The 60574-nt window shown below is 38.2% G+C and overlaps 1 protein-coding gene across 1 annotated transcript; it reads right to left on the bottom strand.

Moving 5' to 3' along the window:
- Positions 1 to 24019: 24019 nt before the first annotated feature.
- On the bottom strand, positions 24020 to 48708 carry LOC149830195 (golgin candidate 5-like). The gene is made up of 19 exons (XM_090016378.1): positions 48268 to 48708; positions 46352 to 47304; positions 46155 to 46226; positions 44498 to 44572; positions 43621 to 43735; positions 42992 to 43053; positions 42867 to 42914; positions 31173 to 31457; positions 31039 to 31098; positions 30854 to 30937; positions 30633 to 30698; positions 30445 to 30543; positions 30152 to 30370; positions 28022 to 28142; positions 27693 to 27931; positions 24994 to 25053; positions 24802 to 24915; positions 24559 to 24633; positions 24020 to 24282 (listed from the first exon to the last, which is right to left on the bottom strand). The coding sequence occupies exons 1-19, from the start codon at positions 48407 to 48409 to the stop codon at positions 24247 to 24249; spliced, it is 2925 nt and encodes a 974-aa protein (XP_089872504.1). The 5' UTR covers positions 48410 to 48708; the 3' UTR covers positions 24020 to 24246.
- Positions 48709 to 60574: the final 11866 nt, after the last annotated feature.

A 60574-nucleotide genomic window follows, 5' to 3' on the forward strand; every position in this document is an offset into this window, starting at 1 on the left:
GAACCCAACTACTGCAGTAGCAGAATGCATTCAGATACCTAGTAAGGATCTCTTTTGGTATGCTGTACCGTCCTACTAGGGGGATGGGGTCAACATGCCTCTGGGGTATCTAAAATACACAGAATAATCAACCCCGAGATCGTCGCGTTGTCGCTCAGATATGAGTCCCCTAAGCCCAGGGGGAGGTGCAATTATCGAAACAAAGCATTAGCTTAGGTACAACGATACTTTGAATGTATGCGTGTATGGACGTTGTTGAGTCAGTCCTGCATAACCTTTGTGAAAGTGTCATGGTCGGTATACTACTCGACAAGATTGGGAAAGAACCCCATTGATATCCGTACGACTAAGCGAAGCTCGGAGAGTTGTCCTTAGATTCGTAGGATACGGATGTGCCAAACATAAAGGCTTGAGCTAGACATCCATTCGTGTCCCTAAAGAGGTCAAAGCTCAGTCGTAAAGACTTAAGCGATTATTCCAACTCACAGCCCTGAAGAGGCTTATGCGAAGTCATGAAAACTTGCGTGGATGTTCAACTCATAGCCCTGAGGAGGCTCTTACGATATACGCTAAGTCTTGGAGGCTTGAGCGTCATTATTACGAATTGCGACCCTAAGTGGTCATCGTATATACTTGAGTTGAATGGATGTATGATTGCATGCTTACCAGACCATCAATGGTTCTGACCCCGTTTAATGAGGATTTCAGGTGTTGGACCTGCATGGCGATATGCGGAGCATGGCGGCATCGAGTTCCAGGGTTTCTCTAGACAGAGTTGTACTACTTCCTTTTATTAAACCTATACTGCTTTTCCAAGCAGTAATGTTGTAATAAACATGTGGTTTTCGGTAAATGAAACACTTTGGTGGTCAATGAGTTGCTTGGCCATATACTTGCAACGTGCTCGGAGTTTTCTAAAACCGACGACTCATTATCGTCTGATTTCGCTGCTAAAAGCTTTTCTAAGTTCCGCTGCAAAGAAAAAAAAAAGAAATTCCTGAAAAATTTTAACTTAGCTTTGTTTTGGAAATCCGGGGCGTTACAGATACAGACTCATCGAGTCCCAGTAGGAACACAATAGCAATACATGTATATACAAAGACAAGTATACATGAAGTCATACATCTTTTCAGAACATATTCAATGAAACATAACAATAACAATAATGATGTATTTAAATGGATAATTATAACAATTAAATCAATGCATATTTCAAAACATAAACATATCCATGATTAAATATTTGCATTATTAGAGCATGTTTTCAATACAAGTTTTAACACAAAATAAATCTGTGTAAGGCCTTGTTTATCTTTAAATGTCTCCATGTGGGTACTCACATGACCAAGCATTGAAACAAATGAGCTCACTCAGTGTTTATTATGCTATGTATTTTGTTTTCAGAGTGCCTCCATCAAATCGGTCCCACTATGGGCGATTTATGACTGAGAGAAATTTCACCAGTGACAACATAATAATATGATGCATCCTAAACTTTCGCAGAAGATATGAACATACCTCTCTATGACACATTGGTATTATGACTCCGTAACTTTGAGGATTGATGACCAAATGTGCCTTTCTCACTCGAAATATATAACGGTCCAATAAAGTTTTGTACCACCTACCCTCTCTAAGGTAAGCCACAAACTAAATGAGTTATTGGGTTATCTTTATTAAAGGTAAGAGCTAAATGCATCTGATCATATATGCTCTTTTTATTCAACATTTCATGATTCATAGCCCAAGTACCCCTCTAGGGTAACTTATCATATTGCCTTTCATGTCATGAACATTATACCCCCGCATTTGCTCTGAGGTAGTTTTATAGTTTAATTGCTCATTTATGTTGATAACCCATTTAGTGTGCTTCAATACTTTAAAACCAGTCATGCAATTATACCCCTGCATCCGCTATAAGGTAATTTTATGTTATGTGTGCATGCATATTCTTTTTATAACTTGGTGCACTTTTAGCATCCTATTGGTTCTTTTCAACTACTTGCTCTTTTATGAGCATTTTTGTATGCATGCATACTTTTCATGCCTTACAACACATCATCATTACATGCCATACAACATATTCGTGCACTTATGACACCACATTAGTTCTTTTAAATTATAAGCTCATTTATGAGCATTCATATGTGTATGCATATTTTTCATGCTTTATAGTACATTAACATAATATCATGTTACACATTATAACATCATGTTGCATATAATAACATCATATTGCATATCATGACATCATGCTGCATATTATATCATGACAAAATTTAAAGCTTTACATTAAATAAGAATTTTATAACAGATTGTATAAAACACCATGCTTCAATAGACCCACATACTGTACATTAGTATATCACATGTCCATCTGGTTCACTTATGGAACCATCAGATGTCCAATTGGTTCTCTTTTGAAACTGTCTTATGCATTCAAACACAATTCTTTAATTCAGGACTGATAACACATGCAAAATTTACCTGTTATTGTAAATTTTGTCATAAATAGTACATACCAATTTTGGCTCTGAATTTTAACAAAAGGTTCTTATATATGTTACATGTATATAGGCAAAAACCCATACCTTAACTCATTACATATCAGGAGTTAAAATTTATGTAACACAAATTGTTTTTGGTTCATAGAACAGTCTTTTTCAAATCTATCTCTCCAATGCGAAATCAGTCATAAATGATATAGAATGAATTAGATAATGAGATTTTTACTGTGGGTGGCGTAATATGTCTGTTTCAAGATCACAAAAACCCAAAATTTAATTTGATTCCAGTAGAGAGCTAAAAAACCTGGAATATCTATTGTTTATATTATTTAACAGAATATATTATAGAAAATTATAAATTCTAGACTGATTTTTATAATTTTTTTTCCAAACCATAAGAAATTGACCTCCAAGATTTTAACTGTGTTCTTCCATATCCAGACTAAAACACCTTAAAATTTCATTCACAAATCCTAAGTATTCTAGAAGATATATTTTTTTACAAAAATATGTTGTCTCTATAGGCTCACTGTCATGAGAGGATTCCTGTATTGACTTGTAAAAGGAATATCATACTCAAGGGTGCAGAAAGGTTTTTACAAGCATTATAAGAGGTTTAAAAACCAAGATGAAGTAACAAAACATCCTTTAGAGGGAGTCAATTATGAAGTGCGGAAAGGGATTTGCAACTTTTTCACCGAAGACTATTGAATGGTAAATAGTTGATATAAATTTATAAGTAAATAAATATTCAAATTTTTAGATTTTCATGAACTAATTGATCTTCCTTTGGTTAAAAGCGAATGTCAGAGAAAAATTTTGTGAATAGATCAAAACAGACGGCTCAACATACCAGTGGATTGTCTTCGTATATCTAGAGGCTTCATACGAGGGTAATGTTTTTTGTTTTCTAATTTTATTTTATTTTATATAATAGTATAATACTAAATATGTTTGATTTAATAGATTCTAAATTTGTTATTTTCATACTGAATTGAAAGGGCACGAACCAACAACAAGTGTATTGTATAAAGAGATGCACACCCATTCAAGTCGCACGACATTCATCTGTTGCAAAACAGAAGACACCTTTGTAAGTAACTCACAATTTGTAGCAGTGAAGCAGAAGCCATATTCATTTATTCAATTTTATATATTATCATTAGTTAATGATAACCAAATATTAATGTCGTGCAGAACAAGTTACACTCTGTGGATATTGAAAGTGATAAAACATGTTCTTCACAAGGAAGCCCATCGATATTGCAGTGAGACGTCTTTGTCAAAGTCCTCAGAGAGCGGTTTGGACATGTGAGAGGGATGGGTGCATTTTTCATTCCATCAAAAGGTAAAGCCCGTGTTTTAGAGCTATCTTCTTAGCTTCAACAATTAAGAGAAGAACAAAGAATGAACCAAGAAGAAGAGAAACGAGAGAGAAGAATGGGAGTGACTCCTTCAACAACTGGAGTTAGAGAGAGAAGAAACTAGGAAGCTCGAAGAGCAAATGTAGACCTTCATAGATTCTTTCAGACAGAACCCCTCATCCTAGATCTCTCTTATTTGTTGGATGAACATGGCATAGTTTTTAATGTCATGTTATATTATAAGAAAACATGTCTATTTATATTTTCCTTTTCTGTTTGTCCTGTATTCATTTTTACCATATTGATCTCATATATACATATATATATATTAAATTGAAGTTGATATCCTCTTGAATGTGAAAAAATGTTTTGTCAATGTTATCATTATGCCTTTTTATATTCTCATGAAAGTGCAGGAAAAGGCGAAAACATTATCGAGCTTTCAATCGTAATATGATTAAAATACTGAATTCTCATACTTCTATCATCATCATTAACATTGTCATAATTTATTTTTTATATAATTTTTTTTGAATTATCATATTGTACTCATTTTTTAAGTGTGTTTGTTGTAGGTTTGAAGAGGATGTAGGGAAGAGGGTTGGAGAGAATGTATGTTTATTTTTTGAAGTGTGTTTGTTGTAGGTTTGGAGGAAATGTAGGGGAAGAGGTTAGAGAGGATGTATGTTTGGTTTTTAAAGTATGTTTATTTTTTTTAGTGTATATTTATATTTGAATGCATGTTTCAAGATGTATAAACACTAGAGTATGTTTATATTTGAATGAATGTATGTTTGAGGGGGTTGAAGAGGATGAATGTTTAATGAGGTTGGATAAGTATATGTTTATATTTGAATTAATATTTGAAGTATATGTTTATATTTGAATGGATGTATATTTGAGGATGCTTGAAGTGTATATTTGAATAGATGTCATTTTGTTTGATGTAATATAAAAAAAATAAAAACTAATATAAAAAAATTATTTTTGCTAATTTAAGGCCTATAACGACGACATTCTTGTGTCACCATTATCAGCCTTAACCCTATGTCGTTGTTACAACCTATAATGATGACTTAAGTGTTGCCTTCATAGCCTATCACGATAATTTCTCACAGTTATCGACAATGCTATAATGGCAACATTTTTGTGTCACCATTATAAGGTGGTCATCACTATTAGTGTTCGCAGTTATGAGAAAAATCTTTGTCGGTGTTGGGTCATACATTAACAACGACCTATAAATGTCGTCATTATTACTCAACTAAGGCAAAAAATTTATGGCCTTTTTTGTGGCATTTATAGATATATAACAGCGATAAATAGGGTAATAACAATAACAAAGTTGTCGTTGTTGACCGTCATCCTTCTAGTGATGGGTCATATAAAGATTCACGTAACTTGAAGCCCAAAGAGGCAATTAAGAAGCAAATTTTTTTTGCAAAATCGTCAAGTGACATTTGTCTCTACTTTCACTCTCTTTCGCTTTCTCTTTCTCTTTCTCTCTTTCTCTTTCTCTCTTTCTCTCCCTCTCTTTGTTCTTCCTTCCTTCACTCTCCTCTCAAAAACCCATCTCGCATGCTCACTTCCTCTCAAATATTCTCTTCTCTCTAATCCCCTATCCACCTCCCATCCGTCGACCACTCGATGGACCTCCACCTGCGGACCGACCTAGGCCACTATTGCCAGCCCACCCCTGTCCACCGGCCACCTCCCCCGGCTAACCACCATCCACTAACCACCTCTTGCTGCCGGAAGGACTTAGTTGCAGTTGACCTCCTCCTTCGACTAGTTGGAACACCCTCTGTTGTTGGGGTTCCCTGTCGCCAGGATTCCTATTCATCGGAAACCCCTCTGCGGTTGGGGTTCCCAGCTAGCCGGTCGCCACCCGCTGAGTTTCGTCGAAAACACCTCCCTCACCATCCCTGTTGTCGGCAGCCGACCCCCCTGCCTATCGGGGTTCCCTGCCGCCAGTCACTACCCAGCCTTCTTATCGGGGCTGCTATTCGCCAAAAAAACCCTTGCCCAATGTGGTTTTCTTTTAGCCGGCTACCACCGATCGCCAACCATTGTAGTTGAAACCCTCTTAGTCGTTGGGGTTCTCTCCCAGCTGAGGCCATTGGATGGACGCGCCGACCACGTCTTGCCAACAGCTAACTGCCGATTATCCTGACTGGTAAGCTCTCTCCCTCTCTCGTCCCTTTGTATCGAGAGGAAGAAAGGGGTAGGGAAGCCGCTCTCTGCTACTGCACTGCTTCGACAGTGGGAGGGTGGTGTATGTTCTCCCCCGATGATTCATTGAATCCCACGTCTATGTTCGGGGGTCTGAATGAGCACCACGTATACAAGCACATGGGGCTCGTATTCCCGTGTATGTTGACATCACTTAGCATTGGAGTCTGGTGTAGTTGCAAAGACTTAAGTACCCTTTTTTGCTATTCTTTTCATAAAACAATAGTTTGAGAAAATGACAAAAATGCCCTTCATTCAAAAAAGAAAAAACAAACAATTCAAAAAAGGATAAACATGTCTTTCATCCAGAAAATCGGGGATGATGTTGACTCTTCAAAGTCTACACAGCGAAATGAACCTGAGCCATAAAAAATGTCTGTTTAAACTTTTCATCGTCATTTTCTTCTTATTCCTTCTCCGCAAAACACTGTAAAACCCTCTTTCTCTCTAGAGAAGAAATCAAGGGAGTCAAAGAGTTCCCCCTGGAGAAGGCCATGAACATCAACCCTCTCACTCTCTCTCCCTTTTTTCTCTACTTCTGTGCACATCCAGCAGACGATCTTACATTGCTCCATCAAACAGCGACTGACCTGCACACTGACTATAGCATCATTCAACTTGATGAGTAGTGGAGCCTGATTCATAGTTTTTGCTCTTACAGGAGGGGGTTTGGGAGCTCCTCCCAGCGTGAGTAGCATCATTCAACTTGATGAGTTGTGGAGCATGATTTAGAGTTTTTGCCCTTACAGGAGGGGGGTCCGGGGGCTCCCCCCGGCACGGATCCCGCTGCGTGGTCAGCGGGCGGGGGGCTCGGGGGGCAGCGCCCCCCAGACCAAAATTTTTTGGGGCCTTGTATAATTTTTTTATTTTCTTTCCCTCTTTTAACTATCGAAAAAGAGCAATAAAGCGTTTTGTTTAATCGTGGGGCTCATGTTTTTTTCGGTTGTTTCTTGCTTGAGGTTTTCGTAACACCCCTTCTCATGATTCTTCTATTTTTTTTTCTGTTTCTTTCCCACGATTTTTTTAATGACTCCCCTACAACAATTTTTAGTGTTGTCGGGTCTCCAACGAGCTCCACAACGATTTATAGTGTTGTCCGGTCTTCCAACAATGATTAGTAGTATTGTCGGGCCTTTCTACAACGATTTGTAGTGTTTTCGGGTCTCCAACGAGCTCAACAATGATTTATAGTGTTATCCGACCTCCCAACAGCGATTTGTAGTATTGTCGGGCCTTCCTACAGCAATTTGTAGTGTTTTCGGGTCTCCAACAAGCCTCATAGCGATTTTTAGTGTTATTCGGTCTTCCAACATCGATTTGTAGTGTCTTCCGTAAATCACTATAGCGATTTGTAGTGTTTTTGGGTCTCCATCGAGCCCCACAACGATTTATAGTGTTGTTGGATATCACTATAGCGATTTGTAGTGTCTTTCGCAAATCACTATAGTGATTTGTAGTGTTATTCAGTAAGCAAATCACTGTAAATCGCTACCCGAATTAGGACCAACTTGTCAGAGCCATATCTCCGTAACCGGAGGTCATATTTCAAATCACTGGATGTGCACAAAAGTAGAAAGAGAAGGGTGAGAGAGTGAGAGGGTTGATGTTCATGGCCTTCTCCAGGGGGGAACTCTTTGCCTCCCTTGATTTCTTCTTTAAAGAGAGAGAGAGAGGGTTTTACAGTGTTTTACGGAGAAGGAAGAAGAAGACGATGACGATGAAAAGTTTAAACAAACATTTTTGATGGCTCTGGTTCGTTTCGCCGGATGACCATCGAATCGCCGGCTCACCATCATTTCATCGAATCACCATCGGCGAAACGATTAAGGTTCGTTTCGATGCTACCCACGCAGGGAGGAGCCCCCAAACCTCCCTCCTGTAAGAGCAAAAACTCTGAATCAGGCTCCACAACTCATCAAGTTGAATGATGTTATCCACGCTGGGAGGAGCCCCCAAACCCTCCTTCTGTAAGGGCAAAAACTCTGAATCAATCAAGCTCAACAACTCATCAAGTTGAATGATGCTACCCACACTGGGAGGAACCCTCAAACCCCTCTTATGTACGGGTAAAAACTTTGAATCAGGCTCCACAACTCTTCAAGTTGAATGATGCTACCCACGCTGGGAGGAGCCCCCAGACCCCTCTTCTGTAAGGGTAAAAACTTTGAATCAGGATCCACAACTCATTTAGTTGAATGATGCTACCCACGCTGGGAGGAGCCTCCAAACCCTCTTCCTGTAAGGGTAAAAACTCTGAATCAGGCTCCATAACAGTCAATGTGCAGGTCAGTCGGTACTTGATGGAGCAATGTAGGATCTTCTGCTAGATGTGCACAGAAGCAGAAAGAGAAGGGAGAGAGAGAGTGAGAGGGTTGATGTTCATGGCCTCCTCCAGGAGAAATTTTTTTCTCGGATAATCCTGCAGTGCAGAGACTGGGTCTTAAATAATCATCTTCGGGGCACTTAAGTCTTTACAATCACTCCTTTTCTACAATCGTTATTTTTTTAGCACCAATGGAGGAGAGGGTAATTAAGTCTTTGCAATCGCATCAAACACCAATGCTAATTAATGCTGACAAACATGGGAATACGAGATGCACAAGCTTAAATACGTGGTGCTTTTTGGGACCCCCGAACATGAGATGCCCTGTTTGGGGGGGGACATATAACCTGCTTTGACAGTTGCCGTCGCCGCCTAGTCGTGTGGTCCCCAATAAACTAACATTGATGTACCACCACCACTATCGCAACCACCTCGGGATCCATGCAGATTGTCTCAAGAATCACACCACTACCACCTACACACATGTTGCCTTATAATTTGTGCCACACTCACCTCATAGTTGCCATCAATTGCTTGTGTGGTGGATACGCCACTCGAGTTTGTGTCAAATTTAAGAAAACCCCTAAAGCTAAGGACACAACTAGAGAGGTATGGTTTCTCGGTTCCTTACATTGCGCCTTTAGAATAATCATGCAAAAATAGAGAAAGCTTTGCCCTGACTTTCGATGAGCTATGTAGATCTCAGAAGAAGCATCTTGGGGTTCGTAATATGTAATTGTTTTATTAAATTAATCGAAGTTTGGTTTTTGGCGAACGAAAGATGATATTTGGATAATCGAGTAATTCAGAATGTTAGAAGTGTTGTGTTTTGTAGGATGAATCTTAAACATTAAAATATAAAAATTATATATAAAACTGTGTGTTGCAGGTAAGATTTATTCAACTTGTATACATTATCCTCTTGACCTTCAATTTCAAAATTCTTTGGTTGCTGCATGAAAATAATTTCATTTAGTTCACCATTTAAAGAGGTCGTTTTCGCATCTATTTGATATAGATCAAGATCTAAATAAGCTACGAATGCTAAAATAATATAAATAGATGTCAGTTTGGCCACATCTATTTGATATACTAATTTTGCCTTGAATTTATCAATAGTTTCATTTGCCTTGAGTTTTTTTTTAGAACCCACTTACTACCAATTTCTCTATATCCGTTAGGTGATGTGGTTAGTTCCCAAATTTTATTTTTTTATGGAATCCAACTCATCTTTTATTGCTTCCTTCTATAGTTCAGATTTATTAGAAGCAACTGCATCCTCAAAACTCAAGTTGTCAAGAGTTTCATTTAAGTCCATAGAATAATATAATTTCTCACTCAAGAATGTATAATAATCATTTAAATAAGATGAAGTTCTTATTTTTTTCTATGCAATTACTGGTTGTGAAGTTTGATCATTATTTACAACTAGGTCATTATGTGCTAACTCTTGAGTAGGTACCTTAGAATCATTTACAATATCTAGAAGGACACCATCATCTTCAGGATCAAAATTATTTTTTTGGGTTTTCAAGAATTCTATCTTCCTGCTTTTTATAAATCTTTTCTCAAGATTATATAGACAATATCTCTTTGATCTCTTTGGGTATTCCATAAAGATGCATTTGATAGTCTTGCTATCTAACTTGTTCATCTGACTATGAATCAACACATGAGCAGGTGACCTCCACTTTCCCAAATGACTCAAGTCTGACTTTCTGACAGTCCATAACTCATGAAGTATAAGCTCTACAACCTTAGAAATAACCTTATTTAGAATATACATGGCAGCACATATTGCTTCTCTCAATTTTTTTTTTGAAAGATTTGCATGTGTCAAAATAGATCTTGTCATATCCATTATGATTCTATTCCTTTTTTCTTCTACACTATTTTGTTGAGGTGTATATGGCATAGTTGTATGAGAAGTTATATTATTATCATTACAGAAGGTCTTAAACTCATTAGAGTTATATTTGCCTCCTCTATCAGATCTAATAACTTGGATTTTCCTTCCTAATAATCATTTAACTTCATTTTTATATGCCTTAAACTTTTCTAAAGCTTCAGATTTCTTAGAGATTAGGTAAATGTATCAATATCTTGAGTAGACATCTATGAATATGATGGAATATGATTTCTTTTTATGTGTTTTTACTGTTAAGAGTCTACATGTATTTGTGTGTACTAAAATTAGTATGTCAGATGCCCTACTACCCTTAAGAAATGGTTGTCTAGTCATTTTATCAGATACGCATGGTTTACATCTTTCAAATTCTATATTTTTAAGAGAAAGTAATAATCATATGCAAATTATTCTTTTCATTTTATTGATATTTATACGTCCTAACCTTAAGTGTCATAAATATGCATCAATATTAAATGCACAATCAATATAATCAGAAACATTCATTACATTATTTATAGGAGTTACATTTAAATGAAAGAGATCATGGTCAGCATCATAGTAACTCTTGGGCTTCACTTTTTCATCTTTCCCAATAGTGACTTTGTCATCCTAGAAACGGATTTCGAAGTTTTTTTTAGCTAAGTCTCTTACTGCTAAAAGTTTTTTTCTCATGAAAGGTATATAAAGTATATTTGTCAGTAGAAGACTAGTCTCTTCTATTTGGAACCTATAGGTCCCTATCCCAACCACAATATTGTAGGTGTTATTTCTCATATACACCTTATGATCTTTAGGCTTCATCTCCTTTATCTTCACAAGTCCTTCTTTTGACTTAACCACATGTCGCATTATCCTTGAATCAATTCACCATCTTGGGAGATCACTATCTATGATCAATGATTTAAATACAGTGCAGACTATTTCACACTATCCAGTTACTTGTTTTCCTATATTCTCTTTCTTGGATTTGTTTGGGCAATTTTTCTTGAAATACTCAACTTTTTTCACAAGAAAACCATACTCTCTTGGTTGTAGTCTTGGAGTTTTTAGTTTGCACTAAACACTTCTTGTTGAATTTATTCTTCTTAAATTTCTTGAAGAATGTGCCCTTAGGCTTGAACCTATGAGAGGTTGTTGGGAATGATTCTTTGGTATTCATGATTTCTCTCTTCCTATTTTTTGACATGCACTACAAGAAAGCTGCTACTTAGCGACAGGAATTTGCGACAGATTTTTTTTGTCACCAATTTGCGATGGATTAGCGAGCAAAAACTATTTGTCGCTAACGTTTGAAATATTTGCAAAATTAGCGACGAAAGTATCTCCGTCGCTAATTAGCGAGGGATTAGCGACAACATTTTTTCGTCGTCAAAAACACTACAAAAATGCTAATTAGCGAGGGAATTAGCAAGAGAATTTTTTCGTCCCTAATCCGTCGCTAATCAATGATTTAAATACAGTGCAGACTATTTCACACTATCCAGTTACTTGTTTTCCTATATTCTCTTTCTTGGATTTGTTTGGGCAATTTTTCTTGAAATACTCAACTTTTTTCACAAGAAAAGCATACTCTCTTGGTTGTAGTCTTGGAGTTTTTAGTTTGCACTAAACACTTCTTGTTGAATTTATTCTTCTTAAATTTCTTGAAGAATGTGCCCTTAGGCTTGAACCTATGAGAGGTTGTTGGGAATGATTCTTTGGTATTCATGATTTCTCTCTTCCTATTTTTTGACATGCACTACAAGAAAGCTGCTACTTAGCGACGGAAATTTGTGACAGATTTTTTTCGTCACCAATTTGCGATGGATTAGCGAGCAAAAACTATTTGTTGCTAACGTTTGAAATATTTGCAAAATTAGCGACGAAAGTATCTCCGTCGCTAAAGCCGTCGCTAATTAGCGAGGGATTAGCGACAACATTTTTTCGTCGTCAAAAACACTACAAAAATGCTAATTAGCGAGGGAATTAGCAAGAGAATTTTTTCGTCCCTAATCCGTCGCTAATCAATGATTTAAATACAGTGCAGACTATTTCACACTATCCAGTTACTTGTTTTCCTATATTCTCTTTCTTGGATTTGTTTGGGCAATTTTTCTTGAAATACTCAACTTTTTTCACAAGAAAAGCATACTCTCTTGGTTGTAGTCTTGGAGTTTTTAGTTTGCACTAAACACTTCTTGTTGAATTTATTCTTCTTAAATTTCTTGAAGAATGTGCCCTTAGGCTTGAACCTATGAGAGGTTGTTGGGAATGATTCTTTGGTATTCATGATTTCTCTCTTCCTATTTTTTGACATGCACTACAAGAAAGTTGCTACTTAGCGACGGAAATTTGCGACAGATTTTTTTCGTCACCAATTTGCGATGGATTAGCGAGCAAAAACTATTTGTCGCTAACGTTTGAAATATTTGCAAAATTAACGACGAAAGTATCTCCATCGCTAAAGCCGTCGCTAATTAGCGAGGGATTAGCGACAACATTTTTTCGTTGTCAAAAACACTAAAAAAATACTAATTAGCGAGGGAATTAGAAAGAGAATTTTTTCGTCCCTAATCCGTCGCTAAGTAGCGACGAATTAGGGACGGAAAAATTCCCTCGCTAATTTCGTCGCTAATTTTTGTCCCACCTGAGGCGCAAAATTTTCCCTCCCTCCATTCAAAATTTTTCCTCTATTTCTTTTTTCCTCCCGTTCGATTTAAACCATCCCCACTTGAGGTGCTTCTCAGGACGCCAGAAGCCCCGCTGACGACGCGCACAAAGAGTCGATCCCCACCTATGGAGAAGTCGCAGATGGAGCCGTCGTGGCTTCGCCGAAGCTGAGACGTCAAGGAGGCGACAAAGAGGTGGCTGCTGTTGGGGAGCCACTGGAGCCTGCCGGAGTCGAAGAGAGTGGCGACGAAGAGGAGGCTGCTGTTGGGGAGCCACTGGAGCCTGCTGGAGTCCCGAAGATCCGCACGGAGTCGCGAAGAGCCTGCCACAGTCGCGAAGAGCCTGCCGGAGTCGCGAAGATGTCGTGCTCGTTGCTCCTCCCCCTACAACTCGCGAAGATCTGCGCAGAGTCGCAGTTGAAGCTGAGCGCCCCCGCCGTGAAGCTCTTCGGCTGGTTCTCATGGCAGACCTGTGGAACTTGAAAAGGAGCTCCCCTAGGAACGCGCCCCCGCCGTGAAGCACTTCGGCTGGTTCTCGTGGCAGACTTGGAACTTGAAGAGGAGCTCCCCCCGAATCCGCGCAGAGTCGCAGCCTGCCGGAACGCGCCGGTTCTGTGCAAAAAAAATTGCTCCTTGCCGGAGAACGCGCCGGCAGCGAGCAAAAATTTTTTGATTTTTTTTTAAATTTAACGACGGATTAGCGACGGATATTATCCATCGCTAATTTAAAATAGCGAAAGACTCGCGATGGATCATATCCGTCGCTAATCCGTCGCAAATTAGCGACGAACTTAGCGGTGGATAAGTTCTGGCACTACTTAGCGTCGAAAAATTCGCGATGAAAGTTTTCCGTCGCTAATCCGACACTAATCCATCGCTAAACAGTTTAGCGACGGATTAACGTCAGATTAGCGACGAATTTAGGTCGTCTTTAATCCACAGGTTTCTTGTAGTGATGTGTTCTTGCTCAAGAGCCAATTGCAGAGGGAACTTAGTTAAAGAAAGACTTTTCTTGTTCAATCTTATGGCAATTGACACAATCTTTCAAGTTGGAAGAAGGCTGTTTAGTATGGTAAAGATTTGCATTCGCTCAGTAATATCATTTTCAGGTATGACTAAGTCCTTAGTCATTATCAACATACGATTCACATAATCGACTACATTGGCTGACTCCTTCTTTCTGCATGAGTTGTATTGTTTCAGAAAAAGTTAAATATGGGTTTATGAAGTCATATCATACTTCTTTTTTATTGTTTTCATCATTTTCTTTGTGGTGTCAATGTCTTCAAATACTCAGATAAAGTCATCTTGCATGAATGTTAGAAGAGTTGCTCGAGCCAATTAATCGTCATCGATAAACTTATTATAAGTTTTCTTCTCTTCTTCACTAGATTTATCAGTTAGTAAAGATTTCACACTATTCAATACATAGAGTCTTGTCATGTGATAATAAATACTCTATTTTCCTCCTCTACATTCCAAAATTCATCACATTGAATTTTTTAATTTTAAATAACTCAACTATGACTATTTGGTTTGCTATTAGCGTAATTATAAACAAATATAAGGATTAATAAAAAACTATTTCAACTAATATTTGTGAATATAACTAGTTTCAATCCTTCTAAACTAGTTTAGCATACAATAGAGTCTTTAAATATGCAAGCAATACATAAAAAAATGCTAAATTTTTAAGCATGTATTGATAAAAAATAAGTATTAGGTGGTTTTCAGAAACTCAAAACTACCTTTTTGTAATTTTAGAAAACAAAAGAAAAGGTTTTGTGTAAGCAAAAACACAAAAACATGTTTTTGCAACTTTCTGAGTTAAACATGAAGTTCTGACACTCTTTTTACAATTTTAGAAAATATCAGTAGCTCTTTCTATAAATATTTAGTAAAATAAAATGTTGTTTGAAATTATCTGAGTTTATTAGAAAAGTATAAACACTTTTCTGTAATTTTAAAAAAGCAAAAGCCTCTCTAAGCAAAAAAATAAAGCAAAAACCTCAAACTGAAACTTTTTGAGTTAAACAGAAAGTTTCAACTCTCTTTTTGTAAATTTAGAAAACAGAAAATCTGTTTCTACAAAAAATGATAAGCAGAGACTTATTTCAGAAAATATCAGTAAGTAAGTTTCTTTCTGAAATTTTCAGAAAACAAACCCTTTAGAATTTTGAGGGGGTCCTTAATGGAATTAACAAGAACTATTGGACTTAAAAATATTTTTTTTAAAGAAAAGAAAAATCGGAAGAAGAGGGTTCTCGACCCTTTTCTTCTCGTAACTCCCATAAACCCCCTCCCTCTCCATTTTTTTTCTTTTCTCCGACGATGTGTCCCCGTCGTGAAAATGGGTGGTCTGGCGGCGATGCACTGCGGCCTTTCTTCCATCAAAGGGACAGGAAACCCTAGTCGATCGATGCACAGAGAGAGTGAGAGTGGAAGATTGGGCCACCACCGGCGTTACCAGCGGCTACCGTCGGTGATACGGCCACCAACGACGTTTGATCCGAGGAGGTCCCTTTCTCTCCTCTTTGTTTATTTTTTTGTCTCAACGACCCAACCCCGCCCCTCTGCTGCTGCAGGCGATATCTGGCTGGAGTGCTTTGGGCGGATGCCTCTTCCTTCTCCAGCCGAAAAAAAAAAGAGCGAAGAGGTCAACCAAACCCTCTTCCTCTTCTTTTTTTTTATTTGGGTTTCGACGAGGGGTGAGATATTCGGTCGGTGGCTGCACAACGAAGATCAGAAGGACATTGCACCCTCTGCTTCGCTTCCTCTGAGAATGGCAGGAAGAGAGAGAGAGAGCAAAGGGTTTCCTTCTGCAACTTGAGATTCAAACAGAGAGAGGGAGCCACTAACCTTTTTTTTTCTTTCAAAAAACCAGTGAGAAGGGAGGCCCTTCTCCCTTACTGTTCCCTTTTAGAGGGTTTCACCTCTCACAGTGGGAAAGGAATTGAGCCCTTCCAGCGGGCTGATGCCCCTTCCGGTAGGCCGATCACTTAGTGGTGAACCCCAAGGCATTGACCGACCGCTCACCCAAGCCCTCTGTTTTTTTTTTCCTGACGGGATCCCTACCACCACTGGTCGGATCCTTGCGGGTGGAGGTGAGCGATCAATAGAGGACTGAAACCCCTCTGTGCTTGTGTGTGTGTGTGTGTGATTTTAAGACTGTAAAAACACGGTGGGTTTGTGTGGCCGAACACATCTCCATCACTTTCTGGTGACGGGTCTGGATGATCACTGATTATCAGAAAAAAAGGGTATATATATATATGAAAACTTTTACCTTGATAAACAGGTTTTCCCAAACAGTGATTTCTGATCACGGTTTGATAATGCAAAACATAAAATGTCGACTGTCGACTGACCTTAATTTTTTTTCGTTTGAATTGTTTTTTTTTTTTTTTGGCGATGCACGAGATACCGCCTGTCGTTCACGGACAGAGATCCGTTGAACCTTGCTCTGATACCAATGTAATAAAAATAGAAATACGGAAGCGGAATCATCAGAAAGGTCTTAGCTTTTCAACCTTCTTAATCTACAGTAATTCAGATTCAGAGAACTGAAATTTTGTTTTTCTGTGTGAATCTGCATCTACAACACACTGCACTTATAATTACGTAAGGGGTTCAAGCTTGGGATACATTTTTTAGAGAAATCCCTTAAGCTCAAAGAGATATATATCTTGGTGTTTTATACATCATGGAACTGTATTTTAAGCCTATCTTATTATTTGATTATTTTATATTTAATCGGTTTGTAATTTAACTGTTACATGTATGAACAGTTGTTGTTGGGATGGTCTTCCAAGAGTCGTCTAGTATCCACCAATTCACTTGAATTGTTGGCCAAACGATACAGGGTTGATACCGATACTGACAAGTGTTATTAAATTGTTGCTCAGATATTTTAATATAAACGGACTGGGAGTTCACAAATCTGAAATAAAATAAGGCTTTGCTTTGACTTGGAGACCGTCACGTTGTACGTGCGTTCCCGCAGCCCCAAAAATCTGATTGCTTCCGTCCTGTTGGACCCCAACCCCAGCTGAGACCCAGCAACAACTGAGGCAGAGACAACCTTGGGTCTGAATGGACTTGACCGGACCTTTGGAAGATCCATGACTTGTCCAAGTGCTATGGCATCAGGCAAATGAATACCTAATTGACTCGAATCATGGGCTGAACCTGTTGGAAGTCATTAACATTGCCAATAAATTCACATCGACTTCATGGTTTCTCAATTTTAATTTAACATCTAAAATGAACACATCACGATTTCATAACAATGTATATATATATATATATATATATATATATATATATATATATATATATATATATATGTTTTTAACCACATTTTGTTTGTTATTCTTTTTTATATTTTAAATTTTTTAAGTATATTTATGTTTCATCAAGGTTTCTCTGACAATAATAACCAAGAAAATGGAAGACTTAAGAATTTCATGGGTGACAAATTGCCGTTTAAAACTGTTGTCCCAATGATTAAACCATCACCACTTCCAGACTTGTACAAACCTAAAAATAGACTCATGCAGACTTGGATAAAAACTTCGTTTTTTATCCTTTGTGACCAAGTAGTTGAAAAAATAATGCGACGTCATATGCAAAAAAATAAAATCTGTCCAAATATGTCTTCTAGAACAGGCCCATATTGTCCCACAATGCCATAATGGTCACAGAAGAAAGATAGAGGGGGAACACCGGAACAGTCACCTGCAGTCTCCGATCACAGCCCGCAGGCAGGAGGGGAAGGGGTGAAGGGCACTGTGAAAGTGAAACTGTGAAAGGCCCTCAGGCAACAAGACCACAGCAGCCGTGGTAGCTGGCGGGGAACGGTGCATCGCCACAGCCTGCAGTCGCCGGTTGCCGGTGAGACCACAGTAGCTGCTGCCCTCGGGCAGGAGGGGAAGGCGCTGTGAAAGTGACTGTGAAACCCTATGTGAGTTGTGACCCCACTCTAATGTGACCCCACTCTAATGTAAAAACTTAAAAGTAAAAACAAAAAGATAAAAAAAAAACTGGTTAGACCAGCCCGGCCTGCAGCTCAGCCCAATTCAGGCCGGGCTAGGCCAAAATCCCAGTTCGGGCCAACCTGGGACCTATTTTATAGGCCCAGGCCTGGCAGGCTCGCGGGCTGCCCATCCCATTGCCCACCTCTAATTCCAACCGCTTGGATAAATTTATCAAATAAAGTTTACACCTATAAGTAGGGATGGCAGTGGACCGGGGAAATGGGGCTCTGCCTCGCCTTGTCCCCGTTTGAACCGGGGATGAAGGTTAAAATCAAAACTCGTGCGGGGATGGAGGCCAGGATCGACTTACACTTTCTCCCACCCTGCCCAGTCCTTGTCCCAATCCCCACCTTACCCCGCCCGGTCCCAAATCCTTGTAAGGAATGGCAATGGATCAAGGGAAAATTGTGCCCTGCCCCGCCTTGCCTTTGTTTGGATAGGAGATGGAGGACATGAAACAAAGATGGAGGTGGGGGTGAAGGTTAAAATCCAAACCCGTGCAGAGATGGAGGCGGGAATTGAGGTTCGGATTTTGAGATGGGGCAGGGGTGGAGCCCCGCCCCGGTCCGTTGCCATCCCTACCTATAAGATTCAGTTAGAGAGTATTGTACTCTAGAGTGTCACTATTATCCAAAATCTTCCCATTCAATTAGCGATTCACTAGCAACAATATCTGGGGATCCAAATTCCAACCTTATTTTCAAACCTGACGGTTCAGTTGGATGGCACTATTATAAGCTCATCTTGCACATAAATTATTGGGTCCTAAGTCTTGCATCCACCAAGTACATTTTTTCCCTTAAAGCTCTAAAAATGATTAAGAAATGCATAAAAAAAGACATCTAAAGCCTACATGTTCAAAACAAATAGTTGAAAGAGCAAGTGCCCAAACAGTACTGTATATTAAGCATTTATGATTGTCTATTTGGAATAGTTTAAACACTTTAAAAACTATTTCATTAGGCTTGTTCATCGAGCTTGTTGACATAAAACCAATGGCCAATCCGTGGCTGAATCGAACTGACACGGTGTTATAAAAATATTAAAATAATATAAAAATATTAAAACACTATTTTGACCATTTTAAAGATTTATTTAAAAATAAGCTGAATTAGGTCAGCATCGTATTAATTTTCTGCAGATACGATACCAAATTGATCGATTGGCACTGATACCGATAGCATTGCATAAAACCAAGATCTGACATGCCCATTAGGAAGTACATTTTAGCTTCTTCCACACTTTTGAGTTTTGAGTCTTTGTTTGCAATGCTACGTGATTCTTGGATCCTGTGGTTGTATCACAACGCTTTCTCAAAATTAGTGAAACGTGAAAAAGTGCACGTTGTCTCTAAATGTTTTTGCCTGCTTTTGGGTCGAATCTTGTAAAAGTTATGACCAACAATGGCAGCTTCTATTTAGTGTTAGTTGGGTCAAATTGGCAGCCAATTCAATAGAATCCAACTTTCATTTACATCAATTGAGTAGAAACTTCCTAAAAATTGAGATAAATGTATTGAAGAACGGTACCTAAAAACTATAGCCTTTCTTTTTTTCGAAAATATAAGTATGTTTTTAATCTACATGACAAAGTTCACAATTTAGTTTAGGGGGCATTTGCATGTCACAAAAAATCTGGTTTTCCACAAAAATGCATCGATAAATGTGCATTTTTGCAGAGCCCACAATGCCAAAACAAACATGGCATCGTGAAAATACCTCGATGGGTCTGCTATTTTACATGCTGAACCCTCCTTTTTCACGAAAACGGTTTAGTGAGGAGGTCCGATTCAGTTTTTGCGACAGAGGAATCCATGGAAGGGAAATAGAGGATTGGGTACAATATGATTGCACAAAAATTGTGCATTAAGCACCCGATCGCCATCCATCAGGTCTTGGGCCCTACACCTGACAGGCCCTGTCTCCAAAATGGAGGGTGATCAGGTGCTTAATGCACACATATTTGTGCAATCATATTGTACCTGATCTTTTCACTGGAAGGAGTGCAGTGGCACCCTATTCCGTGATAAGCAAACACTCTCTTAGGGGGCGTTTGCATGTCACGGAATGGAGTGCTGTGGCACCCCCTTCTGTGGATTCCACTGCCGCAAAAATGAAACCGAACCCTCCTATGAGAATCATTTCCACCAAAAACGTGTAAAATGGCACGCCCATCAAGAGTTTTCAGCAGAAACGCACATTTTTGTGTTGTCAGTGTCGGTGCCTTTCCACGGAAAACAACCCCCTTTCTGTGACCAAAGGATGAATATTATTGTTGAAAAAGATGAAGGTTTTAAGTAATTTAAGTTACCATGAGATTTCTATTGCGTAATGATTAGGTGTAAGAAAGTCCCCAGCAGAAAATACAGGTGGTGGGCCGACAGAGGACGGCATCATCTTAGTTTCGTGTAAGCGCGTGGGGTAAATGACGTCTTCCTTAAAACAAAGGTTGGGGCCATTATTGCGTCTCGTAATCAAAGATAGCCAAATGGCACCACTCACGGGCCATCATTTGCTCGGATCCGAATCTAGGTACGGACCATCAATCCTGAATAGTTAGATTCTCATGATTCAAAGACCCATGTTTACTAAATGGATCATGCAAATCACATTTATGAGGTAAATAAGAGATCTCAAAAAGGGATATGGTGATAAACAATGCAGGAAAATACCAGCAGAACTAGGTCTAAAAAGAGCCCATCTGGATTTGTTTTATATTTTGGATATTTTATTTTGACATTTGAACATTTGTTTTTAGATATTGAAACATTATGCTTGATCTAAAATTTTAAGATAAGACTTATCCTTTGGTAAGAAAGTTTACTTGATTTAGAATTAGAAAAAATGTAATTGAATTGGATATGAAATCAAATATTTTTTCTTTTAATTTTCAATTTATTTTAGTTATTTCTTGCTTTCTTACAATTTTCTTCTTATTTCCTGTTTTTCCTAGATAAGTTGTAGTTTTAGTAGAATTTTCTTGTAAATCCAAGATCGATCTACATGAATCTAGTATCAGAGCTCAGGATCTTTGTCTAACTCGTTCGAAAGAACAACTCAAGGGAACGATCTTGTTTAATTTGAGATTCATCAAAAGTTTGAGTTGAACCTGAGATGTGGCACCGAACAATCACATGTATTACAGCTTTCTAGATCTATGGCAAGCATGGCCATCGAGGAGTGACGTTGTGTGGCTGCATGACCCCTTGCCTCCTCCACCCATACCTGCCACTGAAACTGGCTTCACCAGTCGCAGCAAGCCATGATGACTACCCAGATTGTTAGTCCAAGCAATTGTACCACCGGTAGGAAACTTTCAACCGTGCCTTGCGATGCCACACCTTAGCACACCACCCTCACCTATCCACTGCACACCCAACAATTGGCTGCCCCTAATCAGATCACGTCTGGAGTCCCTGCTCTGTCCACCACCTCCCATCACTCATTTCTTCTCTCCATCTCCCCATCCACCTTCCTCTGCTCATAGTCCCTACCCAAATTCGGTGGAGCAGGGAACTGCCACCAGCCGTGACATGGCCAGTGACTGGACCCGCAGCCGCCACCTGATTCCCCTTCAATCAGCCTCCCCACCTCGCCAAAACCTTCCTCTTATCCTTCACCCACTAGCCAATCATCGTCCTCTTCCATTCCCTCTTCATTCTCCTCCCAACCAGCCACCCATAGTGCACTGTTGACTGAAAAAATTTCAGTAGGCAAGTCACCATCAACCGGCACTGATCGGCAGCATGCATCCCTCATTGGATCATTTGAGATCCATATTATTTTAGTTTGGGTATTTTCTTATTTGGGTAATTTTGTAATGGATATTGGATCATTATACTTGATCGATATCTTAATTAAGATAAGTTTTATCCTTTTAGAAGTTTATTAAATTTGATACGTAGAGTAGATAGTTCAGAGTTCAAAACTGAGTTATTTTTTCAGTTAATTCCAATTATTTCCTGTTTTCGTTAAGTTCCTACAATTTCTTATTATTTTTCAACATTTTTCCTAAGTTTCTTGTCTTACCTAGATAATTCAGAGTAGGTAATTTTCTCATAAATCGGGTTCTTTCTATTTATATCAATTGGTATCAGAGTGACTTTATAGTAAATTGGGCCCTTTCAATTTACATCACTTGGCCACCGGCTGCTTCCCATGACCAATGAAAGTGGATGGGTGGGTTGCAAACCCTAACCCATCACTCGTCCTTTCTCTTTCCCAAATGAGAGTGGTGGGAGACTCTACCACAATGATTTGAATCAAATCAGTTCAGGCTCAACCCACATCCCTAATATCTCTTTGAGCCACTTCAATGTACCCAAAACGGCTTCCAGCACCTGCCTAACACATCCTATACCATTTTGGATCCCTACCTGATTCAGAACACCTCTGTTTTGGATCTTAAACCAAACCAAACTCAAACTTTTGACCCAAACCCATCAAACTCACCCAAAATTAAAGTTGTACACAACATTAAGGCATTTGCAATCAAGTTGGGTCTTCCAAAGTTGTCACGCTATCAAGATTCAATCATTGAATGAACCCATGTGATGGATGACTTGCTTGAGTGTCACCAGTTTTGCAGTCATCATGATGTCTACTCAACTTCGTTTAGTAGTCAAGATGTGGTGGTTCGAGTTACAAAGGGGACTATGAGAGCAAAGAAATAAATAAAAATCCGACATGGATCGAAATAAAGCAACTGATGCAAGTCATGTTCATGAAACCATCACTTTAGATCCAAAACTTACCCAAACCCAATTAGATAATACCATGTTAGAACCTAACCTAAATGAACCTTCCCCAAAACTCGTTCCAAAACCTTCCAAATGTCTAGATCTAGTTATTTTAGATTTGGATCCAAAATATTTTAATGAGTCCAAATCTAATTGATTGGATCTACCAAAACCCATTTTAGAATCGTAACCCAGCCTCCAAATCAATCTAAGTTGGACCTTAACCAAACTTATATAGACCCAATCCAAGGTAAACTTTCCTATATCCTACCCAATATCCAAAGCCAAAACCAATATAAACCCTTCTTGCCTATGCCAAGCCTGCCCCAAACCTTTGACCTGCCCGACTTGGATCGATTTAGGCTTTCACATTTAGATATGGATGAAGTTCCCTTAGAATGAATATATATTTTGTCTCAATTGTCTGCTCCAGATCTATTTGACCCGTTTCACTTTGGAGGTATCTCAGTTGATTATAGACGGTGTGGAAAGAATATTTCTGACTTTATCATGCAGTTTTTACTAGGTTCAACAAGACCTTTTTTGTGTTTGGAGCAATGTTGTGGTCCAGTTTCATATTGTAAGCCCATAACCCACAAGGTGAAACAGAATTGGAAGAAACACAAGAGGGATCCAGACTTGAGGGCAAGTCTTCTGTAAGGTGAGAGAAGCAAAAAGAACCGAGTTTAAAAAGAGCGCATTCAGATATGTTTCATATTTTTCAATATTTTTATTTTGACATTTGAATATTTGTTTTCATATTAGATCATTATGCTTGATCAATGTTTTTAGGATAAGTTCCTATCTTTTTAGAAGGTTATCAAAATATGTAGTTTGCTTGATTTATAATTAGAAAAAAAAATCTCATTTATTTATAGACAAAGAATCTCTGTAGATAAGTAGTTGAATCGGATATGAAATCAATTATTATTTTTTTACTTTTCAATTTATTTTAATTATTTCTTGCTTTCTTGCAATTTCCTTCTTGTTTCCTGCTTTTCTTAGATAAGTTGTAGTTTCAGTACAGGTCCAAGATTGATCTAAATCAATAAGGAGGGTGACATAGGGGATGAATGGAACGGAATAACTAGCATTTTTAGTGGTTGGCTAAGGAACTTTTTTTTTGAAAGGCAAGCTGGGGTTAGGCAGACCCCCACCAGTTATTATTCAATTTACCACTGGGTTTTGAACCTGCCACGTCCCATTACAGTAAGATGCCTACATGGCAAATTCAGGGTGATATCCCTGATGAGAATGTTTCAGCTTAATATGGCAAAAATTTTCTAGTTATTTATACAAACATTCAGAAATTGAAATGCTACAATGAAACCCTGCAAAAGCTTTTTCAAAGCAAGCAATAGAGACTATCACCTGCTGAAGACAATGGTTTAAAATAACAAAAGAAACGAAAGGCAAAAGAATCAACGAGGTCACCTCATGATGCAAATATCAACCTTTGATCGAAGCACAAAATGTAGAAGCATCTAACTCAACCAGAGCCAACAGAAGAACTCATTGTCTGGATCTGTTACAAGATTTCAAGGAATCCATCCATTTAGATAAAGACCAGGTGCATTGAAGGTTCAAAAATTAAAGCAGCCAAAGAACTTTCAAAGATAGTGAAAAGAACACCCAAACCATTTGCTTTGGTGAAGAAAATATCAAAGGAACTTGTACGGATTAAAAAGTAAGGATTGAAAGGAAATGCATAAAAACAACACAAAAATGGCTTGTCCTGTTCAGTTCGACTTATTTCTGATGGAAATGGAAATGATGCCATTATAGAGACTACAATCTGTACCTTATTTACAAGAAGGTCTATTTGCTCCCTATACATTTCCTTCAAATCAAATATGTCAGCACGAAGTTCCTCCAACTGTAGAGTGAAAATATCCAACTTATTAAATTCATTATATTGAAAAACGTCAAAAAGCTGCATACAGACATTCATGTTTTGCTCCATGTATATGCATTAAGCTGCCAACTTGTAATATGACAAGGATTGCAAAGCTAATACAGATAATAAATGAAACATAGACAATACCTCTTCATCACGTTCACCCATAAGTTCTAGTGCAGCAGAATGCCTTCGTCTCAATGCCTCAAGCTCCGCCTTTAAACTGGGAACGAAAGCAACCTCTGTGCGCAGTTTTTCACACTGAAAAAACACCTAGTTAATCCAATACTCTGAATAGGGTCTAAATAGGTTCGTGCAATTAATGAGACAGGAGTTCACCTGGGAAGTCATTTTAACAAGCTCTTCAGCAAGGGAGTCACGGATAGATTCCAAAGACACCTAAAATTAACAGCATTATAACATTATAATCCACTCATACTATACAATATTAGACAAGAAATATTACATAGAAAGATCAGACGACCATTAATATTAAAGTACACCTATTTCAAATTCTAAATTTGCATGATCGCAAAACTCATTCCTTTCCCTAAAGCACAATCTATAACCCTTAATGTCAAACAAGAACTAGCATTCACTGTCAACCTAATACATCCCAACAAACAAGCTTATGATTTTCTGGTCCACTGTTTGGCAAAAGCTAGCCAGAAATGTACATCAAGAAAAAGTTGTAGTACATGTAGAAAGAGAGCTTGTCACTAGCAGTTCTACAAATATCTGAGTCAAACTCTCTCGTTTGCTAGAAAATGAATGTTCGCTAAGTTATTGGCATTCAGAAGTATTATGGATGGTATAACTAAACTAAAAGTTCTGAATGTTCTTGCATCTCATTCCATCTTTACTGAAATTGCCCAAAATTTCCTTTCGTCTATCCTAACTTTCATCTCCTATGCTATCTGGTTCCTTTTCTTTCAGTCCCTTCTATTTGCTGACCTCAGTCAGACCTTCAATTTGGCAACATAAGAAGACCTATTAATTCTTCCTTTTGATCGATAAGGTATAGGAGCTTCGATCTTTGGCAGCAAGTGCCCCTCCACTCTGTGACACCTACTTCTGAGGCAGTTCAAAATGAATGCAGTGGTACATGAACTCCAATTCCCTGTCTTGTTTTGTTTTTCCACTCCATTTCTTCAAAGATCCTGTTCTCCTCAAATGAGTATGATATAAGTCATATATGATGAACCCAAACCAATCTCAAGGTTGTTTCTCTCCCCGAATGTCAGTAAACTATTACTGAGGACTCCAAGGTCCAAAAGGAATGCCTCCAGTGAGATTACGAAGTCATGCACTGTCAACAACTGAACATATATTGTTGCCAAAGAATGTAGCCAAGAATGAGCTCATGATTAAGAATACGTGCATCAGTTGTTGATAATAAAAGTAGCCAAGAATACTTTGATTTTGGTTTCTGTGTCGCTTACCAGAATCCTTTCAGTTTCACATCAAGAATGCTCCAAGAGATGCCTCAAATAGCTCAAAGAAAACCCTCAGCCCAAGTCTGCTGTTATGACAGGCAAGCATTTACACAGCTACAACGAGCCAACTATGCAATCCATACTTGCCAAATCCGAGCCACCATGCGGATTGCATGATCATCCCACATGACAAGCATCTTGCTGACCAAATAACTAAGGAGACTCCCCAAAAAGTTTGAGCTGAAGTACTTAGGACCTGCTGGCCAGCAGGTGGTTAGCCAGATCTCTCATGAATGGCACCCTTTTGTTGCTACAATTAGTATTCTACAATACCTTTTAGGTACTTTATTTTTAGTGTTCTATGTCTCTGCTTTGGAGCTCTGATAAATATGTAACAATTGAGCTCACTTCCCAAATAATCAATCCTCTGTTGCTAGCATCTTGTATCTTAAGTGTCTGATCCATTATCCAGTGTTCGATGAGCATCGGTATCTCATTGATAACTTCAGAGGTTGCATGGCTTCATTGGCTCCAGTTTGATAATCAAACTGTCTTTATCATAAGTGCAGCAATATCTTTAAGCGACTAGAGTGTATAGGTCTTCTTCACTAGGTGCACTAAATACTCCATAATGACCCATTGTCTTAGCCACACATTGCTGAATTCTACAAAAAGAAGCACACTACAGGTTGTTTTCATGAGAACTCTTTCCAAGTGTTGATCCTCCACCATCTTCAGTTCAAGCACAATGTCCATCATGTATCATATACAAGATATATTGTGCCCATTCATATTATTGTAACATTGCATTCAGAGAAGTCACCTGAAGCATATTTGTTTACAGACACACCCTACATATAGGTGCACTAAAAAGGATTTGACAAAGTCATAAAAATAAACAACTAATACACACAAAGGCAAGTGAGCACAAACTAGAAAGGGTCTGTCATCTGCTCAGATACCATCCCGATTCATGGTGTTGCAGCTGTATGATGATGCTAGGAGGAGCAAATTTGGATCAACTTACAAAGTAAATATCAGCAGCCAATTTAAGGACTACAATTACAATCTGCTACTTATCAGAAGTCAACATACCAAATTCACAATAACTGAATTACAGTTATAAGGATCCATCTACGTCCCAAACATCACTCTTGAAAATATATTGGAAGAAAATGTCACGAGATTCAGGATTTTTCGGGTTCATTCAGAAAATCACATCTAGGTTTAGGAGAGGTAAAAAAGATAAAAATGGGAAAATAAGGATTTTAAAATTTCTAAGACCTGGGACTATGTAAAAATAATCTCATTGTGTTACCAAGATAATATAGGGGTATGCCCAAATCTATTGATATTTGAAATATACATATAATCCTGGGACATTGTCATTTTGGAAAAAGAAAATCTCACTAAATTGATTGTGATGTTTTCAAAGTATTGGATTTATTTTGACAGAGGGATCCAACAGTTTTTTTCTACTGAGAATAATTCAGAGTTCAGCACCAGACTTGTGCCTCTTCTTTCAAACTTCAAAAAAAAGAAAGTTTGTTGACAATCCTTCTATCAAAACTTAATCCAAAATGAAAAGGAAGCAAAACATACCAATCGAGATATGTAAGAGGAAAGTTCGCCGTCCTTTTGACGAAGTGTAGCTTCTAGATGTTCAATTGCACTTGGGGTTATGCCCTTTCCAAAATATGGCGAAGTAGTTGTTTCTGCCAGGGATCTTATCTCTGATGTGACCTTATCAGATGAGTCCAAAGATGCCTGTAGGAAAAAACTTTCTTCCATGCTGGTCAAGCTTCCAGCACTTGAATGTTTCCGGAGAGAGATATCTGTCCCTGTTGAGAAGTAAAGAAGGAAAACACAAATAATAAGAGTAGGGCAAAGCTCTCCCATGTTGGAAGTGGATATAGTGGACACTTGTATACCATTATCATAATAAAGCATGCTTGGAATCTTGGAAGCTGGAGTGTGATCTGATACAACAGATGTTTTCAGGTGGGCAGACCTCTCTAAGTCTAGCCTAGTAGCTCTTTCTCGTTCAAGATCCTGCACAATAATATGCACTCACATCAACAAAGATCATCTCTTCTACAGATTAGATGTCCAATCAGTGACTTGGGAAAAAAATTGCATCAAAACCAAGAATGCTATAAAATAAAGTCCACAACTGACTTTTCAAGAATGAAAAAAAACAGATGATAATGGTCAATCAAGGCATTAGTATGTGAGCACCTCATATTACTCTTCTCATTGGCTGAATAAGTACATAGAAAAGGGTATATCACAAATTACTATAGGTCTTACAAATTGTCATTGCACAATCACCACAGAAAATAGTGACTGCTCATTGAAAAGATGAAATATGGCCATACTTTAAGAAAATAATCATCTAAGTACTTTGGTAGGCTTGAGATACCATACTCTCAGAGTAAGTCATAGTTGCATAAATTATTCAATCAATAAGACCCTGTACATGTGTTTGTCATGGTTTGTTTAATAAGAAACATGTTCTTATCTAATTGTTTTAGTAAAATCACTTTTATTTTTTTGTGAATGTATCCTGCATCATAGGCCACTGATTTTTAGATTCCATTAAAAACCTGTATACACATGCAAATTTCTTAATGGGTATTCTCCATTAAAAGACTACAAAGATCAGATATCCACAAGCATTCAATGTTTAACAATCAATGGGACTATTAGAGAGGATGGTACCCTTGATGGTTAGTTGAAGCTGTTAAAGCATAAATATCACAACCCAAACGTGTCTTCTTAAAAAAAATGACGCAGAAGGAAGAATAATACTGAATTACAGGATAGGCTGCCAAATCCCAAGCAATTTCCAAAGAACTACGTGGAGACCAGTGGTGTGGTTAAAGATTGTGAAGAAATTTGAGTGAATAACAATAAACCAGTGCCAATAACCCTTTAACTACGTCACATGGATACTCCACTTTGACTGCTGTTCTGTATCCCTTTATATACCAGTCATACAGAAAATTTCATAAAAGTGGCTGCATCCCCATATTCGCAGTCATATCCATGTGACATAGCCCTTTAAGCTATGTCACATGGGTGCGGGTGCGGGTGCGGGTGCGGGTGCGGGTGCGGCACTTTCAAAAAACTTGGGTGCGGGGTGCGGCAAAAAATATATATATATATATATATATATATATATATATATATATATATATATATATATATATATAGTCCAAAAGTTGGGCATAAATGACCCTGGGTGCGGTCAACACACCCAGGGCCATCTGTCTCATCTCTCTGAGGGCTTTGCTCGCTGGGGGTAGTGTAAAATCCACGATTTTACAAAAAAAAAAATGGACCCGGACCGGAACAGAGTCTAGGGAAAACCCCTTTAAAAAAAAATTTAACGCCAGCGCTGATAAGGGAAAACCCTATTGGTCGTTTTTCCCCCCTTTGCTGATAAGGGAAACCCCTTTGGGGTTTCCCGATTTGCGTCCTCCGATGCCCTTTAAATCATGCAAGGGTGAGGGGGAAGCCCTCACCCCTGCGCTCCTCCTCCTCTCCCTCTCGATTGTGCACTCTCTCTCGCTCCCGGCGCCGCCGACGACGCCGACTCTCTCTCAGGTACGCATCTCCTTCTTCTTTTCTTCTTCGTCTCCTTCTTCTGTTTGCTGAAGGACTGGCGGGAGCCCGGCAGCTCGCTGTCGTGCCCTCCCCCTTTCTCTCTGCGTTCGCCGGAAGACCGGCGCCCCCCTCCCGCGTCCTTCCCTCTCTCTCTCTCTGTGTGTGTGTGTGTGTGTTTACCGGAATAAAAGCCGGGACACAAATGACCCTGGGTGCGTTGACCGCACCGGGTGCCGCACGCGCACCTGCATCGCGCAGTTTGCCGAGTCCCTATGACATAGCCTTTAAGCATAGAACTTCTCCTTAACAAAAATTTTAAAATGTACATGGCAATGTTCTTTAAAGCAATTGAACAAATGTTAAGTTGATGGATACTAAGCTTTAGTTACTGAAAAGCTATTCTATCAAATTAATCATTTGTCCAAGATAATTGAAGGCACGACAAAGTTCACCTGCTCTAAAAGTTCTCTGCGTTCAGCTTCTTGAAGCAATTGATGTTTATGTTTACTTCGAAGCTCCTTTATTTCATCCTCAAGCTGCTTGGCCCGGCCTTCATGAGTAGCAGCAGCTTCCTGTAGTGCTAGGTATTCCTGCCTGTTTTCAGATGCTCGCTGCCTTTCTTTCTCAAGTGAACGTGTCAGCTGTGTCTGCTCAGTTCTAAGACATGAAACCTGAAAGATACAGTTACCTGTGTCAGAGACTTTTCCCACAATAATCAATAACATATTACCAAAAGCATAATAACCTGGGCCTCTAAAACAGCCATGCGGGATAATGTCTGAGAAAGGCGTTCATTCATAGAACGCTCTCTTTCTTCAGCTGCTGCAGCTTTAGCCTCTGCCTCCTGTCAATAGAAATCATTCTTTCACAAAATTGAAAAAAGAAGCATTATATCATAGTTAAGAAATAAGGCAGAGTAAAAGTACTTCAAACCTGGAAACGAGCATTTAGGGTTCTCTCTACACCAGCCCAAGCCTCACCCCGTCTAGCTGTTGTTTCCTGTTTGTAAAATAAGTGAAGAAGTTAAACCGGACAATATTCATGGAAAATAAACATCTACAAATATATCTGGGGACTTCATGCCCACTACTTCAAAACCATGAGAACTCACAAGCACAGAACAAAATAAAAACATCATGATCACAAAATATTACCTGCATAGCTTCAATCTGCCTTAAGAGTGGTCTGGTGGACTCAGGCACTTGCATTATCAACTCTTCACATCGCCGCTCACTTGCCTGGAATTCAAGTCACAATGATGTGCAAGGAGGTCATGTGGAAAAATTGAAAGGATATTGTTCAAGTGATTAGGTAGTAAGCTTGTGGTTAGGTTGCTTACTTGATAGCGTTTCTGAAGATCATCAATGTCCCTGCGAAGCATATCCTCACGAAAAACAGCCTGCATAATTTAATCAGAAAGAGAACCAGACTTTACCAGAGATAGAAGTCAAGACCTTAGGGTTAAAAATGTACCTGCTGCTCTGTTCTGCTTAGAGTTTGCCGTAGTTCTTCAATTGTTTGCACAAATGTAGCTTCACGTTCTCCAGCTTCTCGTAGACGAAGCTCAAGTTCAGCTCTGGCTTCAAGATTTGCACGTGATTCTGCCAAGGACTCTGCTTCCTTGGCTGCATTAAGAGCATTAGTATAAAATTCCTTTTGTGCAGCCAGTTCAGCTTGACTCCTCTCAACTGTCTCTTGCAGCAATTTTTCTGTAGCAGATTTGTCTCTTTTTATGCTCTCTACTTTTGCTTCTTCTACCTGGAAATCAGAATCTGATAAACTAAACCATGCTTACAACTTTGATCAACAAAGACACTGTAACAGAAAGTGTAAAAAAAGAAAAAGAAAATCGCACTCAAAACCATCTCCAAGTTTAATCCCTATGGATTAGATTGAAAATTTTATACAGCATCTTTCTGCACTAAGATCTTCAGTGACAAATTCACAGATTTTGTCAACCAATAGCATTAATTGAGCGGGTTCACCATTTCGCAACTCATCACCCGTTCAGCTTGTTCATAGCAATTCCTGACCTTTTTAAGGATTTCCCACCTATCATATATATATATATATATATATATATATATATATATATATATAGAGAGAGAGAGAGAGAGAGAGAGAGAGAGAGAGAGAGAGAGAGATTGGTGTCATCCCTATTTTGAGTATGGACAAGTATGGACTGCTTCACAAAGTCATAGTTATAGGTGTCTTTTGATTAACCTGAGACTGTATATGAGTTTAAGATCATCTATTTTCTAGAAGACATGCTTTGGATCGAATTATTTTCGATGAAAAGCTGGTTCTTTTTAATTGCAAAGTTTGGTGTGATATGGACCACTGGTTTTCTTTTAGAAACCTGTCTTAACATTAGAAATTCATCATCTACTAGATGTTTTCGACTAAATAAACTATAGAGATGACATTTGAAGGGTTCAATTTACAATACATGCAATAAAACATAAAAAATAATATGGTCCATTCCAAGTCCATACATACTTTAGTTAAACTAAAAAGCAGCACTCTGCAGTTTCATCAGGATAAGAATTCCAAGGACATTATAGAGCTATGTCACAGTCATCAAAATTGAAGGTGGCCCCAATTCCCAGTTTTGCAAACAAAAGCATGCCTGTTCTTCCATTATATTCATCACTTGAAGATAGAAATGTTTATTTTAGAATACACCTAGGCTCTAGAACACTTATTCGGAAAATGTTAAAATAAGTGGACCTCTTAATGCTTTTCTTATTAAAGTTTTACTTAGGTCTGTTTTTGGTATTCTCCAAATAATGAGGGACCCATATGTAATTTCTTTCTTATGGCTGATCTCTATTTAAACAAGTAGAGATTCGACCTAATATGACAAAACAAGACGCCCTTCTCTATCTTCTTTTCTTTTCTACATGGTATCAAAGCCATCGACCTTTGGGGCCGTGACTTCTGGATCTGGGACAAAGCGTGCGTGAAGGGTACCATATCGCGTGAAGAGGATTGACTTCAGAGTCTGCACAAAAGCTTGCGTGAAAGGTACCAGATCACGTGAAGGGGACCAGACCTAAGGTGTGTTCAAATTTTTTTTTTTTGGGGAATCAAGTGGTATAGATCTGATAACAGATCTGCAGTCTGACAAAAGTCAAGACTCAGATCTGTAATCAGATCTAAATGTCGAGGTGGAAGTATGGGGTTCGGTCGACCAAATCTGGTGGATACAGGTACTGTGCAGTAATGGTGTAGTGAAGTGGGTGACAATTCTGGTGCATCTATGTTTTTTTTGTCGTGGGTGACGACCAGATTTGTCGTGACTCCGTTTTTTTTTTGCTGTTGTTCTGGTTGTCGTGATCGTATGTCGTGGACCCAAATATTCCTTTGGATCTGATCGTTTGTTCAGGCTGCTGTGAAGATTAAAATTCTATATCGTCATTTTATTTTGGAGTTGTGAAGCTTATATCGTCATTTTGTTTTGGATCTGCATATTCTTTTAGATCTGATCGTCTGTTCTGACTGCTGTGAAGATTGAAATTCTATATAGCCAAAAAAAAATTTGGCTGTCTGACAAAAAACAAAGGGGAACTCTTATAGTCGTCGATCTGCATATTTCTTTGGATCTGATTGTATGTTCAGATCTGCCCACAGATCTAGGTGTTGTGGTGAAGGCAAATCACTATAGTGGATTGGGTCATTGTGGAGCATGCCTGTTACTAACTGTGACAAGTTTTTTTTTTTGCACGTGGACATGTACTGCAACAGCATCAGTGGTTGTGGCTCCTTAGCTCGTGTTATTCATTATGGGTGATGCTAAAAAATCTGATTATAAAACTGAAGCTATTGGGGAATATAAAGCCTTTGCCAATCCCTTCTCCTATGGTTCTTCTGTGAAATTAAATGAAACTAACTATGCAAGGTGGTCCAGGACTTTTATGATGTCCGTGTCTGGATATCGTAGAAAGCATATTCTATTGGAATATAAACCTAATGATAAAACAGGAAAATATAATACTTGGGATGAAGATAATGACATTGTTATGTCATGGATCATGAATAACATTGAATCTCATATTGCAGATGACTTAATTTATTACAATACGGCTAAACAGATGTGGGACACCCTTCGAGATACGTACTCTCAAGAGACCAACGTGAGTCATATTCTACAAGTTGAATAGGAAATATATAATCTACAACAAGGTGATCAATCATTGGCCCAGTACTATGCCTCCGTTAAGGCAGCATTTGAAAGACTGAATGCTCATAGGCCTTTGTGTTGCTCAAAACAGAAGGATCATCAAGAACAAACTATGGTTGCTCGGTTCCTCACAGGTCTATCATCAGAGTTCTCAGTTGCAAAAGTTCAAATGTTGACCGGGTCAGATGTTCCTACTCTTGCTTATGCATATAATCGATTGAGTAGACTTGTCATTTCTCTTCCATAATCTCAACCAGCATCTCAGTCATCTGCTTTAGCTGTTCTATCGAGTTATGGACGAGGAAATACTATGCATGTTAGAGGCAGAGGTCGTGGAAGAGGTATGGGAGGTAGAGGCAAACTCCAATGTACCTATTGTGGAAAATCAGGTCATTTAGAATATCGTTGCTGGGATAAACATGGACGACCTGCATTCTCTCCATTGAAGCCTAATGTTCAAAAAGCTAATGTTACAAAACTAGAGGTGGAGCATGAAACAAATTCTCCTAGTGAATCTATCACTCTTAGCCGTGCAGAATATGAGGAGTTGGTCTCTCATCGTCCTTCAAGTTCCTCTTCTCCTGTTGCTGGTGTGGCCTACTCTACTGGGGACCATCTTTCTCCTAATGTTAGTAAGTGGATTGTTGACTCTGGTGCATCTAGACATCTATGTGGAAACTCTAAAAAAATTTCAGATCTAAAGGCTATTACTGCACATCGGGGAGTCTCATTAGCTGATGGTAGTTCCTCCTGTTAGAAAGTGACTTGGAATACCTTGGGTTCAATAATGAACCCATACTTATGCACGTAAAGTGCAAATATACCCATTAAAGGGAAACAACACACGCACATAATGTGCAAATACATAAAAACCCATAAAAAGGAAAAAATATGACTTAAAGTCATAAGTTACATATCATTGAAGAATAATGGAGAAGGGGTAAAAACCCCATTACAATGGAGCATAAGCTCCCCCAAGAATACAAAATACAAAGGGGAAATCCCCTATTTATAAGCATGAAAAGGGACCACCTTGGGGGCTCCCAAAGGGGACGTTGGAGGCCCCCAATGTGGTACGAAATCCAAAAATATAAAAAACAAAAAAATAAAAATAAAACAAAAATTACAATGCATATTCCAATTGGAATATGCGTAAAATGCTAATTTACAAGAATACCCTTGAGGGTATTTTAGGAAGATAAAATATATATATTTATATATAAATAAATAGAGATATGTATACATATATATATATATATATGTATACGTATCTTTATATATATATATAAATATATATATGTACATTTAAGGATCAACATATTTTAACACCCCCCTCAATCTTTGCGGGGAAACGAAAAGATTGAACAAAGGGCAAGACTCCAAGAGGCTCCGGCAAGGATGCAATGGAACTTGAAAAGGCCTTCCTCCTATTGTTTTCAAATTTCCCGAACTATCGGGGGTACTTCTCTTTGTCCTATCTCCAAGATCCTGTGAAATAACAACAAAGAAACAAGTAAAACAAATCTTTGTACTATTATTCAAATGGAACATTTCTAACTAGCACAGGTTAGAAGAGATGCACATTATGCAAAAATGATACCAAAGTTTCAAAATCATATATCATGTTTAAAACAAAATGAGCGGAAGCAAATTATGCAGAAATAAATTGCAAGAATACATAATGCATTCATAAGGTCCAACGTTGGACAAATATAACCCCATATTGGGGAATAATAAAATGGTCCACTAAGGGACACCACAATAAGCCTACGAAGATGCATGATATACATAAACATTATTGAATGAGGGCCCAAAAAGGCCATAAAGAGCATATGCATATACTTATCATGAAAAGAATTAATACTCAAAGAACTCATTAATGAACATGCTTCAAACATGTAATGAAGTGCCAAACAAGAGAAACAAAGTCTCCAAGCATACTTTAGGCAAAATAAACCCAAGAGTTCACAAGGTTTTAAAATCATTTATGAAAGACATACATAATACTCATTTTGCATATAAGGGTGGCAAAAACCATAAGCACTTAATATATAGATTAAATGCTAAGAAATCAACTTGATATGCATATCAAAAATATGATTTGCTTGAAAAACACAAGTCATGAATGAAATTTTGCAAATTTCAACAATAGTTTATCCATTACAAACATCTTCCTCATTAGTCCTCCAAAAACCATAAATCAAGTGTATAAGCTACTAGATCAAGAATATAAAGCCATTAAAGGCCAAAGACACACACAAAGGTGTGTAAAAGAACCTCTTGTCTACATATAATAATACTTGAAATAAGTGCATCTACGACAAGAACAAGAGAATACATGCCAACATGGACTAAAAAGTATCTTTTGTCTACGTAAAAAATACACTTAAAACCAAGTATGTTCAGCTACTAGAACAAGAGTAATAAGCCAACCATGGGCTAAAACATAATACATCTCTTGTCTACATATGATAGCACTTGAAATGAGTGAAACAAGTCAACCATGGGCATACATCTTAAGCGACTAGAACAAGGACACAAACGCCAACATAGGCTAAAAATCACACACCATGGTGTGAATCAACGTGCCTTGTCTACATATAAAAACACTCAAGACAAGTGTGTTCAGCTACTAGACCAAGAGAGCAAAAGCCAACAAAGGGCTAAAAACACACGAAGGTGTAATAAAATTCTTGTCTACATATGATGACACTTAGATAATGGGCATAAAAGGAAAAGACTTTTGAGGCAATAAACTTGTAATGAAAATAAACCTCGAATGAAACAATATTCCTTTTAAAACATGAATACTCATAACAATAACATTTTGGAATAAATGCATGTAAAAGTATCTTCAACAAGATGATAAAATAATTTTCTTTAGAACAAATGTGTGAACATACACACACCAAGAACACTTGTGAAAAAACACAAGAACACATGTGCACAATAAGCACAACATTCGGAATCACAAATGTGCAAATGCACTCATAAGATTCATAAATAAAAGGTTGGGCTATAATCCCAAAACACCTTGATTTTAAATATACCTTAAAGCATTTAAGGTTTCAAACACCATATGTCCATCACATTTACATAGAAGCATCCATAATATCAATGGCCACAAGAGAAAAAATGAGTGACACACTCATAATTAGAGATCAAATAACAACTCATTTTAGAGTCCCAAGGTGCCCATAACTCACCTCAACAACCATCTATAATATGGAAGGTGGACAATCTAAAATGATACAACACGAGGTGCCCATAACTCACCTCGACAAATATCTCTAATATGACAATAATAAGGCCAAATAAATGATGCATTAAATAACATGTGATGGACAAATATAAATGCCACAAAAGGGCAATAAACACATAAGGAATCATTTTCCAAAAAGTTTTTACAAAGAGGACCGATTAACAAATTGAATCAAAGGTCCAATATAATCCATCAAAAACAATTTTGCATAAACATGAATTATGCCTAATCTTTAAAAGAGCAACGTCTCCAAGCGAAAGCACGGAAGCACGCACATACACAAGAGGCCACTAAAGGGCAAAATAAACCACAAAAGTGGTCAAGCACAAAAAAGAGATAAAAAATATATTTCACTTCATAGAATGTTTCACAAGAAGCTTTTAATCAAAGAAATCATAAGAACCGTAATGGTTCACAAAGAAGGCTTTAACACAATACTCAAGGAAAAAGTACTTGAAAATTTATAGATTTGGGATTAAATCCCATACAACAAGTTTTAAATATTCTTTGATTGAGATGAGATATGCGAAAACGTACAAAGTGCTATAAGCACTTACAATGATTTAAAAAGGACTCAATATCTAAATTCATTATGTTTTTCACAATAAGAAATGTGCATAAAGGCTCCATAATGCAAAAATGTCTACGAAGAGACAATACACATGTAAGCACACAAGGCTTTATAAAAGATGTGCACGAAAGCATTCATACAATACTTGAACAAATACACACCAAGGTGTAAACAAACATGCACTAAGGCATGTATATCATAAAAAAGAGGGAATGCATACAAGCGCAAATATTTTGAGAAGCAAATGTGCACAAAATACAAAAATACACAAAAGTGAGCAAGTAAGCACTTTATAAAAAGAGCAATGCTTGAAATTCTCAAGTTTTAATTATGTAATTACATGCTTGACAAGTGCAATTGAGGACAACTAAAACTATATTATGGCCAATGTAGGCATTTTTAAAGATATTATTAAGAGATTTCGAAACCTTATGAAAAATACAAACCAACAAGTTTATAAGGATGAAAAATGAAATCATTTATACCAAAAAAGGATGCAATAGATGAACTATGCATTCTATGTGGGAAATTCCTTTTTTAAAAACAATCTTTCCTAATGGTTTATCATAAATAATTTTTCAAAAAAGAAACATTGAAAAACTTTTTAGGAGTTCTTATAAGTTATCATTAACAAGAACTACTTTAGGATTCAACAAAGATTTTAGATGTGAGAGATTCTCATATAATGATTATATCAAATTTTTCAAAAAATGCACTAAAATCCATAATCAATAGAGGAACTCAAATCAAATTAGGGTTCATATGAGAATTAAGAAATTTTAAGCAAAGATCATTATTTTAGCAAGAGATCATATATAATTTTAAAAGTTAACTTATAGGTCAATCATGAAATACTTATTTAAGAACTATAAATCTCACATAATTGAAGGTAATTTTTAAAAACATAAATTACTATTATATGCTATGAGTAGTTCGATAAATAGACACGAATTTTATATTTGGACAACAAACGATTTCACCAAATTTAGGAGATATTTTCAAAATATATGAGCACACGAAATGTGAAAAGAAATAATTCAACTATCATGACCATCAAAACGAACAAACTATATGCAAGAAACATACTTTCAAATGCATAATACTTTTTGAGAAAAGGGATACATACCGAATAACTTCAAAAGCATAATACTTTAGGAAGAGCAATGAATACTTCACCATTTCTTGAGCGACACGCTTTCCGTTGCACCAAGAGACAACCCCATCGTGACCTTGCTCTGATACCATGTTAGAAAGTGACTTGGAATACCTTGGGTTCAATAATGAACCCATATTTATGCACGTAAAGTGCAAATATACCCATTAAAGGGAAACAACACACGCACATAATGTGCCAATACATAAAAACCCATAAAAAGGGAAAAATATGACTTAAAGTCATAAGTTACATATCATTGAAGAATAATGGAGAAGGGGTGAAAACCCCATTACAATGGAGCATAAGCTCCCCCAAGAATACAAAATACAAAGGGGAAATCCCCTATTTATAAGCATGAAAAGGGACCACCTTGGGGGCTCCCAAAGGGGACGTTGGAGAGCCCCCAACGGTCACATTTGTGACCGTTGGGGGCTCCCAACGTCACTTTTGGGAGGCCCCCAATGTGGTACGAAATCCAAAAATATAAAAAACAAAAAAATAAAAATAAAACAAAAATTACAATGCATATTCCAATTGGAATATGCGTAAAATGCTAATTTACAAGAATACCCTTGAGGGTATTTTAGGAAGATAAAATATATATATATATTTATATATAAATAAATAGAGATATGTATACATATATATATATGTATACGTATCTTTATATATATATATAAATATATATATGCACATTTAAGGATCAACATATTTTAACACCTCCCTGGTTATCGGTCAAAGAAATATCTCTATATCCTCTTCTTTGCAGTTGAAAAATGTCTTTCATACTCCTTCATTTCCTCAAAGTTTACTATCAGTGAGTTGCCTTACAAAAGAGCTAAATTGTAGAGTGATATTTGATCCTGTGTGCTGTCATTTTCAGGATTTGCTGACGGGGAAGAAGATTGGTGGAGGCTATGAAGAAAATGGAGTCTACTATCTACATCACCTTGTGGAAAATATTTATGCTGCGGTTGATTCTTCCTCGAGTCCTGTTCAGTGGCATCGTCGTCTCGGACATCCTTCATTGTCGAAGCTTCGTCGTGTCATTCCTCAAATTTCGTCTACTACATCATTCCAGTGTAACGCATGTCAGTTAGGCAAGCATCATCGGAGTTCGTTTCTTTCTAGTCAGAGTCAGTCCAGTCATAAGGTCTTTGAACTTCTACATGCGGATGTATGGGGTCCCTGTAAGATTCCTACCAGGACCCAATGTCGTTATTACCTTGTTATTGTTGATGATTATTCTAAGTTGTCTTGGGTGTTCTTAATAAAAGAAAGATCTGAAGTTCCTAGTATCCTCAAATCATTAGTTATTGAAATAAAACTCAGTTTGAATCTGTTGTCAAGATTATTCGCACTGATAATGCTCTTGAGTTTAAAACCAAAGCACTATTGCAATTTTATCGAGACCATGGAATTCAACCCAAACCTCTTGTGCCTACACTTCCCAACAAAATGGGGTGGTTGAGCGAAAACACAGGCACCTCCTTGATGTAGCCCGCACCCTTATGATTCAATCCAATGTTCCTGCTTTATTTTGGGGTGATGCGGTTATCACAGCCTGTTATTTAATCAACCGTATGCCTTCATCATCCGTGGAAGACCAAATTCCTTTGCAAATCCTGTATCCTAATGTACCTCTTTTCTCTCTTTCTCCCAAGGTATTTGGGTGCGTTTGTTTTGTGCACAGACTCGGACCTGATCGTGATAAATTAGTCACTCAAGCCACTAAGTGTATGTTTATAGGCTATCCAAAGAATCAAAAGGGGTATCGATGTTATGATCCGATTTCTCGTCGAGAGTATGTCAATGCGGATGTATCCTTCTTGGAGTCTATTCCATATTATTCCAGTACTGGGGCTCAGTTGCAAACTGATCAAGATAACTCATTTCCTCTTCCTGTTCCTCCTTTTCCGTTGGAGTCGGTGCCCCCATTACCGAGTCCTACTCCACCTTCAACTCCACCTCCCTCTCGTTTTTACAATCCTCCATTAGTGTATGCGCGTAGAGCTTCACCTCCTCCAGTGCCTCCATCCGCTTCTTCTCCTGAGGTAAGTATTCCTGATAGCAATGACATTCATGGTGATGATAACAGGCCAATAGCTCTACGAAAGGGGACACGACAATGTACCTTATATCCTATATCTCAGTTTGTGTCAGATGCCAGAATTGGTAATCAGATGAAAGCATTTATCTCAGCCTTATCTGTTGAAACTATTCCTCTGAGTTAACAAACGACCATTCTCGATAGTAAGTGGAAGCAGGCTATGCAAGATGAAATGGATGCTTTATCCTCCAGAGGATGCGAACATCGTTGGATGCAAATGGGTATATACCATTAAGTACAACTCAGACGGTTCAATTGAAAGATATAAGGCCAGGTTAGTAGCGAAAGGTTATACTCAAACATATGGTGTTGATTTCTTTGAGACTTTCTCTCCTGTCGTGCGGATGAGCACCATCTGTCTTGTTCTCTCGGTAGTTGTTCACCATGGATGGAGTTTGTGTCAACTAGATGTGAAAAATGCATTCCTGTATGGGGATCTTTCTGAGACAGTATACATGCAACAACCTCCTTTGTTCGAGGTTGAGGGGGAGTGTCAGAAGGTGTGCAGATTAAGAAAGGCGATATATGGGTTGAAGCAAAGTCCTCGTGCATGGTTTCAAAAGTTGTTTGATGTGATGTCAAAGTTTGGTTTTGATACATTAGAGTCAGACCACTCATTATTTATTAAGAAAACTAACTCAGGCCTAGTCGTTATGGTGGTATATGTAGATGACATCATTCTTACAGGAGATAACATGAAAGAGATTGCAGCTACAAAGGCTTATATTCAAAAACACTTTGTTACCAAAGACTTTGGTCCACTTAGATACTTTCTGGGCATAGAAGTGGCAAGGAGCAGTGAGAGAGTAGTTTTGTCTCAACGAAAGTATGTTCTTGATCTATTAAAAGAGACAGGAATGTTGAGAGCTAAACCAACAAATATTCCCATGAATCACAAAGTTCATTTATTGGATGAGGGGTCAAAACCCGTCGATGGCAGGAGTTATCGCTCGCTGGTAGGGACGTTATTGTATGTGACGGTGACTAGACCTGATATTGCTTTGGTTGTAAGCAAGGATAGCCAATTCATGGACAAACCGATAGATGTACACTGGAATGCTACCATGATGATACTCAGGTATTTAAAATCTTCCCCCGGAAAAGGGTTATTATTCAAGAAGGGGGGTACTCTGGAGGTAGTTGCTTACTCTAATGCTGATTATGCTGGGTCTGTAGAAGATAAAAAATCTACCACAGGATTTTGTGTATTTGTGGGAGATAACTTAATCTCTTGGAAAAGCAAGAAGCAAACTGTTGTCGCTAGGTTGAGTGCAGAATCTGAATATAGGGCTATGGCCCAAACTGCAGCTGAATTGATGTGGGTTCGAACTATGTTGACTGATCTTCAAGTGAAGGTTTTATTCCCTATGGTGATGATGTGTGATAACAAGGCGGCTACATATATAGCAAATAATCCGGTATTTCATGAGAGGACAAAACATATTGAAGTTGACTGCCACTACATAAGAGATATGGTTCAAGCTGGACATATATCTACTAAGCATGTAATATCTGAGGATCAAGTGACAGATATTTTTACAAAGCCTCTTGCCAGGCCCAGTTTCTCAAAATGTTGCGGCAAGCTGAGCATGATTGATATTTATGCTCCAGCTTGAGGGGGAGTGTTAAAATAAGTCGACCTCTTAATGCTTTTCTTATTAAAGTTTTACTTAAGTCTGTTTTTGGTATTCTCCAAATAATGAGGGACCCATATATAATTTCTTTCTTATGGCTGATCTCTATTTAAACAAGTAGAGATTAGACCTAATATGAAAAAATAAGACGCCCTTCTCTATCTTCTTTTCTTTTCTACAGAAAAGAACGTAACATTCATTCAACATGCATATAATTAAAAAACAATGCATCATGCATATCACAAAGTTACCTGAATCTTAGAATTAAGCCTCTGCTTCTCTTCTTCAAATTCCCTGATCTGACATTCCATGAGAAAAATGTAAAAATTACAGAATTGGAAACAAAGAGAGAAAGTAATGGTGAAACATTCCAAACCTGTGCTCTTAATTTCCTAATCTGTGCTTCTTGAGCAGCTTGCTTTTTAGAAAGCTCCTCACCTGTGTCAAACAGAAAGTACATGACATACAGGACCAAATTAAAAAGCAAAATGTGGTTTTGAAAATAAAGAAATTGCAACTATCAACAACAGCATTAAAAGTTTAGGAATTTCAAGAATCCTCTATATCCCTAGTGGCTAAACTGCTGAAGCAAGAAGAAGAGGATCAAAAGCAGAATATGATTTACAAAAAAGCAGTGATTACTTGAACAGTAAGACACTACTCTTTTGCAGCCAGAATATTCATTTCAAACAACAAAGAGTGATTAATCAGGTCCAACAATGAGTTCTCCAATAAGCCTTACAAGGGCCTCTAGGAACTCCCAATAATTGTTTGAATGGCAAGTTACATTTACACAGGGATGGCAATCAATCGAATGACCAAACTTTTGGTTTGTTAGATATGTTTTATGGAAACACTCTAGAACGACCCATCTTTCCAGACACCAGTCCTGTCCCATGCCGCCGTAAAGTCCACTAGCTAGACATAACCAAGCCAAACATTCTTCCCGAAAAGAAAAAACAAAACCAAGCCAAACATGATATTTAGCAGTATTTTGAAAATTACCTTCAGCCATAACTTGGCTTATAATTTCATCCTTCTCCTTTAAAAGAGCGGCCGCATCGCTCTTCCTGGTTTGTTCTCTCCTGAATGCATCCCTTTCTCTTGTAAGAGCATACACCTGAAACCAATATAAAAGATCATTTGGAGTATTTACTCATGAATGCACAGAAGGCTTGATCAAAATATCAGCGTAGGAAATGAAACAAACATAAGGTTATTAGCAAGAATTTAATGGGTGGATTCCTTTCTTGAGAGAGAGGGGGCAAGAAAGATAGAAAAGTTAACCTTCACGTTGACCAATTTTATTTTTGACATTGATGACAATGACAAAGTAATGTCAACATATTTTCTCTTACTGGAGTTAGTCTGCAATCTAATGGTGAAGTACAATGACTTCCCACCCACTATTTGAAGAAATATAATGTGGCAAGGACATCAATATAGTGTGAAATGAACCAAGTAGTCCTACTGAAGCAGCAACCCTTTTTCCTTTTCTTTTTCTTCCATGACCAAGCTCAGGTTGACCAATTTCATTTTTGACATTAATGACAATGACAAAGTAATGTCAACATATTTTCTCTTACTGGAGTTAGTCTGCAATCTAATGGTGATGTACAATGACTTCCCACCCACTATTTGAAGAAATATAATGTGGCAAGGACATCACTATAGTGCGAAATTAACCAAGTCCTACTGAAGCAGCAACCCTTTTTCCTTTTCTTTTTCTTCCATGACCAAGCTCATGTAGGAATTCAAGCCTGAAATCCCTCTGTTATTATAGTTCTCTCTACCCAATCCAGCTATCTTCTTGGATCCAAGAAGCTATTAACATGCATTCAAAGAATAGACCTAGAAGCCTGATATATATACAGAATTATACCTTTTTTTCAAGAGTGGACACTCTTTGATGGTATTCCTCTCTCAGTGCATCAATTTCTGCATCTGAAGTTCTCCTCTGCAGCATCATGAAAAATAACAATCACAATTACCATCATCAGGTAAGTTTCAAGAAACTTATGGTGATGGGTATAATTTCAAATAACGCAAGCAAAAATTGCAAGATCCAATCCTAAAAGGTTGAAAATATGTGTCTGTTCCAGCTTAGTTGACTGCATATATACCATGAGCCCAACAAAAGGCAATATTTCAGACAAAGCACACATCAAAATCTTGAAAAGAAATGCATAACCATATAAAAAGCATCAAAGAGTAAGCAAGTAACTTATTGATGTCCTACCACCATAACGTGATCATGACAAAATTGGCAAGAAATATCATTGAGCAAATAAGTACATAAAATTGAATATTTGACTCAATATCAATATATAGGTCCCCTGTCTAGGGGGAAAAACAAGATAAATGGACAGCCACATGAAATGCTATGACATGTTCAGACATTAGTTATCAATTTTTAACAGTTTTTTTATAATATTTTCAATAGTAACTGTCTTCATATATTAAATATCAAAAATACATTTTTATAGGTTTAATACTAAAAAAAACCATGTCCTTGTGTCCTAGTTTTCAAAAGAATTGCATGTTTATGTCTCATAACCGTATCAAATTTATGTCCATGTGACATAGTCAGACATCATGGTCACAAATACCTTCCTTCTTCATAAGCTCTTGAAAGCATGACTTAGCACAATGTAAAGTTCAGCCTCCAAAGCTGTTATACTATTCAAACAATCTTATCCTAATGGACTTCACACAAGGGTATTAACATCTAAAGTAAAGATCCTTACTCTTCCCTCTTCTTTCTTTTCTTTTCTTTTTTTTCGACTTTCCTTTTCATAGGCAAGTAAAGGCATAATACCCTGCAGCTATGCCACCTGGGTACGGGAGAGGGTGTGGGTATGGATGGTACGGCACGGCAATTCCAAAAAATGACGGTACAGGGACACAATTATATATATATATATATATATATATCACATAAATACAAAATAAAATATATGTATATGTTACTATGCTTCTGTGGTTTTTTTGTGAAAGGCAAAAAGTATGATTTGTGTGTGTGTGTGTGTATTCTGATTATGCTATGAATAAAATATGTGTGTGTGTTACAATCAATTTTTGTGTGAAAGGCTGAAAGCATTTTTTGTTGATTATACTGAATATGTTATGAATAATTGAATTTATATTTATATTCTGATTATATATATTTTGTGAAAGCATGTGTAATTGTGTACTTGTCTGATGAAAACATCTTATTACCAAAAGAATTAAACATATTTTTATGCATATTTTTCATTTTTTTTTAATTGGGGTACCGATAAATCCTGCCTAGTCCTCAACTAGTCTTTTTAGGGGTCTATCGACTAGGCACCGCCTAGCGCTTTTGACTACATAGCTAAATACTCCCCAATGTCATAGTGGTACAACTGTCCAAGCATGAAAATTAAGATTGCCTAACTTACACATGTTAAGAACAATCAGCAAAGAAAAATATCATCTGTTTTAACTTATGTGTAGCATTGGGATACCAATCACTCATTGCTAGAAAAGACAAGAATAACAGTTCAGTCCTTAAGTACCTTCAAATCCTCAATAGTGGACTTAAGTTGCTCATTCTCATTCATGAGCTTTGCAATCTCGTCAGCTTTTGCCTGCAGAAGCCACCAACTCCAAATATCATAGAAAGCACAAAAACAGAGGCTATGAAGAAAAAAAAAGTGTAGTTCATTACAACAGATTATCGGTTTCCAAAAATGCAAACAGAAAAACTAAACACCTGGGCCTGTCTTGCAGCTCCTTGTAATGCAGCTTCCATCATTTTCATCTCCACCCTCAGCTTCTCCACTTCAAACCCAGAATCCACAACATCAGGTGCATTAATCTCTGAGTTCAGGGAATGACCTTTTCTATCACTGTCATTTTCTTTAACAGCTGGTAGAATAATTGGTTCATCATCATGAGAAGCATCTTCTGAAACAACATGTGGTTCCTGCGATGATGTGGTCATGTTTGATAAATTGTTTGAGAGCTCCATAGGATTTTCATCGCCGGCAAGATCCACGGAAGGAATATCAGTAGCATCAGCCTCAAAACTGCTTTTCTGCATATTCAACACTTCACCCTGTACTGGAGAAACATTTTCAGAAAAGTGTTCAGACCGTCTCACCTCCGCGATGGTGCCATCTTGAATAACACCAGCATGCAATTCCAATGTCTCTGGAAGTACTTTTTCACTCTCGATTGCTGGTTCTGCCAATTCCCTACTGGCTGTAATGCCATCCCCACTAACTGACTCGTCTGCAGGACCCACTCCTGCACCATCTTGTGTCTCAAATGACTGAACAGCAACTGGTGTTTCTTCCTGCCTTGTTCCAGAGGTATCCTGTTCAACAGGCAATGTGTGGGATTCATGTTCTGGATCTGTCTTCGACTGAACTGATATACTCTGATCTTCATCTGATTTGACATCTGCAGATGTGCTTTCTGCAACTTGAATTTCTGGGACTTTTTTCACACTTTCATTCTTTTCACTTCCTGTTTCCACTGATGGAGCAGTCTGTGCAGAAACATATTCAGATGCAGACTCAGCCTGCTCCTTAACAGGAGATGAGCTTTTGGAAGGCTCCACTTTTTCAATAGATTCAGTAGCTCCACTCTTATGTCCCATAAAAGCCATAACTGGGTCGAATAGTGTCTTTGTGTCCGTTGAAACCCATGACGATCCTGAGTCTTAACAGCACAAAAGATAAAGGTTATACATCAAATTCACATAAAAACAGTGCATCCAATTCTCTATCATTGCTTGAGAGGCAGGCGTTTCTTTCAGTTAAGAGTTAGTGCTCAGAGATATAGCATCTTAGAGGAGGAATGGAGCTCCATTCAGGTTAACAATCACTGGAATGCTATCAGCTTTCTGATAAGTTTGTGCTTTATATTTCAAAACGAAAGCAATGGGCAGTGCTGGTTTCTATAGATACTATGAAATTCGTAGTTCACACACATGGGGGCAATGCAGAACAAAAGGCTCTTCTAGAAAATGTGACCATTTTCATTTATAGATTGTAACGAACAGTGATAAGGAAGAGTATGGCTGTCCCTGAATTCCCTAATTTACACCAAGCATAGGTTTACATGGTCATCCTGTGAAGAGACGCCGTAACAAAAGAATCGACAATGTGTTCTGTAAAAGGAATAGACGACCGAAGCGCTTCGATTATTGTCGATGAGCTCAGGATATTGATCCCAAGCTCTACATCATAAAACCGAAAGTTATAAGCGTATAAAGCACAAAAAAAGAAATTTCCGTTCCTCATGCATTGAGCTAAACTAGTTAAACGAGGAATAGTTTTCGTGAATCAGATGAATGCAAAATTCCGATAAATCGCACAAATCCACAGTAGCAGTCTGAAGCGCCTTGTGCACCCCAAATTTAGGGAATCAACGGCCCAGATCCTGCATCAATTCTCGGTAGGCATTGATTCATTGTACAAAACAAGGAGTACAGGGGGTCCAGATCGCCGGATTTTTTGAACTATCGCGAATTCATGGCTTCAAAATTCGATTTCACATGGATTCAATCAGGCGATTCCACTTCAAAATTCGATTTCACATGGATTCAATTAGATGATTCGAATCACGTAAATTGAAATTAAGCAGAAAATCACGCTTTCTTTAACGCGGGGAGGAATTTACCTTCGACGGCGTTGGATTTCTCCTCGAACCCGAGCGCGCTGTCGAAATTCTTCTCTATATTCTTGACACTCTCGCTCAGCTTCGTCACGGCGCCGGCCAGATCCGGGAAGCCTCCCAAGGAGACCTTCCCCAACCACGCCATCCCCACGCCGCCCACCAAAACCCTCTCAAAATCTCCCAAGAATCGCCATTTCCTGATTTCCCCCTACTGATTCAGCAACGAAACCATAAAAAGTTCGCGAATTCACATCAACCGAGACGAGATCCAAACGCGATCAAGCAAAACAGGCCGTCGCAAACGGGAAATCTGAATCTGCCGATGCGTCGCCGACGAGAACGAAATAAAAATGATTGCGAAGAAAGAACGAATCCAAACAATTCGCGAACTTTAAATTTCCTGTTCGCCCTTGAATTGTAAGAAATCGGTAATTTTTCTTTTCTTTCTTTTGTTTCATTTCTTTAACATTATTTATTTATTACTCTTTTTCGCCTCCTTTCTCACCGACCGTTTAAAAAAATTGATAGGAAAATAAAATGTATTGAAATTTTAAAATGAAAAATAGATAAAAAAAAACCATGGAACAACTGGATGGGATAAGTTAGCTGGACCCGGTAGTCCTTTTAAATGGATTTATCCTCTCAGTAAGAAGGAGAAACAGATTAGATTAGATCCGGATTAGGGATGCCAAAGGGTTGAGTATCCAACCCATCAGACTGCAGCTGAACCCGCCTGCCCAAACAACATCGTGTTTGGGTTTTGGGTTATGTCAGGTTGAAAGAATGGATACCCAAAGGGACCCGTATAATTTAAAAAGTGTTTGAATATATCTTTTACATAAAATACATGCAAAACACTCAAAGAGTGGGTTCTACCAGATATCTAACAAAGCATAGCTCAAACTGGGCCCACTAGGGCCAAATTCGGGTAGACCCAAATAGAATCAGGTTGTTAACCCTTATCCAGCAACATCAAATAGCAATAACAGTAAGAGGGCCACCCCATAGTTTTAAAGGCCAGTGACTCGGCTTGTGCTTGGTTGACTCGTGACTCAGCTGGGTCGTAACAACTTTATATTATATATAAAATATATAAACATATGTATATAATATATATATTTTATAGCATATTATTAATATATTATATATAAATATATTATATAATATTTTTATAATATGTTTATTGTATAATTTTATTAATATATGTATAACCATCCCCTGATATATATATACACACTATAAACAGGAAGTACATGCAACTAGGTCCAGACTAGGGGTGGCAATCGTGTAGGGTTGGCGGGTCAGCATACCTCAACCCGAACCCAACCCGTTTATTAAACGGGTCGGCTGTAGCAAACACGAACCCGGCCCGTTTAATAAACGGGTAAGGCGGGTCGACCCGTTTATTAAATGGGTTCATTTTTTTCAAACCCGAACCCGCCTAAGAGGCGGGTTGGAGGGTCGTGTCAGGTTTTGCCACCCCTAGTCCAGACCCAGATCACGTTGAACTGGATCTCCATCAATATGGAGGTCATGAAATAAAGAGGTGATTGTTCAAAACAAGGACTCATACTCTACAAGGCAACGGGAAAGGAGACCTCCAAATAAGGGTGTCTCTAAATGTGTTTGTAATCAAAAGGACTATGCATGCAAATGAAACTCCTTGTATTAGGAGAATTCCTTAAAACATTGTAATTCTTGAAAATCTATATAATCAAGGAAGAGATCTCCTCTCAAGAGCGTGAAAGTTAGAGACAAAGGTCAAGTTAGACCAAACCACTATAAATTTTTTTATTTTTCTTTGTGCACATGTGTTGAGAGTAGTGAGCTTGTACATGGTATTAAAGCCATTGGCTCCATCAAATTTGTTCATTCCATTCAAGTCGTATGATAGTTGGGGGTGATGGTGTCAAGCTCATTCAGCCTTGTAGTGGAATGTATTTTTTGTCCTGGTGTTGATCAAGTTGGATCAAAATAATTACCTATTATGGTGCTCACAAATATAATTTGTCATGTTCAGTCCGGATCTCATCAAGTATGTTGATGGATCGCACCCTACACCAACTCAATACATTAGAGAAGGTAAGCTTCTCAAAACTAGTCCTGAGTATAGTTTTGAAAGCGAGCTAACCAACTCGTGTTGAGTTGAATCAAAGTCACCGTTATTGAAGCTCTGTGTGGGAGGCTTGGATTGCTTTGGAACAATCCTATGTGTCTCATTTGAGTCTCAAAATTCTTCAATTGAAATGTGATCTCTAAAATGTTAAGAAGAAGGACAAGAGCATGGTAGAATATTTTGTTGGGTTAAACCACCACGTTGGTGGTGGTTACCCACGATGTGGGTAACGCTTCCTCACATGAATGTGCTCCTTCCGTTAAACCTGCAATCAGAGGGAACGGTTACTCAACCGTTCTCATTTTTGAGCTTATAAAAGGGTTTCATGAGCGACCCTTTAAGAGAGCGCAATATACAGAAACAATAAATAGGGAAGAGGTCGACTCACTGGTAGCATTCGGAGGCCTGCGTTTGTGGTGGCTGCAGACCGGCTGAGTTGAAGATCGACTCTCTCCGGCAAGCACAACAGCTCCATCAATGGCGGCATCAGGTACGCGTGCTCTGTATGTTTTGTTTTTGCAGGGGCTTTCGCCGGATCCTATGATGCACCGTCGTCGGCGCTCTAGACCGGCGGTGAAAACCCTCATCCGACCCAACATTGGGTAATGGGCCCACACCCCGCTTCCGCTGCGGGGTGTGCTCTGGGTCATCCAGCAAAGCAGGTCACCGTGGGGTGACGCTGCTACTGGTCGCCAGAAGTCGGCGACTGTCGTCGTTGGGCGACAGACAGATAAAAAAAAAACTATCTTACCTCTATTTTTGGGGGTTTTCTGTCAGCGAGGACACCGCCGGCGTTTCCTTCTCCATCCGCCATTAAAAAGCTGCAGGAACTGTCGTTGGCGACTATTGAGTCACTGGATTTCTGAAGGCTTCTGCGTTTTTGGCCGGCGGATGGCTGCTTTCGTCGGGGAAGAGGCGCCATCAGCGGCAGCATTGGTCGCCGGTGACAGGCAGCAATGGTCGCCGGCCGGCAGGCGACATTGGTCGCCGGCAATGGAAATGGGGAAAACCCCTCTTTTCTGAAAGATCAGGGTTTTCTGCCCTTTTTCAAAAAAAAAATTATCGAGTCGGGTATTGGGTCGGATATGGATCCGGCCTGGATCTTTTAACCTTGGGTCTGACCCGGATCTGGTTCCTATCGGGCCGACCCGGATCCGGTTAAAACTCGGGTCCGACCCAGATCCAATCCCTATCGGGTCCGGCCCAGATCCAGTTTGTATTGGGTCCGACCCGGATCCAGTTTGTATTGGGTCCGACTCGGATCCAGTTTGTACCGGGTCCGACCCGGATCCGGATACAACTGGGTCTGACCTGGATCCGGATACAGCTGGGTCTGACCCGGATCCAGTTTAAGTCGGGTCTGACCCAGATCCAGTAGGGTCCAGGCACTATTTGGCCTGAACCGGATCAGGAACTGATTCGGCCTCCTTCCGAGACCGGTTCCTTCCAGTTTCTCACCGATTCCGATGTGCTAAGACTCTGTTTTCTTAAATATAAGAAAATACAGGGATTTTGGCATGTGGTAGGGTTTTTATGAACTTTTGTTCATACTTGACACGGTTCATAAGGTTCAGAACCGGTTCAGACCCTTGAATGACCGGTTTGGGGCCGTTTCAGACCGGTTCAGAGTGCTTTAAGACCGGTTTGTGAAACATATGACAAGTTCATTCAATTTTAGAATCATTTCGAGGGTCATATGTCTGGTCCATTCGGTTTACAGACTATTTTAAGATATTATTTTGTATATCATATTGACATTAAGGATAGTTAGATAACTTAGTGTATTCATGTCACCAAAGTGACTGAATGCACGTATGTTGTCAAAAATGTTGTACTATCATATGGTTTTAGTCAATATTACTGTTGTACTTATTCATGAAACGATAAACGACCCAAAGGTAGTTTTATCGTGTTTGGAATTTAAGTAGGGTAGAATAAGATAAATGTGTCAAGATACATCACACATGAGTATCCAAAGGTACCTTGTGTTGATGGTCTAACTTCACAAGAACCTTAGGTTTACCGAATATGGCCTGTAGGCAAAGTGGTTTCGCGTGTCGGAGCACTTACCAAAGTAGGACTCCGATGACCCCCTCCACTCGCCTGGAAATAAGCACATCAAGGGACTTTATTATTTTGCTTTTTTCCATTTAAAGTTTTAGTCTCGTACGAATGCTTCCGGATACGTATCTTTTGTCATGCAGTTTCTAGTTTTGTGATTTTAGATGGCTCTAGCTCTATACCTTTTCTAGATGGATCTAATTTTAGTGATTGGAAAAAAACTATTCTTTTTGCATTAGGGCATATGAATCTAGATCTGGCCCTAAGGATAGATGAACCCGCTGCCCTCACTGATCAGAGCATTGTTGATCAAAAGATTGCTTTTGAGAAGTGAAAGCGCTCGAATAGGCTTAGCTTGTTGATTTTGCAATCTAAAGTAGCTAAGAACATTCGTGGTGCTATCCCACAATGCAAAACAGTGAGGGATATCATGAATGCCATTGAGACACAGTTTGTGAGTTCAAACAAGGCCAGAGCCAGTACTCTAATGTCAAAACTCATATCTATGAAATATACTGGAGGGAGAAACATTCGCCAGCACATTTTGAAGATGAGAAACATAGCGTCTCAGCTGAATGACATGAAGCTCACCATCTCTGATTCTTTTCTAGTGCATTTAGTCCTAACATCCTTACCCTTGGAATACGGACCATTCAAAATCTTGTACAACACACATAATGATGAATGAACATTTAATGAACTCATGTCCAAGTGTGTTGAAGAAGAAGAGAGGATGAAAGGTGAGAAGGTGTAGAGTGCACATATGGCCTCTCATATGTCAAAGGTAGGACCAATGAAGAATGCATTTAAGAGAAATGCTAAGAAGAAACCAACTGGGATAAGTCATCCCAAGACAAGCAATCCAACTCTGCTCCCATAAAGTGCTTCTTTTGCAAGAAGAAGGGACACATAAAGGCAGATTGCATAAAGTACAAGAAGTGGTTGGAAAAGAGAGGTAATTTGTCATTTGTTTCTCATGAGTGTAATTTATTACAAATTCCTGAAAATAGCTGGTGGATTGATTCTGGTGCTACTGTTCATATTTCCAACGGTTTACAGTTGTTCCTGAGCAGAAGTGAACCAACAATGCATGAGAAAAGCATCTATTCGGGAAACAAGATGCATTCACATGTGAAGGGTGTTGAAACCTGCAGGATTACTCTGGATGCAGGCGTAGTTTTAGATCTTCATGATGTGTTTTATATTTCATCGTATAGTAGAAACTTAATTTTAATTTCAAAGTTGGATAAATTTGGATATTGTTTTAAGTTTGAAAATTCCAAATTATTCATATTCAGAAATTCAATTGAAATTGGTTCTGCATCAGTTTATGATGGTTTATATAGATTGAATGCGAAGATCTAAACTCAGGAGTCTCTGACTTCTGAATACACATTGGTTGAAAATAAACGTAGCATGACGAATGATAAATCTTACATGCTTTGGCATCGAAGGTTGGATCATATCTCTGAAAAGATAATAAAGAGACTTGTAAATGAAGGGATCTTGCAATCTCTAGATTTTACTGACAATGACCCATGTGTTGATTGCATAAAGGCTAAGCATGCAAACACATATAAAGAGGGTGCCAAACAAAGTAGTGAGATATTAGAAATAGTCCATACGGATGTATGTTGATCGTTTTCCCCTTGTTACACAGGCGAAAAATATTTCATCACATTTATTGATGACTATTCCCGGTATATGTATCTCTACTTGATTTTTGAAAAATCAGATGTTTTCAGATGTTTAAAGAATTTAAGAAAGAAGTAGAGAAACAAACTGATAAAGTTATTAAGATAGTTAGGTCTGATAGAGGTGACGAATATTATGGTAGGTTTATTGAGATGGGGCAAAAGGAAGGACCATTAGCGCGATTTCTCAAAGAGGAAGGCATTGTGCCTCAATATACCATGTCTAGTAGTGCTTATCAGAATGGTGTAGCTGAAAGAAGAAATCGTACGCTTAAAGAAATGGTCAGAGCTATGTTGAATTATTCAACACTTTCCATAAAGTTGTGGGATGAAGCCTTAAGGACTGTTGTGCATATTTTGAATAAGGTTCATATGAAATATGTGCCTAAAACTCCTTACGAGTTGTGGACAGGTAGGAAAGCATCACTGTCTTATATGCACATATGGGAATGTCCTGCATAGGCTAAACTGTATAACCCCCGCATTAAAGCCTTTGATCAAAGAACAACCAATGGATATTTCATTGGTTATCCAGAAATATCAAAAGGGTACAGGTTTTATTGCCCATATCATTCACCACAGATTGTTGAAACGGATAAGGCAAAATTCCTAGAAGACGGTTCAGTAGGATTAAGTGCACACCAAAGCCTTGGCTTTAAGGAAGAACAGGATCCAGTTTCATCGCCTGTTAAGGAAAACATCGAAAGATACCACATTATTATTCCTAATGATGGTGTGGTTGATCATTCGATTGTTAATGCACAAATCCAAAGTGAACCTATTGTGGACAATAAGGAAGAGCACGAACATGATGATCAGGTTCAATCTGAGCATGAGGAATGACCTGTTTAAAGATCCACAAGGATTAGGAGATCTGCCATACATCCTGATTATGTGGTGTACCTTCAGGAGCCTGGTGATTTCATAGATATGGATGATGACCCATTGATTTTTATGGAAGTTGTTGAAAGCAAACAATCTTCGCACTGGATAGAAGCCATGAAAGAAGAGTTAGACTCTATGGCTAAAAATCAAGTATGGGTTCTTGTCACGTTACCTAAAGGAGTAAAGCTCGTAGGGTATAAATGGGTCTTTAAGACCAAGAAGGACTCCAAAGGTAACATAGAGAGACATAAAGCAAGATTGGTTGCTAAAGGATTCACCCAAATGGAGGGCATTGACTATAATGAGACATTTTCTCATGTCTCAACTAAGGAGTCAATGAGGATTATTTTGGCCCTCGTAGCTCATTATGACTTAGAGCTACATCAGATGGATGTGAAAACAACGTTCCTCAACGGGGATCTGAATGAAGAGGTATACATGGAACAACCTCTTGGTTTCTCTGAAAATGATCGTTTGGTTTGTAAGCTTAACAAATCAATATATGGACTTAAACAGGCCTCCCGACAGTGGTATATTAAAATTTTCCAAGTCATTGTGACTTTCGGGTTTACAGAAAACATTATTGATCAATGATATACCTTAAGGAAAGTGAGAGTAAGTTCATTATATTGATGTTGTATGTGGATGACATCTTACTTGCAACCAACGATATAAAGTTACTTTCAGAGACAAAACAGTTTCTTGCATCACATTTTGATATGAAAGATATGAGTGAGGCTGCTTACGTTCTTGGCATTGAGATCCGTCGAGACCGAGCAAAAGGTTTTCTAGGCCTCTCCCAAAGATCCTATATAGAAAAAGTGTTAAAGCGATATGGGATGGAGAATTGTTCTTCTAGTTCTACACCCATATCAAAAGGTGATAGGCTAAGCCTAAAGGATTGTCCACAGAACGATATTGACAAAGCACATATGAGTGCTTATCCATATGCATCAGTTGTTGGCAGCTTGCAGTACGCGCAGACATGTTCTCGACCAAATATTTCTTTTGCAGTAGGGGTACTTGGCAAATTTCAGTCTAACCCAGGTTTACCCCATAGGAAGGCTACCAAGAAAGTCTTGCGGTACTTGTAAGGGACAAAAGACTATATGTTAACGTATCATAAAGTTGATCACCTCGAGGTCATTGGCTACTCAGATACTGATTTAGGAGGATGCCTTGATAGTAGAAAGTCTACTACTGTGTACGTCTTCTTACTTGCTGGGGGCACAATCTCTTGGAGGAGTGGAAAGCAGATGACCACTGCTGCCCACACCATGGAGGCAGAATTCATAGCATTGTACGAGACTACTTCGCAGGCTATATGGTTAAAGAACTTCATATCACAGTTAAAGGTGGTCGATTTCATTGGGAAGCCACTGAAAGTCTACTGTGATAATGAAGTTGTGGTGTCCTTTTCGAACAACAACAAAAGTACTATGTCATGTAAGCATATGGAATTGAAGTATTTTGTTGTTTAAGAAAGGACAGAGAATCATTTAGTGCATATTGTTAATATTGGTACAAAAGAGATGATCGTCGATCCTTTTACTAAAGGGCTAGCACCGGGATTATATTCTGAACATGTAATGAGGATGAGATTGTTAAACTCTTTTTGACATATGCACATAAATAAAGTAATCACTTTCAGTTTTTTTTTCTCATTATGGTTGTTGTAAATCTCCTAAGGATTAGAGATTCAACTAAGGACCTTTAGAATAGAATAAAAAGGCTATTCTATTCATCAAGTTATTCCCATAAGGTTTTCTGGTTAAAGGGTTTATCGTCGGAACAAATGGGAGAATGTTGGGTTAAACCACCATGTTGGTGGTGGTTACCCATCTTTTGTTTGACTCTCAAATTTTCTACAATGGACATAGGTTAAGTTGGACCAAACCAGTATAAATTTTGTGTGTTTTCTCCCTATGCATGCGTGTGTTCAAAGCCGTGAGCTTTTACATCCCCTCTCTCTTTCCCCTCTATGTTGTCACGTTGTGCGACATCTCTCTCTCTCTCTCACACACACACACACACATCATATGCTGAAGATGACAACTTTCATCGGCAACCAAACCGATGACGAGCCCTTTTCTAGCAATGAGCGCCAACCACACAACCCCCTTATCTCTTGCCCCTATCTCGCTATCGCTCCTCTTATCCCACTAGAGACATCATCGGCAACCCAACCAGTGACCAGCCCTCCACTAACAATCCTTCATTCTTTGGCAAGCACCAATGCCTCCATCAATGAGCATCACCCCACCCTCTCAATCACTACACCATCAGCGACAAAGTAGCCCACCTGCTAACCCTCTAGTGAACGAACAACCTTGAAGCGGTTCCCACCCTCTAGTAGCTTTTAGGAGTATTTCGATGATTGTTAGATCCTTTTAGACGCACACATGTTGTTTACCTACAAAGAATGGGGAAAATTTAGCACAAAATAGTTTTGTTAATAAGACGTCAATGATGTTGTGGAGAAGAAGACATTGGAACATGATTGAAGGAAAGAGTTTTTTTTTGGAAGATAATAACTCACAAAATATATACATTCCATACAGGTATGAATGATCACATTTGATTGCTATGGAAGCCTTGGCTTATGGGATTCACGAGAACCCTTTCCAACTCAATCCTAATCTGCTGTGTTACAACATAATATATTTGCTCATTTTACTATATATAAAATGAACAAGCAAAACAAAACAATAAATAAGGTAAAATAAAACAGTAACTTGGAGCACAAATTCTGACACTCCTCAAGTTAGAGAGTGCAGATTGACCACACCCAACCTTTTTTTGAGTCGGATGAACTGATCTCAACTTAGAGTCTTGGTGAATATGTCAGGATATTGATTTTTGGTGTGGACATACTGAGTCTGGATCATTCCCTTTTAGATTTGTTTGTGAACCACATGACAATCTACCTCTATGTATTTTATACGTTCATGATAAACAAGGTTGGTGGCTATGTGGATTGTCACTTGATTGTCACAATGCAGTACCATTGGTTCTGGATGGTTGACGCAAAATCGTGAAGGAGATATAATATTCATGTCATCTCGAATATGGCTACCTCCATGGATCTATATTTTGCTTTCGTTGAAGATTGGGACACAGCGCTTTGTTTCTTCATTTTTCATGATATGGGGTTGTCTCCCATCATAATATAGTAACCTTATGTAGATCTGCGAGTTATGGGACATGTTGTCTACATCACAATAACCTTTTACTTGGATCGGACTTGACATTGACATTAGAATACCTTAATTAGGAGTTGTCATAATATATCTCAATACACATAAGGCAATGTCTAGATGTGATTTTTGTGGTTGGCTCATAAATTGGCTGAGGATATTGATTGGATGTATGATATCCAGATGGGTGATGGCAAGATATATAAGGCGCACAATCAGCCTTCGATACAATGTTCCATCATTTAAAATTTCTATGTCCTTATTGCTCAACTTCAATTGTTTCCCCATTGGAATATCACATGGACGTACTCCTAGATATCCCATATCAAGAACATATTTTCTGCTATAATTATGTTCTCTGGGATAAGAATATGCCCTGCTTGGATCAGTTCACCTCTATCCCAAGAAAATATTTGAACTTGTTCAAATCCTTTAATTTAAATATAGTGTTGAGATTGGTTTTTCAACCTTTAAATGTTGTCTATGTTGTTTCTTGGTATGATTATATCATCGACATAGACTAACAAGAATATGTAGGAGGCCCCGAATATCTTTAAAAAAGAAAATAGCTTGCCTTTGACTATATATACCCTAGCTATGTTAATAAGAGCTTAATTTAGAAAACCAATTGTGTGAAGATTATTTTAGTCCATAAATAGACTTCTTTAGTCTACAAACAGAGCACGCTCCCCTTGATTATAAAGTCCTGGTGGCAAATGCATGTATACTTTCTCATTCAGATCCCTATGAAAGAAGGCATTATTCACATCAACTTGTTAGAGGTGCCAGCTTTAAATGGCAGTTATGGCCAGAAGGCACCTAATCGTGACAAGTTTTATGACAAGGGAAAAAGTTTTATTGTAATAAAGCCCCTCCTCTTATGAATATTCCTTGACAATGAGACAATCTTTGTGCATTTCAATAGATCCATATGATATGTACTTGGTTTATAGACACATTTGCATCTGATAACCCTCTTTCTTTCTAGGAGGTTAGGTTTCAGTTATTGAGATTCAATTATGCAAACTTAATACTATATATGCAAAGTTAGTTTGTGAAGTTTCGACCACATAAATTTTGCATAGAACCTTTGTAACTAACACTCAAGGAGATCCACAAATATATTGTGAATTTTTGTGAAGTTCTCACTTAGAAAAGAAGTGTGCAAATTAGGTACTAACTTCACAAATCATGTCATTGTGAATATGCGCTATATGCGGATTTCTTCAAAAATTTATAGATTTTTTTATACATCGCAAAGATTAGAGATGAATATAATATGAATTTCCTTCTTATTTGCAGATTTTTGTACGAGCATTTTATAAAAAAAATTGATTAGCGAACCCCAAGGTCATTTCGTATAAACTAGAGATTTTTATGGTCCCCAATGTCCTTTCCCCTAACAATAATTTTTGAAGACTATTTCTGGTGAATCATAGGTGGCACTTTATCGATGACACTTTATTGACGATAAGTGTTACTGGTAAGCACATCTTTAACAGTTGAACCTGTTATTTTTTTGAAATAGCAGCTTGAATCGGTTGTTTTTTTTTAAATATTGGCATGAGTTAGTTATTTTGTACAAGAGTTGCATGGTTTTTAAGTTATCTTTGTAGGTTTAATAGCCTATTCCATGTTTTCTTTGATTAAATCATTTGCGTGTGAATGTCTGTGTGATTATATGTTGTGTATATTATATTATATGGCATCATTCATGCTTTGTGGCCCAACTTTTTTAACCTTATTCTCATGATAGTTAATGATGGCCTCTGAGAGGGTTAAAGTACAATATCATACCTATCGCACTAATAAAAAATCTATATTGGTTTCTAAAAATAGTAGCTTTAACAAATTTGTGTCTTTAATGTCTCATAAAATTGATTATGTGAAAGAGTTATTGAGCCTTTGGTATAATTATTCTCCAAACATAGAGAGCTGAATAGATGTTTTGGACGATGATGATATAATCGATGTTATTTAGGAAGATGTCATTGGTTTCAAAGTTAAACAAGCAGTTAGAAGTCATGTCCAAGAAGCATTTTGTACTCAGCTATAGCACATGGTTTTGGTGTCACACATACAATACCCTCGGCTTATGCTCACAAGGAAGGCCAGCAATGTGGATCTCGGTCTATGGATTCACACAAGACGTCTGGGAAGTCAGAGTTTGATCATATGGTATGGGTGGGATAGGAGTTGCAGTTGATCAGTTAGCAATTATAGTTGATAAGTTAGCAATGTATGAGCAAGTTCAATTTTGAATGAATGAATAATTGTATGAGCAAATTCATTTTTTAATGAATGAAATGAATGCAATATATGAGTAAGTTCAGTTTTTGAATGAATAAAATGAATGC

The sequence above is a fragment of the Nuphar pumila genome, chromosome 8 (assembly GCF_984573655.1).
Source record: "Nuphar pumila chromosome 8, dmNupPumi1.hap1.1, whole genome shotgun sequence".
Classification (NCBI taxonomy): Eukaryota; Viridiplantae; Streptophyta; class Magnoliopsida; order Nymphaeales; family Nymphaeaceae; genus Nuphar; species Nuphar pumila.

What these genes read in the sequence shown, in the direction of transcription:
- LOC149830195 (XM_090016378.1), bottom strand. Translation starts at nt 48,409, where the DNA reads ATGGCGTGGTTGGGGAAGGTCTCCTTGGGAGGCTTCCCGGATCTGGCC. An exon ending in TGGCTGTTTTAGAGGCCCAG is followed by an intron (nt 30,371 to 30,444) that starts GTTATTATGCTT and finishes TGTATCTTTCAG; the next exon opens with GTTTCATGTCTTAGAACTGA. An exon ending in CCTCTTACATATCTCGATTG is followed by an intron (nt 25,054 to 27,692) that starts GTATGTTTTGCT and finishes TGTTAATTTTAG; the next exon opens with GTGTCTTTGGAATCTATCCG.